General features: G+C 44.1%; 2 protein-coding genes across 2 annotated transcripts; both read right to left on the bottom strand.

Annotated features, from left to right (window-relative positions):
* Positions 1–41,434: 41,434 nt before the first annotated feature.
* On the bottom strand, positions 41,435–52,853 carry LOC311327319 (NACHT, LRR and PYD domains-containing protein 3-like; the record flags this gene model as incomplete). The annotated part of the gene is made up of 10 exons (XM_084460352.1): positions 41,435–41,497; positions 41,665–41,818; positions 42,052–42,173; positions 45,334–45,860; positions 46,113–46,162; positions 46,499–46,660; positions 46,936–47,106; positions 49,550–49,729; positions 50,537–50,758; positions 51,307–52,853. 10 exons carry the CDS (start codon positions 52,851–52,853, stop codon positions 41,435–41,437), a joined length of 3,198 nt encoding a protein of 1,065 aa, XP_084316478.1.
* Positions 52,854–59,574: 6,721 nt separating this feature from the next.
* Positions 59,575–69,788, bottom strand: LOC311327270 (NACHT, LRR and PYD domains-containing protein 3-like). The gene is made up of 10 exons (XM_084460303.1): positions 69,458–69,788; positions 68,743–68,798; positions 68,379–68,627; positions 67,705–67,747; positions 65,765–67,522; positions 64,272–64,472; positions 61,657–61,827; positions 61,220–61,381; positions 60,843–60,892; positions 59,575–60,493 (listed from the first exon to the last, which is right to left on the bottom strand). Exons 1-10 carry the CDS (start codon positions 69,715–69,717, stop codon positions 59,967–59,969), a joined length of 3,477 nt encoding a protein of 1,158 aa, XP_084316429.1. The 5' UTR covers positions 69,718–69,788; the 3' UTR covers positions 59,575–59,966.
* Positions 69,789–72,089: the final 2,301 nt, after the last annotated feature.

Here is a 72,089-nt window from a genome sequence, read left to right as displayed (position 1 = left end):
TGGTTGATTGGGGACAGTGTTGTGTGGACATCAGACAAGAAAACATGCATAAACCTTTTTCTTTTACATAGGCGAAAATTGGAAATTGGTATATTTGTCACATACCTTCCATCTGCATTTTTCATTACTTTCCACCACTGGGATTTTGGGGGACTAACTGATATGTTATAAAGAACATATGTATGACACTACAACAGTTGAAATAATTTCTGTTGCAATTTGTTCAAGGTTATGTCATAAAATGCCTGGACTACAGGGGCAGGGGAGCATCACTACTGATCCATAGCCAGGACTGGGATGTCCTCAGTGGAGGTCCCAAGTCAGTCTTCTAGTCATTCAGCCAGCCTGTCAGTAGATGTGCTCTACTTGTATTGATTTGTTCATACACTAGTATTCCAGCACGGGTTATGTTCTTGAATGCTTCTGGTGACTAGCAGTTCTCTTAGCAACCTAATTTAATCCCCATCACTGTTTTCAGATCCACATAGAGGAAACATATGGCTGAGAGATGTGTGGAGTAAAATCAACAGCACCCCACACACACACACTTACATAATCAACCAAGCAAGTTCTACCTTTCTATACCACAAATATAAGTTTGAGAACCTAGGATACATACAGCCCGCCTAAGGGGGTTCTAATGTACTGACCTCCCAGCACAGGCCTGACCCTGCTGGCAAGCTGCCTTGGGCCTAGCCAAGGAACAAGCGTTTCAGCTTCCGCTCACCTGTATGCAGCTTATACCATGCTGACTGGCCTGGACTAGTCACCACATCCACAGTCTAGCCAAGTCAGAGATACCCTTGTGCATTTGACAAAACAAGTGTCATACAATTAACGTTATCATTTGTGCAGCATGTGTGCTGTAAGTGTAAAGACAAGATACAGATAATTTTCTCCAGGTTTTATTGAATAGCTTGTAGACCACACTGAAACACTGGGCTGACAGTTCAGTTGTACAAGGCGGACCTGGGAGACCATTCAGGACACCTTGTTTGGGTCGAGGCTCTGCTTAGTCTGCTGGCCCAGGTGAAACATCAAACTGGATGTACTGACGTTGAGAATGGAGACACACACACACGACACAGCTGGCCGACACTTCCTGCACTCTAAGAGGTTAGGGTTAGGGCTAGACTGAATGTAGGTTGGCATAAAATAATACATATTTATTTTTTAAATGGATGGAAAGATGCTGCCCATGCCTAGATCTTTATGTCTATTCCGCATGTCTGTTCTCACCCACTGAGGTCCCATCACCAAACGTGAAGCCTCAGATACAATAATAAAACAGGGGCAGACAATGAAAGATAGAGATAGATAGACAGACATGTAGACAGATAGGTTAAAAAATTAGATTAGAACTCTTAGTGTTGTGATCAGACAGTACAACCAAAACATCACCACAGTGTAGTGATGCAGACAGAGTAATGAACACCTGCTCCTTGATTAGAAGGAGGTTATCATCTGCCCTCTGAAACATTCAGGACCAGGGCTGTACGCAGGATTTTTGTAATACCGAGGTCATTTAGTTGTGGTGCTTCAATCTGGTGCACTTTGAGAGCAAAATGAAGAGGATAGATCTATAAAGAACAACACGCATCATATTGGATTAATATCATCTTTAACTGAGAGCAGTGGCGGTCATCCAGAGAGGACACAACTTAAGTGAATGTTGATGAGAACACACCATCTATTAGAAACATGAGACTAGCTCCTCCTGTCACCTCTCTCCCAGCCTGGCCTCCTCCACTCTGATGTCCATGTTGGTCTCCTCCTGTCACCTCTCCTCCACTGTGGTGTCCATGTTGGTCTCCTCCTGTCACCTCTCTTCCACTGTGGTGTCCATGTTGGTCTCCTCCTGTCACCTCTCTTCCACTGTGGTGTCCATGTTGGTCTCCTCCTGTCACCTCTCCTCCACTGTGGTGTCCATTTTCATCTCCTGTCCACAAATTAACAAAACATAAACATAAGCTATAAACACACACACCCACATTATTTTTTAAACTTGCCAGGATCTAATTAATGTAGTGTCTCTTTGGCTAACATCAGGTATCTCACCTCTCATCTCTATGTCCTCTCCTCCTGTCCCCTCTCTTCCACTCTCTTGTATCTCTTGGTTTCCTGTCAACAAATTATATATTTTTAACAGAACATAATCATGCATACTGTGTATATATATACACACCTACCTGTCTATTTGTTTATCTATATAAGCGGCACACCTGATTAATAACTTCCATCCAATGGTATAGGACAGGAAATAAGGATGCCTGTAGAATTTCAGGAAGTAGTGGAGCTTGTGCAAAGAGCCTAATTGCTTGGCAACACCAAACGCCCAGTGTTTACATGAGAAAATAAATATGATAGATTTCTTTATAGAAGCACTGCTCTGTTTGTGCATGTGCGCAGGTACACCGCTTTGCTAATGTTAACTTGGGTCAAGAATAGCCTACACCTAGCTAGCCACGTTGTGACGGCTAGGATCATGGATGTATTCACTAACTAGCTATTTAGCTAACGTTAGGCATCTCAGCATCCTCGTCTACGTTCTTAAATGTGAGCATTTAGGCACTGTCAATGTTATAACTAATTGAAAATACATTAAAATAACTGTTTATTGTTATGTTACTTGTGTCAATCTCTCTTACCTCGAAAGATGTCCAATATGTTCGCTTGATCGTCCGCAGCTGACACTTATTAATGACAAATTAGCTTTGCGTCTCACACCCCTTCTCCTAAGAGAAAGGCGATTCGCCAAATAAAAAGTGATTGACAACCGCTTCAGGCGAAATGTGTTTTTGATTGACAAGACGAGTCAGCCTCTGATTGGCCAAAGTAAAAATTGATTGACAGTGGACCCGCCCCCTCGAAGTCTCCGGGCCTGCAGAGATACCCTTCTCGATTGTAATCCTTTGATTGGCCAAAGTAAAAATTGATTGACAGTTGACCCGCCCCCTCGAAGTCTCCGGCCTGCAGAGATCAGCTACTCGAGTTTCAACGCGTCATTGTTCCCGGCTTTCACCGATTGGCTAAGGGCTTTCAAAAGAAGTAGTCAAGTAGCCGTGACTGTAATCCGTCTCTCTCTACCTTGGGACCTTTTCCCCGTTTGTCACGCCTGTAACGATTTGGAATAATATATCCTTTAATCCATCTGAAGAAAACAAGAGACACGCTCTTAATTCTTTTAGAGAGTAAACACACGTTTCCATCACAACCTCTTCACCAACCTTTCACTGTAGGCTACAACAATCTTCAATTCGGTAAGTTGTATGTTCACTTTTATATTTAAGAATAGAGCTCAACGGTTTTGGGCTTCGGTTTAGAAAGTGAATTTCTCATACATTTAGGGTTCGTTCTTTAAAATCATTAAAGGGTTTTAAGCCTGGAGCCAAGTCAACACGCTAGCTGATGAATCGTGATCTTAGGGACCGTTCTTAATTCATGGGAGGGGGTTTTAGTAGCTATGCATTGATCACACGAGCCCGTGTACTTTTGCACCCGTGCCTTTGTCTTCGCGGTTCTGTTCGTCCACATCATGGATGTATTATATAAACTGGATACAGCCACTCCATTCACTGGCCGCTATCAACAATGAAGCCCTATTGAACCGCGCCATCTTGGCAAAATTTGTAGTCATTTGACTATTTCCGGTTACTTTTGACTTGCGCAGTTGAGCTTCTCTGGCCGACGCGCGTCCACGAAAAAGTTCACATTTCTCTGAAATGTAGACGCACGTTCCCGGCTCTCTCGGCTCTCCCCGCTTTGATTTAGCAATGAAAACCGGCTTGCATATTAACCTGTTTTTGTCAAATATATCAATTGGAGAAATTATTTTTTGATCCTGGCATCTTAGTTTTAACAGGTTAAATATAATTTAACATGTTTTGTTTGCTAGTAGATGGTATTCATTCCGTTCGCGATAACGTTATTGCAGCCAGGCTAAATTCCTCCAGGGAGTCAGTGACCGGCGAGTTGAAGAGCTTCACTCCCCGCCAGCAGGAGCATTGGCCGCGGCTACCGCATCTCGGAAAACCCGCTGAGTTCGTGGCTGCTATTTCACATTCGCCCTTGATCAATCCCAATACCGATCCATGGTAATAATGAATCAATCGTTCAGATCAGATCGGCAGTGCTGCATGCATGTTACAACATCATTGTTAGCTTTATTAACATAACCATAGCCTACATTTATCTCTCTAACGTTAGGCTATCCATCACACCAGTCGGCCATTCGATAGCTGGAAGCGGTGAACGCCAACGTTGACTGAAAACACCCAAACTCAGTGTATCGTTTCATCTTCATGCTACACATCAACTCCTTTACATTGTATGTGAATAAATTCCTGTTATTCTAAAAATATCCCATTTCTGTCCATTCTTGGAAAAGGCTAATAATTGCTGTCAAAAGATCACTCCAGTTTATCACCGTATCCCACTACCATTTCAACTATGCACAGGAGGTTGTCTTGTGGTCATTTTCATTAAAAAATGATTAGCCTGATCAGTTTGTTGTATGTATTAAGCCCTTTTTGAGCGTTTTGTGTGTGTGCATTGTTAAGTGTAAGCTTATGCAGCCTACTCCAAACTTTAATGGTTACAGCAGTCTGAAACTGTGAAAGTCTTCATGTAGGCCTAGTTGTTATTTCCAAGTCTCCAATAGTTTAAGAAAATTTGGTCTTATATTTAGATGTTGTGTATATTCCTCGATTATTTGTATGCTGTGTTGTCCCGTCTGAGTTTGTCCTGTTCGTGATTGGTCTCGTGTTCCCACTCGATAGGCTTGCACCTTGACGTTGGTGAGTGGGCTTTAAACCAAGACGGGCCTTTGTATGTGTATGTGTGTATGTATGTGGTTTGTGTTTTGTGTGTCATATTCTATTATTGAAATGTAATAACAGACACAGTGTGCCTCCTCTTATCCTCACAGCTCAAGCCATTTTTAGGAGACCAGTTCACACCTCAACCAGACCTGCTGCTGTTTAGGACCTGCTTTAAGCCCTTTTTTGTGGTGTCCGTTTTCTGTGTTCTGTGTCAAGTAAGCCAACCCACCTTCAATGCAGTGTAGCCTCCACATTTGAATGGTTACAGCAGTCTTGTCGTCTACAAGCAACAGTCTCTGGCTTTGCATGGCAATTTATGTAGTATCATCCGAGTTCTACAAATGCTGTACTTTTTTGTACTGTAAGTAACCCCTCAATTATTCAATTTTACTGGGGAGCAGTGACCATAGCCTACTTGCCAACCCTCCTGACTTCCGCGGGAGATTCATAAATTTGAACTAGGTTGTGTAGTAGATAGGCTACAATAAATTAGGACAGATGCACATTTACTGAACAGCACAGACAAAAGTCGGACATTAAAAACAATTGCTCCATACACACATATATATATATATATAATGTTTCACATTTCGTTTTAATGCTTTTAATGTCTAATTTGTAATGCTTTTAATGCCCCCCCCCCCCCCCCCCCCCCCCCCCGCAATTTGGTTTGGAAATGCTCCCTATTTCTGAGGTCCCAAGGTTGGTGAGTATGGCAAGCTATAAGCTATTAATACAAGCATACCGCTCAAAAAGGGCTTAATACATACAACAAACTGATCAGGCTAATCATTTTTTAATGAAAATGACCACAAGACAACCTCCTGTGCATAGTTGAAATGGTAGTGGGATACGGTGATAAACTGGAGTGATCATTTGACAGCAATTATTAGCCTTTTCCAGGAATGGACAGAAATGGGATATTTTTAGAATAACAGGAATTTATTCACATACAATGTAAAGGAGTTGATGTGTAGCATGAAGATGAAACGATACACTGAGTTTGGGTGTTTTCAGTCAACGTTGGCGTTCACCGCTTCCAGCTATCGAATGGCCGACTGGTGTGATGGATAGCCTAACGTTAGAGAGATAAATGTAGGCTATGGTTATGTTAATAAAGCTAACAATGATGTTGTAACATGCATGCAGCACTGCCGATCTGATCTGAACGATTGATTCATTATTACCATGGATCGGTATTGGGATTGATCAAGGGCGAATGTGAAATAGCAGCCACGAACTCAGCGGGTTTTCCGAGATGCGGTAGCCGCGGCCAGAGCTCCTGCTGGCGGGGAGTGAAGCTCTTCAACTCGCCTGTCACTGGCTCCCTGGAGGAATTTAGCCTGGCTGCAATAACGTTATCGCGAACGGAATGAATACCATCTACTAGCAAACAAAACATGTTCAATTATATTTAACTTGTTAAAACTAAGATGCCAGGATCAAAAAATAATTTCTCCAATTGATATATTTGACAAAAACAGGTTAATATGCAAGCCGGTTTTCATTGCTAAATCAAAGCGGGGAGAGCCGGGAACGCGCGTCTACATTTCAGAGAAATGTGAACTTTTTCGTGGACGCGCGTCGGCCAGAGAAGCTCAACTGCGCAAGTCAAAAGTAACCGGAAATAGCCAAGTGACTACAAATCTAGCCAAGATGGCGCGGTTCAATAGGCCTTCACTTTAGATTTCGATTCCTGGGGGCTTGGTCCACATGCAACCAAGCTTTCGGGCCCCTGAAACCGTGTTCGTTTGAAACCGGAGTCCAATTCCGGTTTCAGCGGTTGCGTATGTGCTAGTGGTTGAGGTAAAATGGTAAACGTAAGAGAAATGTTGTTGCTACTTATTAGCATGCTGTCGGCAGTCTTTGGGTGTCATATCCAGCTGCTTAACCTGGTCAACGAACAGAAGCACCTGAACGAGCAAATAATTATTTTTTTAATTGTGTTTACATTGTATTCATTGGTGACATTAAGGAGCAATTCTACCTCACAATGGTCCAGTCCCAATGTCCACCCTAAACCCTCAAGCCGTGAGCCCTCACAGACTTATTGACGTCACCTGGTAAAGTGGTTGAGTGCGAGAGGCTGCAAGGGCTCGACTTGGTATAAAAAGGAATGGGACAGCACTTTAGACATCACATTACATTGACGTGAAAACACATTTCTTACTATTGTGGGTGTGGGGCTTTTTATCAAATTTTCAATTTTACATGTTTTTCTTGTAGGCCTTCATGTAAATTAATTTTGGGCTGAGTCAAATCCCCTTTACATTATCCGAACTCTGTGTTACCCTCAACATGTCTGTTCAACTTGTTGAAATAATTTCATTTTGTGGTGATATGCTGTCTGTGATTCTTGTTTGTGATGAATCCAAAATATATTATGTATACACATTCCTGCACCTCACAACTCTTTCCATATTCATGTTGGAAACCTCATGCACTTGACGATTTGACATTGGGACACCCCTAAGCCCTCGCGGACTTCGTGGGAGCGCGCCCTTAAGTCTGAGTCTGCAAGGGTGGACATTGGGACGGGGCCTATCTGTCCAAACAAAAGATTCTGCCCTGTGAGTCGCCATTGTTGTTTGTGTTTCCGTATTTCCCGCCTTTCCGCGCTTCTGTTCCGGTATTGACTCTGGCTTCTGATTGGTTAAAAGGGCCTTTACTTTTGAAGTTATATCGCCACCTACTGCTTAGATTACATCACTTGGCGTCGGATTTTGCGGTTTCGCCACTCGTGGGGACGAAGCGCTTTACAAATAAAGCTTTGATTGATTGATTGAGCAGTGAGCAGCGAGAGCGAGCCCATAGGAGGGTGGAGCCCAAGCCCCCAGGATTCGAAATCTAAAGTGAAACCCTATTGAACCGCGCCATCTTGGCTAAATTTTAGTCATTTGGCTATTTCCGGGGACTTTTGTACTTGCGCAGTTGTGCTTTTCTGTCCTACGCGCGTCCATGAACAAGTTCACGTTTATGTCAATCAATCAAAGCTTTATTTGTATAGCGCATTTCAGACCAAGAGGCAACACAATTAGCTTTACAGAGAACAAGGGAGGTGGGCAGACGACCCACCCCTACATATTCCAGAGGGAAGAAAAAAAAAAAAACAGTATCACCCGGGGGCCAGATAAGTGAGCTGTAAAAAATTCTTCCCTGACCCCTCTCAACAAGGCGATCGAGCAAGCTCCTGGAGTATGTTTGTCTACCGGCTAAGAACATTTATAAAGCAATAAATAACATTAAATTACATTTTCAGAGTAAGAGAGGCTAATAACATCATAGGAGAGACATGGCAAACACTGGTGTATGTCTGTGTGCGTGAATGTGCCTGGGCCAAGATAGAGGCAGGGGTCAGGGGTAGGGTCGGGGTAGGAAAAGGATACGCACCCGGGTTAGGGTGAGGGGAAGGGGATCTGAGCCCAGGACTGGTGTATGTCTGTGTGTGTGTGAGTGTGCCTGGGTCCAGGTAGAGGCAGGGGTCAGGGGTAGGGTGGGGGTAGGAAGAGGATACGGACCCGGGTGAGGGGAAAGGGGGTACTGGGCCCAGGCCTAAAGCCGGAAGTGGACTGGTGTATGTCTGTGTGTACGTGTGTGTGTGTGTTTACTAATTGCTACGACATATGTGAAATGCAATGAAATGAAAACCGGCTTGCATATTAACCTGTTTTTGTCAAATATATCCATTGGAGACATTATTTTTTATCCAGACATCTTAGTTTTAACAGGTTAATTATAGCTGAACATATTTTGTTTGCCATTAGATGGTATTCATTCCGTTCGCGATAACGTTATTGCAGCCAGGCTGAATTCCTCCAGGGAGCCAGTGACAGGCGAGTTGAAAAGCTTCACTCCCCGCCAGCAGGAGCTTTGGCCGCATCTCAGATAACCCGCTGAGTTCGTGGCTGCTATTTCACATTCGCCCTTGATCAATCCCAATACCGATCCATGGTAATAATGAATCAAATGGTAGATGTTAGATCATCTGGGAGAAAGTCTGTATAATTGTGTATAAGTTGCATTTCCTATCACTGGAATTAGCTGGAATGCTTGTATATTTATATTGTAACAATTTTTTTTTTTTTATTTCAACATGCCACGCTATTTAGTGGCGCAGTGTAAAAAGGGATCAGAGAAGTGTACCATACTGTTGAAAGCTCAGAGACAAACTGAGACCCACCAGGAAATACCAGTACGCCTATAGGATAGGCGGAGCATGAGTCCCCTACCTAATCTAAAATAGTGGTGATTCTCCACAGAAAAGAGCAGAGCTTTTCAAATTGGGGAGGGCTATCTGCTCACTAGGGCAGACACAGACCTGGAGCAAAACTAAACTCTCAAACAAAAACTCTAGTTTAAAGTCCAGGTTAACCCATTTCAAATTTTTGTTATGAGCTTCACACACCACAGGAAAACATGTCATTAACCACCCAGCCAAATCTGAGTGATTAAAAATGTCGATAAGTATATAAAATAAGGCTTCAAAATCGGTTAAAAATCAGCAGCATTCTCTGGTCTGAGACTGTGGGGGCGTGTCTGCTGAAAGCACCGAAGCCACACCCAATTGCGTGGGGAGGGGGTGTGGAGGGAAGAACCTGTCAAATAGTACCGTTCTCTGGTCTGCATATTGTCACACTGGCACGCCGTCTCTTTTGTGGTAGGAAGGCACAGCTTTGTGAAAACAGAGAGGAGTTGAAATTACACTTGTCTAATGAGTCAAACGCACAGATGCTTCCTCCTAACCTACCTCCTGACAAACAACACAGGTAAAACTGTAGCTACTCTATACCAACGCGCCAGTGTTACTGCCCTTAGATGCAAAATACAAAAACAGGCTACGAGGAATGTATGAGTCTGTCCCTATTTTCTCCCTGCCACCTCCGGACCCATTCCTATCCCTCCCAGGCGATCCTGTCGTCCCTTGGGATCAATGGAAAAAGTTGTTTAAAATGTACCTTTTAGCCACTGGCTTGAACAGCGCTGATAGCGCGAAGAAGCGTACACTACCGGAGTTGATAATCGGGACAGACTCATCCACTCTCGTTGGCAATGTTATGTGTGAGAATAACGAGCACTCGGCTTCAACTTTCCCGCAACATATCCAACAGAACTGGAATGTTCAGCCAGTAGCCGCCGAGCACCGCTTCACTGGGAGAGGGTGCGTCTTTCTCCAGCTGGTCTACCTAACCATCCCCCTCGCTCCCGCCTCCCGGTCTCCCGCTGGAGAAATATACTGTCTGTTACCGGTGAACCCATACGCACATCAGGTGCCACAAATATGGCAGGCAGTTTCTGTATAGTTAACGCTTATAGTCATAATATATAATCCGTAACGTTATTTGGTGGGTGGTCGCCTGGTCGGTGCTGCTAGCTATGTTAGCTAGACTAAGGTTATATACACACTCCCATCTGCAACAAACTACATAGCTAATGTTAGCTATAATTCCTCCTAAGATTACATATAATTCATCATAGCTGACATTACCACATAAATGTCAAGACATATTTTGTAGATTAACGTAGCAGTGTATTTTCCTATTGCTTACATTACCTAGCTAAAGTTATAACGTTAATTAGCTATAAGCACACAAGGCAGCGGTGTCGGCACCAAAGGTTGATGCGACAGGAGGAGAATGGAGGCCGGGGAGGGAGATGGTTGGCTCCGCCGAATTCACCAGGACCAGTCGTGAGTCCGTGAAACCCAAAAGCCTCATATTATAATTGCGGAAGCTTTCGGGAGTGAAATGTTTGCTGCAGAGGCGGGCGCTAGCGGTGACAGACTCCTCTGTAACACCATGGCTCTTCAAAAATGCTAACCATTTGCTTCTCATTTCAGCTTTACTCGGGAGTTGAAAGAAGGAGACCTTATCATCCCATTCCTGCTGGCATCCAGGAAGGATGCATTTTCGTTTAGTTTTATGCATAGGCATTGCTTACTAAGAAAAACTAGCTAATTCTAGACTCAAGATTGAGCAGGAGAACCGAAGATTCAAATCCGTTCTAGCTTTATATAGTGTTAGGGCGGGGATATGCTAAGAACACCGCTCTACGTCAACAAGTACCGTTTTAAGCCCGCCCAGAAAATCCAGAAATCAAAACTGGTCAAAAACACAAAACTGGTGTAACTTCACAATTCAGTACTACACATGGTTCATCCCATTTTTACATGTTATCAGCAATGCATCACTAACACATAGAATGTGTTTTCAAGCAAATCTCTGATTTTGGTTAACTGGGACTTTAAGAAGTTTGAATCAGAAATACAAAGTAGGAACACAATGGATATACCATCACCACTGGCCATTGTGGGATGCAAACATCTAACACTATTAAAGGACATTGAGAAAACTTCTGGAAAATAAAACAAAACACACTAAAAAATTTAGCTCAGCATGGCCTGAGGGTTGTACTTGAGATGTGGGTGTGTGTGAGGTTATGGAATGCCTAATAAGAGACTACAGGCCAAGAGATGAATCTGATAAAGACTACAGGCCAAGAGATGCATCTGATAAAGACTACAGGCCAAGAGATACATCTGATGAACATCAAAAGAGAATTAGGATTAAAAGTCATAAACCTGTTCAAAGATGAGGGCCGACACTACAGGAAAACTCAGACCTTGCTGGACCAGAGTGGGCTCCCTTCATTAAATAAAAGTCAAATTTAAAAATACTAAAGACCAAGAATGGATGAAAGTAAACGGCAGGAATAAAAAGAGAACTTGGGTCACTTCACACTCAACCAAAGCAAAAACCAAAACGTTTGAACACCTTAACCAAACTGTAAAAGACATTTGCAAAACCTGTAAAAAGGAAATCATTTAGCAGCTCAATTAGTCCATTAATTGCCAGTCCAACTATGACATGGATTTAGTGAGAAAAGAGAAGAGACAGTAAAAGAGAAAGTAGCAGAGGGACAAAACAACCCCAGACAGGGACGCACAAGCAGACAGAACTAAACATGCTGCAGAGCAGCCAGCCAGCAGAGCTACACAGATAGATACAGACGCACAAGCAACCAGAGATAAAGAAGCTCTTAAGAAGCATACGTCTAGGCAGAGACAGATGGAGAGAGATGCACACGCAACCAGAGATCAGCATAATGCTGAACAGCATGCCACTAGAGAGACAGAAACAGCAGGATCCAGACATGATAAGGGACTGTGTGATAGAACTAATAGAAGGAAGTTCATAGAGAAGCAACTCTCAATGAATCCAGAGGCCTATATACAATCAGATGCAAATAAAAAGGCTACGTGAAGGCTAAGCCTAGTGCTTTAAGCCACTATGGCGCTGCTGCTCCGGATTGATCTAATTGACACATTTTACGTTACCGTGTTTGTTGATAAAGTAGTCGGACAATAAACTGCTGTGCGAACACTTGGTCCATTTATTGTCCTTCCATAATCAATAATCCAATAATCCAGCAAACAACCCGGTACGCATGTTTGTGAGTGCGTGTGTGGTCAAAAGCTGTTTTCCCTCCGTGCAGCAACACCTAGCCAACAACAGGAGAGTTCCTACCTAAATATCATCAGTTCCTATTAACATGGGAGGAGCAACGCATTGACCCAATTAACCTGAATTTGACTCTTACAGGCTATGTTAAATTAAACAGGACAAAAATAGGCAGAATAGGACTTTTTAGAGATCAGGGATGGACCCATCTTTGCATGTGTAAACTAGAATAATTAGGCATTACAATCAGGTGAAGAAATATGTACACATGTTAATTTCTCAGATTTCCAGAATCTATTCTACTGGTCCCACTCAAAATACACCACCTCTCCAGTCTTGAAAGTTTCCTTCCCTGCCTCCCTCCCTCCATACAGTCAGACCCTACATCTCACCCACTTGGTTTTCTCTTTTTTTTACAGGTGACCCATTGACTTCCATTGTAGCCCAGTGAGAGCTTGCAGAAAAACTGCAGCTAGCTCAATACTGAAACGACCAGCTTTTTCCTTAAAGCTGAAAGAACCAGAGGTCTGCTGGTCATAATAGTAACCGCTGTCCAAGTAGCTCTCCTCTACCATCCTTCCCTCTGTCCTCTCCTCTGTCTTTTTCCCATGGTGCCAGCCAGCAGCCAAGACGTCTTCATACAACTTGAAATTCAGGACACTAATGGATGCAATGATACAGAGGGCACTATGTCATGAATTGCAATGGTGCCTGTGCAAATCGCTGTTGTGAGGCAAGCAAATTGCCAATATTAGGCAGGCACACTTGCTCCGAACAAAATGGAATGCTGTTGGTTGCCATGGAACATGGAAGCTTGACTTAACTTTAGGAGTGCTAGCTTACTCTAGCTATCTAAGGTAGCTATTGCCGTGGGCTTCAATGTATTCATGCTTGTTTTCTCTCCTTCTCCTCTTTTCTTTTTCTCACAACTCTCTCTCCTCTGTCACTCTCCTTCACTCGAGCTCAGCCAGAGGAACCTCTTACATATCTTTCTCTCTCCTGTCCTCAATCTGAAGTTGTGGTGTCGTCGTGTTTCGCCCCCCACTAGTTACATACGTATAAACACTCTATACAGTATTTGCACTTGTAATACAGGTGTGAGAATCCTTTTTAATGTTTGTCTCTTTCTCTTTCACTATCCCAGGAGTGATGTCAGACTTGTCCCAGACTCAGGTGTTCTCCTGCTCTGACTGCCCATTCACCCACACCTCCCAGATCTACCTCAACAAGCACCTCAAGAGGAGCCATGACAACCTCTATGTCTCTCTGCTGACGAACAGACAGATCAGACCAGAGATTCTAACCTCCTCCTCCTCCTCTCAATCACTCCCTGTCACCACCTCCAACACCGCCCTCACCCCAGCTCCCACCCAGAGATGGAGAAACACAGACAAGCCAAGACTGTACCACTGTGACCAGTGTGGGAAGAACTTCACTACGTCAGGAGAGTTAAAGACACACCAGCGTGTTCATATAGGAGAGAAGCCATACCACTGTGACCAGTGTGGGAAGAACTTCACTACGTCAACAAATTTAAAGACACACCAGCGTGTTCATACAGGAGAGAAGCCACACCACTGTGACCAGTGTGGGAAGAACTTCACTAAATCAGGAAACTTAATTACACACCAGCGTGTTCATACAGGAGAGAAGCCATACCACTGTGACCAGTGTGGAAAGAACTTCACCACATCAGGAGAGTTAAAGACACACCAGCATGTTCATACAGGAGAGAAGCCATACCACTGTGACCAGTGTGGAAAGAACTTCACCATGTCAGGACACTTAAACAGACACCAGCGTGTTCATACAGGAGAGAAGCCATACCACTGTGACCAGTGTGGGAAGAACTTCACTACGTCAGCAGAGTTAAAGACACACCAGCGTGTTCATACAGGAGAGAAGCCATACCACTGTGACCAGTGTGGGAAGACCTTCACTCAGTCAGGACACTTAAAGATGCACCAGCATGCTCATACAGGAGAGAAGCCATACCACTGTGACCAGTGTGGGAAGAACTTCACTAAATCAGGAAACTTAAAGACACACCAGCGTGTTCATACAGGAGAGAAGCCATACCACTGTGACCAGTGTGGGAAGAACTCCACTACGTCAGGAGAGTTAAAGACACACCAGCGTGTTCATACAGGAGAGAAGCCATACCACTGTGACCAGTGTGGAAAGAACTTCACTACGTCAGGAGAGTTAAAGATACACCAGCGTGTTCATACAGGAGAAAAGCCATACCACTGTGACCAGTGTGAAAAGAACTTCACTACGTCAGGAAATTTGAAGAAACACCAGCGTGTTCATACAGGAGAGAAGCCATAGCCTTAGGCCTGGATTACACGACTGTTTAAATTAATTCCAATAAACCTGGTTGAGTTCATGGTTTACAACTGTATCTCTTACAACATACAACAATAAATAATAAGATGAACAGTAGTAATGATGGGCTATAATATTGTTATCACAGAAGCGCAGATTGAGATTACAATTAGAGATTGGAATAAGTAGGCTATTTTTGGGGGATTTGAGATTATTTTAAAAGCAGTGGATGCGCACCTGACATGGAACACAAAGTCGGATGGAAATGTATTTGTTGGTGACTGTTGGCGTTGGTTGGATGGCTGGACAGCTGCATTTTAAACTTTTCAGAATTTTTTTTTTTTCATTAACCTTTTTAATAAACATTGTGTAACCTGAGAGAGGTACTGTAGAGAGTGTGTTCATTTGTGTGCCTGCCTCAGTATCCAATCCTGGACTGACCCCCCCCTCAGTATCCAATCCTGGACTGACCCCCCCCTCAGTATCCAATCCTGGACTGCCCCCCCCTCAGTATCCAACCCTGGACTGCCCCCCCATCAGTATACAATCCTGGACTGACCCCCCCCTCAGTAACCAATCCTGGACTGCCCCCCCCTCAGTATCCAATCCTGGACTGCCCCCCCCCCCCTCAGTATCCAACCCTGGACTGTTCCAGTAAGGGGGTAACGGTGTATACACCTGTGAAGTTATGTATGGTGGTTGGTGAACCAGTCCCAGGCCAGAGCAGCCCGGTGGAAACTAACATTATCCCACATGACAACAAACCTGGGCTGCTCTGCTCCATCCTGGACAACTGCACCAGATATCTCATGGTGAATGGACTGCACATATATAGCGCTTTTATTCAAAGAGCTTTACAATGGCTTCTCTCATTCACCCATTCACACACCGGCTGGTATTAGCCTCCTGTTGACTTTCGTTGTCTTTTATGATGTCCTTGTCTAGCTCTGCGTTTTGTTTTGTTTCAATAAAAGACAGCACCCAATGTCTCTCAAATACCACACAGTCCAGTGTCCCTTTTCTGATGTATTCCAAATGAATCTCCAACACGGGATTTGAGCGACAATCAAAAGCTGTTTATTACAGAAGGTTTAGCGTACAAAAGACGTTGGCATATAGTCTAGTGTTCAGCTGGCCTGTCTGTATGGCTGTCCAACCCAAATCAAAGAAGGTGAGACTGAGTGGACGTATTAAGGACTGGGGGGTGTTCCACTTCTCCCTGTCTCCTCAGATAGAGCTGTCTCTCCGGACCGTTCCGCGGCCTTGTAACACAGATGGGGCTGAGGCGCCTCTGCGCCCATGAAGCCACAACAGTTGGTGTTTTTGTACAACCTAGAGAATGTCACCCTTGACCCACGTAACATGTAAATCTATCGATTGGGAGACATGTCCTCTGCTTCAACATTCCCTTCTAGGAACCCTGACAGCTACACAGAAAGACAGCACATAATTAGAAGCAGCTGAACAGGATTAGGTTAACAGACATTTCAACCATTTTCATCACTCCTCATTGGGCTAAATTAGCGTCTTGCTCAAGAACACTTCAACGAAGCAGAGCAGATAGCTGGAATCGAACTGGAGGCTCCCAGACGGCTAGTCTACCTCCTGAGCTGCTACCGCCCCCTCAAAACGTGATCATGTGTGCAGTACTGGATGGACCTATGGTGGCATGGTGATGGAGAACTCCTTGCAGACTTATTAACCTCTTGAAAAAGTTTTCAGCCCTCAAAGGCCATATCTAGGTTTTTGCAGGGTGATAATCAATCTATTAATTATATTCCGTAAACTAAGGCATGTTTAAATGATTTTATTGTGAGCTCACAAGGTATGTCTGATCTCCAGAGCAGGGATATCAGAGTACAAATGTGTGGTCAGAAAACAATGAGTCTCATACTTCAGCCAAAATGACCTCATCTTAAGACCTCCTCCTTATCTCTCTGGGTTAGTGGAAAAGGATCCCCCCTCCCCCAACTTAACATTCTTGAATCTCACAGACCTGCTCCCACACACCAAAAAACACTGATTCTTCATCCAGGAACACAAGGTGATATTTCCCCCATCTGGGCCCTGACGCCTGGTTTTAGATAGATTGAATCCAGCTTCATCAATGAAAATGAACTCATGACGCAGTGCAGCTGCGCCAAATACCACCAATAGGCCGTTCACACCTCTCATACTGAAATGAATGGAATGCACAAGAACAAGAGCCCTGGATCAGGTCCAAATCCAGCCAGCTTGCTAATAACACCACCAGCTAACATTAGCTAGCCAACATCAGATAGAAATCTCACCAGGTAGATATGAATAGGCTACAGCAGGATCTTGACTAGTCTAACGTTAGAAGACCATAAAGACAAATGAAAACGGATCATGGATCCTTTTACCCGCCCCAAGTGCTCATTTTACCATACTTTGGAAAACAAGTACCCTAACACACCCTATAGAACATGTAATCTATGGGCTGCAGGTATTGAGTCTGAGAGAAATAATAATAGGCACTAATCCTTATTAAATCAATTTTAATTCATTGCTTTTATCTCTAGCAAGATTGATTATGCTCTCCTAAAGCTATAATCAAAGTTTTGATGACTGAGGCCCAATTTAGGGACCCAAATAAGATTGAGTCCACCCAAGAAAAAACAAAACGAATAATTCCCTTTATTTGACTAACCAATCATAGTCTACATACCAGTGATTATACCAATATGAGGTCATTTTAAGATCAATCAACCATTCAGTTCCGAGTCCGGGTCCAGAACCAGGGCTACGGCCAACAGCAGGGGGAGGCGGACTGGACTGGGAAGGTGTTTGCATAGTCTTTGAACTCTGCTCCCTTCTTTTCTCCTCCAGATCCAGGTACCTAAGAAGACAGTTTCAATTGCTGGCGATTTAGACAGTTTGCACTTATAGTTAGAATGGGGAGGCCTTCAGCTTTTCAATAGCGCTGAAGTTGGAGAGCAGACACATTCACACTTGGGAACCATCTAGTCTACGTATTGTCTGGTTGAAGTGGTCGTCAGTAGTCTTGCGTTCACACCTCTCATATTAGAATGAATGGAACGAAGTAGCCCTGATCCAGGTCCAGGACTAAAGAACAAGAAGAGACTGCACCTTTTTATCTGTGGAAAACAAGGAGGAACATGGTCAGCACTGGACATTCAATATAAGACCTTACATAAATGAAGAGGTCACGCATAATGCATGTCAGAATAATAATGTCATAGTAATGTCAGAACTGGTCACTACCATTACTGTACTATATGCTATGGTTGGGTTATGTGTTCTTAACAATGTCCAGTAGGTGGCAACAGAGGTTCACCTAAGCACTACTACTTGTTAATCACCTAGGTAGATATAGCAGTGCAGTGTCAGTTAGTCAGTGATGGCCATGCCCTGTAATGCACTTCTCCAAAGTATATCAGTGAACGTCAGTAAATGGTTACGCCGCTGTCCGACCCTGATTATGTAATATTGTAATGTATATAGTACGTATGTAATATAGTGCAAGATATTACAATTACATATCCAGAAGAGGGGGTCAGGTATTTTCCGGTCTCAGGGGGCGGGCTCTAGACCAGATCTGAACAGTGAAACGCGTCATTGTTCCCGGCTTTCACCGATTGGTTAAGAGCATTGAAAAGACTAGCAGTCACGACTAAATGTGTGTATAAATTGTGTTCTTAATTTGTCTCTCTCTCTACCTTGAAAACTTTTCACTGTCGAACACTGTTTGTCACGCCTGCAAAGATTCCCCATTGCAAAGATTTGTTTTATCCATCTGAAGAAAACAAGAGACGATCTCTTTATTCTTTTTGAGTAAACAAACGTTTCCATCACAACCTACTCACTAGCCTTTCACTGTATGCTACGACAATCCTCAATTCGGTAAGTTGTATGTTATTTTTTATTTTTGAAAGATTATAGCGCCGCCGTTTGGGGCTTCGCTTTAGGAAGTGAACTTCGAATGAACAAGGGAGGGTTAGACGACTGTTTTTGAATTTGAGTCCAGGAGAGGGTTACTGTTCTTTTATTTGAGTCCAGGGGAGGGTCATATAGCTACACATTTGAATCGAAAACAGAATAGTTTATTCATCTTTTCGGATTTCAGCAAGCTGTTTAGTATGACCATGTTGACAGGGAAGCGCGTGGAGCGAACATGCCGACATGCGGTCAGTTTTCAGGTCATTTCTCTGTTGCTGGTCGTTGCTGCGTGCGTTCACTTCTTTAATTCGCTGGTGACATTAAGTGGAGATCATGGCCGTATAACGTAATTCATGAGCAAAACTAGAGGCCACAACCTGTGCTGACTCGAAAACGGAACGCGTTATTTTCTTAACACCTTATTAAAATGATTCTTATCGATTTGCTGGATATATTTCTGTCAGGGGGAGGTTCACGCATTTTTATTCCCGAGCACTTTAAAGTGCTCTAGTAAATTTGGATTTGGACACAATTGATCAGATAGCTGGTTGGTTTGGTTCCACGATTGAAACTCTTGAATCAGTATCCATTGCACACCACACTGATCACTATACATATACACACTGTACATACAAACTTTAAAGTTACCATTTAAATTAATTTAAATACATTTGTAAATATTACACTTATTAATTCGATTCAACCGTAACATTTCTGTGACCTTTTGGGATGTTTGCTTTGGCATTGTAAATGTATGTTTCCCATGCCAATAAAGCCCTTTGAATTGAAGTAAAATATAGAAGACATACAGATAGTTATCCATTCATACTTACTTGGATGGATGGATGGATGGATGGATAGATATATGGGGATTTGTGTTAGTGAAAATGGGCTTTACTGGGATGGGAAGCACAGGGTGTAATCTTACCAGTCTCAATATGCTCTCCTGTGAAATGTATCGTAATCCCAATATTTTTACTTGTTTGGCATGACTTGGACATAAGCATTCCCCTGGTGCTTGTTTTCATTGTTCCCACGGAGGACTATGTGCAAGTCATGCCAGACACCTACAAATATTCAGATTGCGATACATTTCACAAGAGAGCATAATGAGACTGGTAAGTATCAGAAAAGCACAATTATCATAGTTTTCCAACTTATTTACAGGTGGCCTATTGACTTCCATTGTAGCCAAGTGAGAGCTTGCAGAAAAACTGCAGCTAGCTCAATACTGAAACGACCAATGAAATGATTCAGGTTCATGGTAGACGGACCACAGATAGGGCTAAATGTCCTAAATAGCACACAACCAAACTGTAAAAGACATTAGCAAAACTTGTGAAAAGGAAATCAATTACAGCCTCGTAGCATCTCAATCCATTACTTGTCAGTCCAACTATGACATGGATTTACTGAGAAAAGAGAAGAGACAGTAAAAGAGAAAGTAGCAGAGGGACAAAACAACCCCAGAGAGGGACGCACAAGCAGACAGAACTAAACATGCTGCAGAGCAGCCAGCAAGCAGAGCTACACAGATACACTCTTAAAACAGATGTGTTAATATCGTTTATATATAATATAGTTGGCGGAAGAAGGCGCGTGAGCACCTGAAGTGCTTTGAAGAAAAGCATATCTACATGGAAAAATGTAATTGCAGAATATTAGATTGTACAATCAGAATCAAGTATTTCAGATAACTGTAATATTACTTGTTTAGGTTTCATTGTATAAAAGTTATAAATGCATCTTCCTAAATGCAAACCAACATACCATCAGTGTCGTTCCCAGTGGATGAAGGATCTGCCAGATCCTCAGACGTTTCCAACGAAGCAAGCTTCATTAGCCTGGGGATGATGTTTGTCTCCCATTTGCGAATGAAAAGTTCTCCCTTCCCCTTGAACGCTTTGCCGAAGTCGGAATCAAACTAAGATGTACAAAGAAATCAATATTTCTGTTGAGTCTATTTCAATCCAATTTGTTTGTTTGAATTTAACAGGCTATATTCAGTGAGGTATGGACGTGATTAATCAATGCTTTGAGATTGCTTCAAAAGGAGTGAAAATTGATGACTGTTAAAAAGTAAGATGAATTAAGATTATAGCATCAATAATTTGCTTACCAGGTGTGGCATGTCAATGAACCGTGGATACTGATCAAATATCTCAGCCAATGTTGGAGATTGTGTTGTAATCCATGTTCTTCGGTGAGTGTAGGTCTGATCCATAGCATGCTTGATTGTTGAGAGGTTTTCAGGTGAGGGCTTCATCCTCTTGGCCAGGGTCACCCACTCACTCACGTCCTCCTCTATGATGGTCAGAGTTAGAGGGCCTCCTGCAGGGTTGGTCAGAGTTACAGGGCCTCCTGCAGGGTTGGTCAGAGTTACAGGGCCTCCTGCAGGGTTCATACAGGCATTACAAAATGAAATTCAAGGACATTTCATTTCTTTCATTTTCAAGGACTTCAGATAAAGCAGTCGTGCTAAATGTAGCAAAACTGACAAGTCCAGCTAGCAAGAAGTGCAGATCAGAGCAAATCAACAAATAGGCATCTTCTAGGGGCCAACAAGCGGAGCTAACTGCCAACAGCCACCTCAACAACCAACAAATGCCATTCATCAGCTCTACCATCCACACACACACACACGTGACATGGCAGCTAATTTACTGCTTAATTTCAAAGCTAAAATATTAGACTGTGTTATGTGGCTCTTCTGAATTTCAAAGACTTTAAGAACAGGGGCTATTGTACCTTGTGCGGACCCTGCTCCTGACCCTGACTTTCTCTTCCGCCGATATCTTCTCTGGCTTTCCTCCAAATCCCTTCTGAGGTTTCGTAGTTTCATTTCAATGAAGCCACTGTGTGACACTGGATCATAGTAGTGTTCCTTGGCAAGGTAGAGTGGGAATGATACATCAGTCAACTTGATCGACAACAGTACAATGACACTAATTTCTGAAACCATTGTAGAAACATGTGGTACATTGCCCCTCTGCAAAGTGTGTGTGTGTGTGTGTATGTGGGATTGAGGGCAATTGATATGTACTTACATATCCTTCATTGTGTTCCTCGATTAAGACACTCAATGTCGGGAAGAGGGTGACAATATTCTTGGCAAGATGCATCTTGTCATCACTGGATGGGTAACTGAAAATAACAGACAACTGTTACCAAAGCTTTTCTGATGACAATTAACATGAATAAATCCTATCGCTAACTCCAACCTCGACATTGACTATAAAATACTCATTGCGCATGGTGCAGAGAACCAATTTCATTCCATCGTAAAGGGCCGTAGGCAGTGTTTTCTAGTGGTGACACTGAATATTACATTGAATTCAACATGGCAGCCTCCATGGAGGGACCCACTCCTATATATAAAGTGCTCATTCTAAGGTCAGGAAAATGCAATTTAGTTTCATGGGATTATACATGCATAAATTCAATTTCTGCCAAATCCGTAAATATTATTTTCACCACTAGATGACGCAAAATACACACTGAACCTTTAACTCTACAAAACACTTGATACAACAACTTACAATCCTCTTCTCTCCACAAGATCGCTGACCGCAACCTTAACCAGAAGCATCCTGGTTTTTGTGCATATGGTGGCAGATTCTTGATATTCTTTGAGGATGTCTGGAGCCTTTGTTTTGACCAGTGATTTGAGTGCCTCCAATCCACTGCCACCCAGGCTCTGGTCAAGGGCAGGTAGGAGAGGATGGTGGGGAGTTGGCGCATGGTGGGCAGGCACAGAATTTGTCCGTCCTGTCTGGAGGTTTGGCAGGAGAGCAGGCTGGATTTAACACAAACAAAATAAAACATATATAAAACATCAGTGCAGTTTAAAATCCCCAAACTGATAAAACTTTGTTAGATGCAAGACTGCACAATTATTTGAAAAATTAGGGAAACTGTTTACAATGATTCTCAACCTAATTGTCTGTCCCAAAACTGTATTAATTGAGAGCATTACCTGATATATCACTTCAGTCTGTGCATCCACTATCTCAGAACCAGACTTGAAAAATATATTGAATTTATCAAAGTCATTGACGTCATTGTTTTGATCTGTATCTATAAATTCGTTAAAGTCTGCATGATACTTGCGAAATATACCCATCTCTACAGCTGAAGGTATTTCTGATGTACATGCATCAATTAATTGTGCAGTATTGTGGAGTTGAAAGACTCTTTTGAAAATCTCTCGGCCATCCACCCAAACTGTCGCAAGGACTTTCTTTTCATCCAAATAATCAATTTGCTGAGAAAGAAAAAAAAAAGGTTTCAGTTAATATACACCATGTTATGCGGAGCTAGGGCGCATTTTAGCATGTCCCCAAACTAGGATCCATTTTGCATTGAACGGTGACATGCAGAAAGATGATGAACTAACATTACCACTGGCCCCACGGGCCACCAAGCGCGTACATTTGCCTACCTGGCTCACTTAGTAATAATCTTATCCACCATTGGAAAATCATTCTTGTTATGTTACATTCTGAAAATAGTTAGTCTAGTACCTTTCTCTCAACTCAACAGCCTTCCCGCCCTCGCGCTGCAACAACAATGACAAACCGTTGTACATTTTCACACAAAAAAGTGACCGAATGCAAATGCTTCTGTCACGCCAAATAGTCCAGCTGCCAAAATATGTCCGGGCTAAGAAGTCCGATTGTCTTAGCTAACATGAGCTATAACAAAATCTCTCCCACGGACGTTAACTACTTGGGAGCTGGTAGCTAGTGCTAGCTAACTTACGTTAGGACCTTGCTAGCTGGATAATGTTCGTGGACGAGACTAGCTACACATACCCATGAAATGACGTTGCATTAGCTATGGTTCTCTATCGGCACAACTTGGCCAGACAGCTAACACTACTAACGTACCATGTTAGCCAAAAAATCAACTGACACGGCAAAGTTAGTAGCTAGCTATCTAACGTTAGCAAGCCGGCCAGCTACCCGATGATATAGTCTGCATGAAAACGACAGACTGAAACAGGGTGACGTTAGCTAGCTAGCACTAACTAGCCTAACACGTTTCACAAGTCACTCTTAACCATCAAATCTTGAGGGTAACTAGCGAATTACTCCGGACAAGTCGACATTTTTGGTTGATGCTGCATTTCCTAACATCTCACGACTGTGAATGAACCATATAAAATATACAATAATTATTTTTTACCTCAGCTCCGATTCTCCTCTCATCACCATCGATTCGTCCTGCTGTCTCGTCGTTGTCGTCTAGATTGTGTGAGACGGGAGCGGGAGGCTACCTGCTACGTGATTGGCCAGTAATTTACACATGCGGGTGTGTTAAAGAAGAAACAGAAAAAATAGGCCTAACCTCATGGATGTATTAATACCTAACCTACACATTGTTTTGCAGAAATTGACACAAAATGTGTTATTTCACTATCTTCATATTAATTGTATAAGGAAACAACACACCACATGATTGACAATAATCTACACATGCGAGTGTGTTGAAGAGGATACAGAAAATAACACATCATTTGCAGTAATTGACACAATGTGCTATTTTGCTATCTACACATTAATTGTGTCAGAAAACAACACATCATTTCTAAGAGTGTAGATACAGACGCACAAGCAACCAGAGATAAAGAAGCTCTTAGGAAGCATACGTCTAGGCAGAGACAGATGGAGAGAGATGCACACGCAACCAGAGATGAGCATAATGCTGAACAGCATGCCACTAGAGAGACAGAAACAGCAGGATCCAGACATGATAAGGGACTGTGTGATAGAACTAATAGAAGGAAGTTCATAGAGAAGCAACTCTCAATGAATCCAGAGGCCTATATACAATCAGATGCAAATAAAAGGGCTACGTGAAGGCTAAGCCTAGTGCTTTAAGCCACTATGGCGCTGCTGCTCCGGATTGATCTAATTGACACATTTTACGTTACCGTGTTTGTTGATAAAGTAGTCGGACAATAAACTGCTGTGCGAACACTTTGTCCATTTATTGTCCTTCCATAATCAATAATCCAGCAAACAACCCGGTACGCATGTTTGTGAGTGCGTGTGTGGTCAAAAGCTGTTTGCCCTCCGTGCAGCAACACCTAGCCAACAACAGGAGAGTTCCTACCTAAATATCATCAGTTCCTATTAACATGGGAGGAGCAACGCATTGACCCAATTAACCTGAATTTGACTCTTACAGGCTATGTTAAAGGAAAGATTTCATGTACAATTAAACAGGACAAAAATAGGCAGAATAGGACTTTTTAGAGATCAGGGATGGACCCATCTTTGCATGTGTAAACTGTAGAATAATTAGGCATTACAATCAGGTGAAGAAATATGAACACGTTAATTTCTCAGATTTCCAGAATCTATTCTGCTGCTCCCACTCAAAATAAACCACCTCTCCAGTCTTGAGTTTCCCTCCCTCCCTCCCTCCCTCCATACAGTCAGACCCTACATCTCACCCACTTGGTTTTCTCCCTCCCTCTCTTCCTTCCTTCCATCTCTCCCTCCCTCACCAGTTTGTTTTTAAGAAACCATCCCCCCTTTCTCCTAGGTATGTGAACTGTGCCTGTACTGAGGAAGAGCAGAACCTGGTAGCGTTTCAGTACCGTGGAGGGATCCTGTATCGCTGCTGTCGGCTGCTGGTCTGGTACGGACAGGAGTACAGATACAAGAGCATCTCCTTCGACTACTTCTGGGACAAAAAGAGCACCACTAGAGGTAGCTGTCCTAGACTCTCCTTCCCTCTGTCTTCTCCTCCATCTCTCTCTCATCCACTTCTTTTCCTTAAAGCTGAAACGACCAGAGGTCTGCTAGTCATAAAAGTAACCGCTGTCCAAGTAGCTCTCCTCGTCCGGCCTTCCCTCTCTCCTCTGTCTTTTTCCCATGGTGCCAGACAGCAGGCAAGACGTGGGCATACAGCGTGAAATTCAGGACACTCATGGATGCAACGATACAGGGGACAATATGTGATGCACTGCAATGGCGCCTGTGCAAATTGCTGTTGTGGGGCACGCAAATTGCCAATATTAGGCAGCCACGCTATCTATGAACAGAATGGAATGCTCTTAGTTGCCATGGAACATGGTAGCTTGACATAAGTTAAGGAGTGCTGGCTAGCTTATTCTAGCTATCTAAGTTAACACCGTGGGCTTCAACGTATTACATGTTTTCTCTCCTATTTAGATTTTGTCACTTCTTTTTCTCTCTCCTCTGTCGCTTTCCCTCCGAGCTCAGCCAGAGGAACCTGTTGCATATCTTTCTCTCTCCTGTCCACAATCTGAAGTCATGTGGTTGTGTCCTCCCCCCTTCTCTAGCTACATATAATCACCCTATACAGTATTTGAACTTGTACTAAATGTGTGATAATCATTTTAATGTTTGTGTCTCTTTCACTCTCAATCCCAGAAGTGATGTCAGACTTGCCCCAGATGTGCTCCTGGTCCGAGTGCCAATTCTCCTAAAACTCCCAGATCTCCCTCCACAATCACATCAAGAGCAGCCGTGACAACCTCTACATCTCTCTGCTAAGGAACGGAGAGATCAGACCAGAGACTCTCCCAACCTGCTCCTCTTGATCACTCCCTTTCACCACCTCCAACACCCCGCTCACTGCAGCTCCTGGCCAGAGGCAGAGAGACATTGACAAGCCAAGAACGTACCACTGTGACCAGTGTGGGAAGAACTTCAGTCTAAAGGCTAATCTCAGGACGCACCAGTGTGTTCATACAGGAGAGAAGCCATACCACTGTGACCAGTGTGGGAAGAACTTCACTATGTCAGGAAACTTTTAAATAAACACCAGCGTGTTCATACAGGAGAGAAGCCATACCACTGTGACCGGTGTGGGAAGAACTTCACTCTTTCAGGAAACCTAAAGACCCACCAGCGTGTTCATACAGGAGAGAAGCCATACCACTGTGAACAGTGTGGAAAGAACTTCAATATGTCAGGAAGCTTAAAGACCCACCAGCGTGGTCATACAGGAGAGAAGCCATACCACTGTGACCAGTGTGGAAAGAACTTCACTACCTCAGCAGAGTTAAGGACACACCAGCGTGTTCATACAGGAGAGAAGCCATACCACTGTGACCAGTGTAGGAAGAACTTCACTACGTCAGCAGAGTTAAGGACACACCAGCGTGTTCATACAGGAGAGAAGCCATACCACTGTGACCAGTGTGGGAAGAACTTCACTACGTCAGCAGAGTTAAGGACACACCAGCGTGTTCATACAGGAGAGAAGCCATACCACTGTGACCAGTGTGGGAAGACCTTCACTCAGTCGGGACACTTAAAGATGCACCAGCGTGTTCATACAGGAGAGAAGCCATACCACTGTGACCAGTGTGGGAAGAACTTTACTAAATCAGGAAACTTAATTACACACCAGCGTGTTCATACAGGAGAGAAGCCATACCACTGTGACCAGTGTGGGAAGAACTTTACTAAATCAGGAAACTTAATTACACACCAGCGTGGTCATACAGGAGAGAAGCCATACCACTGTGACCAGTGTGGAAAGAACTTCAATATGTCAGGAAGCTTAAAGAGACACCAGCGTGTTCATACAGGAGAGAAGCCATACCACTGTGACCAGTGTGGAAAGAACTTCACTATGGCAGGAAACCTAAAGACACACCAGCGTGTTCATACAGGAGAGAAGCCATACCACTGTGACCAGTGTGGAAAGAACTTCACTATGGTAGGACACTTAAAGATGCACCAGCGTGTTCATACAGGAGAGAAGCCATACCACTGTGACCAGTGTGGGAAGAACTTCTCTACGTCAGCAGAGTTAAAGAAACACCAGCGTGTTCATACAGGAGAGAAGCCATACCACTGTGACCAGTGTGGGAAGACCTTCACTCAGTCAGGACACTTAAAGATGCACCAGCGTGTTCATACAGGAGAGAAGCCATACCACTGTGACCAGTGTGGGAAGAACTTCTCTACGTCAGCAGAGTTAAAGACACACCAGCGTGTTCATACAGGAGAGAAGCCATACCACTGTGACCAGTGTGGGAAGACCTTCACTCAGTCAGGACACTTAAAGATGCACCAGCGTGTTCATACAGGAGAGAAGCAATACCACTGTGACCAGTGTGGAAAGAACTTCACTTCTTTAGGACACTTAAAAAGACACCAGTGTGTTCATACAGTTCATCCAAGAGCTGCACAGAGTTCACTGAAGCCTGCCTCAAAAAGGACCCCATCTTTGTAAGCAATAGTGTGCATGTTTGTGTGTTTGATATCAATTTGATATCAAATTGACTTTCATGATCTGAAAATCAGTCTATACTCTGAACATCTTTATTGTTTATATTCAGAACATCTTTATTGTCCCTGGAAGGCAACTAGACATACTGTACAACGACACATACAGAATAGTACAAGGAGAGTTTACACACAAATCCGCCCCCCCCTCCCTCCCTACTTTCTCTCTCTTTCTCATTCCCCCTTTCTCTCTCCTCTCAGCTTCACCACCAGCTATTGAAGAAGCGATAGATGAAGGAGAAGGGAGTTGGAGAAAGAGAAAGACCTGTCGTGGAATTTGGAATGGACCTGGTTTCTTAGGCCTTGATTACACTACTGCGTTTTCGCCTACATTTGTGCCTAGCAATTACTCTACCGCAGCCAAAATGAAGCTCAAACCCAGAGGCCTCAGGATACGGCTGGGGCTACGTTTCGGCACTCAAAATCTGGAGCTGTGTTCTAGTGTAATAGGCAGATCCAGAGGCTTTTGAAAAAACTAGGAAAAGGCCTACATTGTAATGCTGTGTTCAGTTCACATTATAACAATCAGACAGGTGATTTACGAGTTTGAGATATATAGCATCTTAGTGGATACGATAGTTAATCAGCCAAGCGGACTGATCTTCTTTGTTCCCGACCAAATAGTACCTTCCTCACACCAGTCTGAACTTTCGAGCAATCCTGCCCTTTTCTTTTTGAATAATATTCTCAATTCTCCAATATATAGTGCTTAAAATCAGTTTGTTTAAGTCCTTCATCCATTCCCTCACGATATAGCTCGCATATTACGACGAGACTTGAAATGTGCCCCAGATATGGAACAAACACTGGGATGGAAATGTATTTGTTGGTGACTGTTGGTTGGATGTCTGTACAGCTGCATTTTAAACTTGATCATGATGTATATTTTTTCATAAACATTTTTTAATAAACAATGTATAAGCTGAGAGAGGTACTGTAGGGAGTTCATTTGTGTGTATGGGGGTTTGTGGCTGAATTTGGGTCATTTTCTCAAAACTCATCTCAAAAACCCAAAATGACACTGCTGATGAATCTTAGCTTCTCCTTAATAATCAGAAAGATCAGACACAAGAAGACAAAGAACCTTCAGCTTCCAGAATCAGGTCAGGATTGAAAAAGGTCACATCAGTCTCAGGACCACTGTGTCATCTGTTCTCTCAAGGTGTGGAGGCACCATTCATCTCTCGTGAGCCCAGGGATCTACTGGAGTGTAGGGGTGTGCCCGAATAAGAATACGGTATTCGGATGAGTACAAATAGTAGCTTTTTCCAGAATAGTAAATTCGTACGAATATTGTAAAAAAAATATTCGGGAGGGGGGAGAACAGTCAAATATGTATGAGCGAGCGATACGCACACGTTCACGCTGATATAGGCACTAGGCAGGCAACGAACGTAAGCAGCACCGAGGGCTTTTGTCCCCAGTTAACTGATTTATTGAGACAGTTATTGGATTTTGTTTTCTTGTCGTAGCCTATCTGCTGCAATAGCCTGTAGAGGAGGACCGGTAGCTAGCTTGTTAGATCAGTGTAGTATATCTAGCTAACGCTAGCTATTTCAGCTACGCATGCTCAGCCTCTCACTAACCCCCTTTTCTTGAATACTGTAGGTCCAGCAGATGCAAAAATGAAAAGGAAGGAGAAAAGTGGTGGCATAGCCAGCTTTTTACAACCCCAAAAAACAAAGACAGGAGGGGAGTCAGACAAAGGCGAAGAGCAGAGCAAGGGACAGGAGAACAGTCAAGGAAGAGAAGAGAAAAGCATGAGTAAGGGAGGAATGAGCAATGAAGAGGAACTGAGTGATGACTGTGAAGAACAAAACATCAGAGACCGAGACAGAGCCACTGAGAGAGAAGAAAGTGACTCAGAAAGAGGGGGAGAGCAGAACAGTGATGAAGAGAGGGACAATGATGGACAGACCGACAGGAGCAGTGGCACTCAGATCCATACTACAAGTCCAGCTGGACCTCATGGTACAGTATATTAGTTCACTGTTAACAGTTTCCTATATAACAACATGGCTTTCATGTTCTCGGATATTGGCTAGTGTAGCCTGTGGTGTTGGTTCTTACTGTAGCCTACATGTTCAGAATTGTGCATGGTTTAGGCTGGTGTTGAAGCTAATGCGAGGTGCTTCACACTAGGCTGTGAGTGGGTGAATGGGATTTGAGTAAGACAGTTGAATTGTTTAGTAAGTACTGATACAGTAGTAAATGAATTGCCCTAATTGCTTCTTTACTCTCATTTCAGAAGTATCGAAATATAAAACTGATGGACCGATGCAGCCACATCTGAACGCCTTTCCACAAACCTTATGGGGAGGGGCAAGAAGATCTTTCCACAGTGAGTGGTACACGTTAGTGCACGTTAGTGGTGTAGTAGCCAGATATGATTTGATTCAGTCTATGAGTTGCAGTAAAAGAGGCCAGCCGTATGGAAAACGGTCTCCGCCTCGTTTGTTCATTTACAGTATATACGCATCCAAATATATCAGTGTGAAGAGGCAATTGCTGGATTCTAATAACCCTGCTTCACATAATGATACGACACCTCCCGTCCTCGCAAATCAACTCACAATGAACGATACGACCATGGATGTATTGAATACGACTGACAATATACCACGACATGAAAACAATACTTTTGGAGTTGAGGACAATCTGGCTATAATACATAGTTTGTTTGCAACTAGGTTTGACAGCTGGACGATTTATATGTTTCACAGCAAATATGCAGTAGCCTACACTTCTCTCATTGCTATCTAGCAATATCAGGTACTACAGTCATAGATATATGGGTACAGTAGGCTATGGAATAGCTAGTTTGGGTTGCTAGGCTCATTGGTTGCTAGGTCGTATCCAGGGTTGAGAGACATTGCTGAAAGAAAAGGTAACGGACACTTTCCATTTCACTTACGGTTCCAAACCCATGTTAACTATTGGATGTCATCGCTGTTCCTCCAAGAAATATTATACAGTATTAAATTTGTAATTCCATAGCTACGTGATTTAGCAGTTAGGGACTATAATGACACTCAGCAGTGAGCAACACATAAATAACATTTCTTTATATTTTAATGTAGAAAATGCGAGTAAATGGCATTTATTTATTTGTCTTTGGCATGTGGGGCCATGGTATAAGCGGGATAATCAACTCATAGGTGTGCGTTAAACGGTTTTAAGGCACTTTGCGGAGGCACTGAGCGTCGGGTGGTTCTTCGCCTCCACGTCGTGCCTTAAAACCGTTTAACGCACCTACTCGTTGATTATCCCTTACTGGATAAACGAGGCGGAGACCGTTTTCCATACGTCTGGCTTCTTTTACTGCAAAGTGAAAAAACGGTTTTTGATTTAGGGACAGTGAGGTGTCTGGCTATCATAAAGAGTTTGTTGGCAAATAGATTTGGATGCGTTGCACAGCAAATATGCAGTATCCAACACTAGCTAGCAATGGTACAGCAGGCTATGGGATGAGGGTCAGGGTGCAATGTGGCAATTTGTTTTTTCTTTAGAATGAAAAAACGAAAAAAGGTTTTTTTGGCCCATAATTCTGTTGTTTCATTCCAAATGGAGAAATGAAAACCCACATCCCAGCAAGCATAGGCGATTTTACCCTCAGAGTAGGGGGGGCAACATTTTGACGTGAGAAAAAAAAAAAAACTGTTCTGCCGTCTCGTCCCATCTATTTACAAAGAATACCAGTTGTGAACAGTATGCTAATAAGAAATCCGTATGACAATTCAATATGTACAACGCATCAAACTTCATCTAGACACCACGAGCATGTCAATATGACTTTATGACCGAGCACTAGGCCATACCCAACATCACAACATCAAACTGCAACTGCCTGCTGGTGCTAGCTTCCTCGCCGATGGTGATGTTGCTAGTGCTAGTGCTGGTGCTAGTGCTAGTGCTAGTGCTAGTGCTAGTGCTAGTGCTGGTGCTAGTGTTAGTGCTGGTGCTAGTGCTAGTGTTAGTGTTAGTGTTAGTGCTGGTGCTAGTGCTAGTGCTAGTGCTGGTGTTAGTGCTAGTGCTAGTGCTAGCTCCGATAGCCTCTGGAGCACTTCTGCATTCGATTGCACCTGCTGCGCTGTCATTTCGAGTGGTAGCTTCTTCATTAGCATTGCCAGATTTTATTTTATTTTATGAAGAAGTGGTAAATTGTTTTTATAGCTCTTTTGCCATTATGAGCAGGTTGGCTAGTTGTAGCTTGCTGAGCACTGAGCAGTACAGTCAGATCTCATTTTTTTCGACGGACGAGTTGTGCCATTAGTGGATTATGAATATATATATATTTTTAAAGGTAGCCTAGTTTAAGTAATAAATACACTTTTAAAATTAATGATGATCTAACACAAACTGGTACAAACCACAATTATGTATTTAATAATTGTGTTAATTAGTAAAAAAAAAAAAAAAAAGTGTTTTTTTTGTTTTGTTTTTTTAAAGAATCTGAGCAGAGTTGGGCTGTCCAATCAGGGGGGGCACTTGCCCCCCCTGCCCCCCCTATAAAATCGCCAATGGATGTATGTAAACAGGACCTGGTCATGTTGGCAAAGAAACCATCTTGTAAAGATTCAAGATCAAAGACAGTGCAGTTATATTTGTTACAAACAGTAAATAAAAACCAATCAGGGGTATAAAGCCAGAGTCAATCAGGAGCCGGTTGCACCAGTCGTTACTAAGTGGTACTAGGCCTAGTCATAGCCTAAGTGTTGACTAACTTGAGATTTGGTCACTACTCAATTTAAATGGGTTGCACCACTCACGACTAGTTCCTAGTAACAACTAAATATTGACCCACCCTGGGAGGTGGTGAAAGTGATGACTAGTGCGAGGAAGTAGCATCTTCAACTCTGCTATTAGGACGGAGGTGGGCTGAAACATTGTAGCTAAATCTGTCGGTGGAAAAAATTATTTTTTTTAGCAGATGTCTTAGTTATATCAAGATTAAGCTAACTATTGGCACCGGTGTGCTTATTGGTGTCATATTTAATAAGTTTGAGTCATTTCCCGATCGAGCTAGCTAAGCACCTTTAGCTCAATGGTCTCAGTTGCTGGTTAGCGAGGGGAGTCCCAGCCCAGCTGATAACCCTCCGTTGCGGGTTGGGGGGAAGCAACGGTCGGCTGGGATCCTGCCTCTCATAGTTAACCAGCAACTGGTCAGTGGACGGTACCGGCAGCCTACGGTATGTCTGAATCAAAGAAGGTTATCAAACTAGCTGGCTAGGATCATTAAAGCATAACAATCCAACGGCTCCAACTCCCCCAAAAGAACCCCTCCACTGCACAAGCACCAACCCCAATAATAATAATAATAATAAGCACAAGCACCAACCCCAATAATAATAATAATAATAATAAGCACAAGCACCAACCCCAATAATAATAATAATAATAAGCACAAGCTACCGAGTGCAACGTTAGCCTTGCTAACGGAGATAATGAATTTGGAGGAGAGTGTTGCAGCTGGTGCTAAACGAGGCAAAGGAAGAATATTTTGTGGACTATTATCACATCCATTTCACAGTTGGGATTATACAGAAAGGTGAGGATCGAGCCTGTGTTGGATGACCAACTCAAATGCCTGGCTAGCTCAATATTGTTGCAAGTTTAACATGAATCGCATATGCGAGCCGGAGCCCGTCGCTTTCACTGGATGACTCGTGAAGCATGCTACATTTATCTCGCATACTAAACATGTTTTCGTGGAGTAGTACAGGTAGGTACTCAATCGCATGTAGTAGGCGAGTTGCAGTATGTACTATATAGTATGTAATATGGACATTGGGACACGGCCCAAGCTCCTTGGTAAGGGCTGGGTAAGGGCGATCAACCTCCTTGTTTACATTTTTACTTGCTTACCGATTGGCTATTTGGATCCTGCCGTCACAGTCATACAACGTCATCTTGACTGCAGGTGCAGATCGAGGGTTCGCGGTACATCACAGCCAGATTGCAATTATGATGTCATAAATAAAACATGTTCTATGTTCTTCTGGCCTGTAAATATTTTACTATCTTACTATTACTACTGTCATGCAGCATGTATCAGGCTAGGAGATCCAGGAAGTGTTTCCTCTAGTGGACTACATCAGGTCACATCACAAGTCCATTACCACCTTGGACAAAATCCAATTGCATCTTCTGTCAAAAGTGATTTTTAACTTTATTTATTCATTTTTGTTTTACAGTCAATTGAGATTCATCCAGAAGCTTGGGTGGTACTGTTCTCTGTTCTCAACCTGCCAGTCTCTCTTCCACTGTGGTGTCTCTTCTACTCTCTCCCCTCTCTCTCTTTTTCTCTTTCTCTCCCTCTCTCTCTTTTTCTCTTTCTCTCTCCCTCTCTCTTATCCCCTCTCTCTCTTTCTCTCTCCCCTCTCTCTTTCTCTCTTTCCCGCTACTGCTTCTATTTCCCCATCAGAACCACCCTAGAGATGTTGATCTGTTCTCTCTCTCCCTCTCTCTTCCTCTCCCTCTCTGTCTCTTTCTGTCTCTCTCTGTCTCTATCTCTCTCTCTATCTCTCTCTACTTCTCCCTCTCTCTCTCTCTCTCTCTCTCTCTCACACTCACTCTCTCTCTCTCTCTCTCTCTCTCTCTCTCTCTCTTTCACTCTCTCACTCTCTCTCTCATTCTCTCTCTTTCACTCTCTCACTCTCTCTCTCTCACTCTCTCTCTCTTTCACTCTCTCTCACTCTCTCACTCTCTCTCTCTCCCCAGAGTGTAGCTGAGTTGCACAAGTGCTCAGCAGAGGGGATCATGGAGTGGGTTGTCATGATGACCATGGCCCTCTACCAGATCCTCCGTCTCCACCCGGACCAAGATGGCCGCCGGCCGGCCGCCGACGTCGCACCGCGCCCGCCACCGTCTCGGGACGGGCGCACGGGTCCGAGCGAGGAGGCGCGTTTCAGTCCAGCAGGCTCTCCCCAGGACCGCGCCTCTCTCCCGGGCTCGGACCCCCCACCCCGCTCCCCCAGCGCGGCTCTGAGGGTCATCTCCCAGAACTCGGAGGAGGCGGAGCTCACGGCCACGGCGTCCGTAGCCGTGAGAGAGATCCTGCGAAGGGTGAAGAGGAGGATGGAGAGAGAAGAGGAAGAGGAGGCGCCTGAGGAGGAGGAGGTGGCGCTCTTCCGCCCCGGTGCCTTCCTGCACGACCCCCGTCTGCTCCGGAACGCCTGGCGGGACGCCCGGGAGAAGGCGCGGCGTATTGGTGGCGCCGTCACCTCCTCCTCCTCCTCCTCCTCCTCAGACGGCTCGGGGGCCAGTGGCGGCGTGCCGGAGGACGCCTGGATGATGGGCCACATCGGGTCGGCGGTCCGCGCCATGGAGGACGCGTCGGCCGCCCCGGAGACCCTGGCGGTGGGTCCGACCGGCCGGAACACCTCCTCCTCCGGCCCCAGCAGCAGCGCAACCCTGGAGGAGGAGGAGGAGAGCCTCTCGGACGCCCTGGCCCGCCACGCCCTGTTCCAGAGCCCCGGCCTGGTCTCCGCGGAGGAGATGCGGGAGCTGGTCAGGCTGGTGGGGGGCCTCCTCCGGGAGACGACGGAGCCCGCCGAGGGAGCCCCTCCCCCGGCCCGACCCCGGAGCCCCTGCGCCAGGAGTCAAACCGGCAGCCCTGCTGGAGAGGAGGAGCAGGAGAACCACGCCACACCCCTCCCCGCCTACGGACCCGACCTCGCCCTGCACAAAATGTTCGATGCCATCGTGAGGGAGCGCCCCGATCGCGACGACGACGATGGCGAAGAGTCCCCCGGCCTCCACTTCTTCTCCAAGGAGCTGATCCGCCGGGTCCACCGGCAGCTCCTGGACCCCCCGCGCTTGGGGCACCGGCCGCCTGACGCCCACCACTGCCGCTCCCAGCCCACCCTGCGGAGCCCCGAGACCGAGCGGCGTCTGGAAGAACAGAACTTCACGCCGCTGCTCTACCGCTTCATCCGACGGGCCGTGGGGAAGCTGGTGGCGGACTTCCTGGGCGTGGCGGCCGCCACCGACACCCGTCCGCACGACGGCGGCCGGAGGGGCCGGGACTCCTCCGGCGAGGCGTCGTGGGGCAGCAGCGACAGCAGCGGTGACCGGAGGGGCGAACTGGACGCCACATGCGAGGTGCTGACCGCCCGGGCGCTGGCCAAACTCCAGGACACCTGCGATGACCCCAATAAAGCCAGAGTCATCGTCAACAAAGGTACAGACGTCTCTCTTATTGCATGATATTACACACGGTCTGATGTTATCATGTTATTACACACGGTCTGATGCTATCATGTTATTACACACAGTCTGTTATCATGTTATTACACATGGTCTAATGTTATCATGTTATTACACACAGTCTAATGTTATCATGATATTACACACACTCTAATGTTATTATACACGGTCTAGTGTTATCATGATATTACAGGCAGTCTAGTGTTTTAATGTTACTTTAGACCAGAGTCATTCTCACCTTAATTATAGTTTTACTTGAGCATGTTTTAAAACGTTATGATAGTTATGAGTGTTATTACTGTGTAACAGTAGCATATTTTTCAACACAGCTATGAGTGTTACTACTGGCAACATGGAGAAGAACAGGAGGAGCAGGAGGAGGAGCAGGAGGAGGAGGAGCTGTGAGCAGTCTGGAGAGATAGACTCCTCCTCCTTCTCCTCCTCCTACCAGACCCCCACCTCCCTCACCTCTTCCTGGAGCCTCCCAAACACCCCCTCGTTGGTAAGGAGACAACACACACACACACACGTACACACACACACGTGTACATACACACACACACACACATGCTGTGTTTAGAATTGACCTGAGTAGTAGTAGGATTAATACATTAGATAGTAGATAGATAGCTCCAGATATAATATAAATGTATTGACATCCACATAATGAATACATACAGTAATAATGAGTTTTTATTAGACGTCTAACTCTACAGTATTTATTTGCTTGTCTTCTTTTCTCTGATTCCCAGATCAGTGGTCAGGAAGCTGAAGCTGTCCCCCAGGATGGACAGAAGACATCTAGAGAGGACAAGAAGAAAAAGACCGGCAAGAAACACAAAAAGAGCAGCGTTACTCCCCTGTCCTGCGATGGTAAGACCCCTTCATGTTTCAGTCCAGCAGGCTCTCCCCAGGACCGCGCCTCTCTCCCGGGCTCGGACCCCCCACCCCGCTCCCCCAGCGCGGCTCTGGAGGAGGAGGAGGAGCAGGAGAACCAGGCCACACCCCTCCCCGCCTACGGACCAGACCTCGCCCTGCGGAGCCCCGAGACCGAGCGGCGTCTGGAAGGACAGATCTTCACTGCGCTGCTCTACCGCTTCATCCAACGGGCCGTGGGGAAGCTGGTGGCGGACTTCCTGGGCGTGGCCGCCGCCGCCAATACCCGTCCGCACGACGGCGGCCGGGACTCCTCCGGCGAGGCGTCGTGGGGCAGCAGGGACAGCAGCGTTGACCGGAGGGGCGAGCTGGACGCCACATGCGAGGTGCTGACCGCCCGGGCGCTGGCCAAACTCCAGGACACCTGCGATGACCCCAATGAAGCCAGAGTCAACATCGACAAAGGTACAGATGTCTCTCTTATTGCATGATATAACACACAGTCGAATGTTATCATGTTATTACACACAGTCTGATGTTATCATGTAATTACACACGGTCTGATGTTATCATGTTATTACACACAGTCTGATGTTATCATGTTATTACACATGGTCTGATGTTATCATGTTATTACACACGGTCTGATGTTATCGTGTTATTACACACGGCCTGATGTTATCATGTTATTACACATGGCCTGATGTTATCATGTTATTACACACAGCCTGATGTTATCATGTTATTACACACAGCCTGATGTTATCATGTTATTACACAGTCTGATGTTATCATGTTATTACACATGGTCTGATGTTATCATGTTATTACACACGGCCTGATGTCATCATGTTATTACACATGGTCTGATGTTATCATGTTATTACACATGGTCTGATGTTATCATGTTATTACACACGGCCTGATTTTTTCATGTTATTACACATGGTCTGATGTTATCATGTTATTACACATGGCCTGATGTTATCATGTTATTACACATGGTCTGATGTTATCATGTTATTACACATGGTCTAATGTTATCATGTTATTACACACGGTCTGATGTTGTCATGTTATTACACATGGTCTGATGTTATCATGTTATTACACATGGTCTGATGTTATCATGTTATTACACATGGTCTGATGTTATCATGTTATTACACACGGCCTGATGTTATCATGTTATTACACATGGTCTAATGCAGGGTCCAACAGTACGTTTTTTCTTCACTTTCCTGGTCGGACAAGTGGATCAGAACGTTGCCCAAAGTCAAATTTTACTTGCCCCTATAAAAACGAACCAGTTTTATCCAGCCTGCTCTCAAACTTTCAGCAAACTGTGCATAGTTGGAGTTTAGCCCACATCCTCTAATGCAGCCAAGTGACCCAACTAAACTCCTCTGTCCAAGACAATTGAAACGCTCGCACTTGAGCTCATACATCTTGTCTTCACCCAGCACCATTTGAAAGACGTCTGACTGACAGCCATGTGTCACAGTACTAGCCTTGTGTCACCCTACTAGCCTTGTGTCACCCTACTAGCCATGTGTCACAGTACAAGCCTTGTGTCACCCTACTAGCCTTGTGCCACCCTACTAGCCTTGTGCCACCCTACTAGCCATGTGTCACAGTACTAGCCTTGTGTCACCCTACTAGCCTTGTGTCACAGTACTAGCCTTGTGTCACCCTACTAGCCATGTGTCACCCTACTAGCCATGTGTCACCCTACTAACCTTGTGTCACCCTATTAGCCTTGTGTCACCCTACTAGCCTTGTGTCACCCTACTAGCCTTGTGTCACACTACTAGCCATGTGTCACAATTCTAGCCATGTGTCACCCTACTAGCCTTGTGTCACCCTACTAGCCTTGTGTCACCCTACTAGCCATGTGTCACCCTACTAGCCATGTGTCACCCTACTAGCCATGTGTCACCCTACTAGCCATGTGTCACCCTACTAGCCTTGTGTCACCCTACTAGCCATGTGTCACCCTACTAACCTTGTGTCACCCTACTAGCCTTGTGTCACCCTACTAGCCTTGTGTCACACTACTAGCCTTGTGTCACCCTACTAGCCATGTGTCACAATTCTAGCCATGTGTCACCCTACTAGCCTTGTGTCACCCTACTAGCCATGTGTCACGCTACTAGCCTTGTGTCACCCTACTAGCCTTGTGTCACCCTACTAGCCATTTGTCACACTATTATCCATGTGTCACCCTATTAGCCATGTGTCACCCTACTAGCCATGTGTCACCCTACTAGCCATGTGTCACCCTACTAGCCATGTGTCACCCTACTAGCCATGTGTCACTCTACTAGCCTACTGAGTTCTTCATTGGCCAACGGCGAGTGCCAGGGGAGGGGGCTATGCTATGTGCCAGAGAGAACATTCGCTATGATACGACAATGATCGATGACGATAATAAAAATTGGGTGGGGGGGGGGGGGGGTGGGTAAAATTTGTTTAAAAAAAAGTACATTTATTGTTACTACTCTCCCGAGGCAAGTGATTTGCTTGATTTACTAGCCTGACGTGGCGTTTTACTTGACCTGGGCAGTCGGGCAATCCTTATTGTTGGACCCTGTCTAATATGATCATGTAATTACACACAGTCTAATGTCATCATGATATTACACACAGTCTAATGTTATCATGATATTACACACAGTCTAATGTTATCATGATATTACACACAGTCTAATATGATCATGTTATTACACACGGTCTAATGTTATCATGATATTACACACAGTCTAATATGATCATGTTATTACACACAGTCTAATGTCATCATGATATTACACACAGTTTAATGTTATCATGATATAACACACGGTCTAATGTTATCATGATATTACACACAGTCTAATATGATCATGTTATTTCACAGTCTAATGTTATGTTATTACACAGTCTAATGTTATCATGTTATTACACACAGTCTAGTGTTAGGTTATTACACACAGTCTAATGTTATCATGTTATTACACACGGTCTAATGTTATCATGATATTACAGTCTAATGTTATGTTATTATACACGGTCTAATGTTATCATGATATTACAGGCAGTCTAGTGTTTTCATGTTACTGTAGACCAGAGTCATTCTCACCTTAATAATAGTTTTACCTGAGCATGTTTTAAAACGTTATGATAGTTATGAGTGTTATTACTGTGTAACAGTAGCATATTTTTCAACACAGCTATGAGTGTTACTACTGGCAACATGGAGAAGAACAGGAGTAGCAGGAGGAGGAGCAGGAGGAGGAGGAGCTGTGAGCAGTCTGGAGAGATAGACTCCTCCTCCTTCTCCTCCTCCTACCAGACCCCCACCTCCCTCACCTCTTCCTGGAGCCTCCCAAACACCCCCTCGTTGGTAAGGAGACAACACACACACACACACGTGCACATACACACACACACACACACACACACACACACACACGTGCACATACACGCACACACACACACACACATGCACATACACACACACACAGACACACACACACACACACACACACACACACATGCCGTGTTTAGAATTGACCTGAGTAGTAGTAGGATAAATACATTAGATAGTAGATAGATAGCTCCAGATATAATATGAATGTATTGACATCCACATAATGAATACATACAGTAATAATGAGTTTTTATTAGACGTTAACTCTACAGTATTTATATGCTTGTCTTCTTTTCTCTGATTCCCAGATCAGTGGTCAGGAAGCTGAAGCTGTCCCCCAGGATGGACAGAAGACATCTAGAGAGGACAAGAAGAAAAAGACCAGCAAGAAACCCAAAAAGAGCAGCGTTACTCCCCTGTCCTGCGATGGTAAGACCCCTACATGTCTGTTCTTAAACTCCTCTTCCACTATAACTCTCACACACTCACACACACACACACACACACACACGCACACACATGCGCACACACACACACACACACACACACGCACACACACACACACACACACACACACACACAAAGCTCTGTTTTCATGAGACTTGCTGTGATGTCATATCCTGTTGTGCGTGATGGTGTGTTTCCTGTCCTGGTCCAGAGCCTGCTGAGTCCTCCAGCAGCAGAGAGGAGGAGGAGAAGGAGGAGGAGAAGAAGAAGAGGAGGTCCAGCAGAGGCTGGTTCCAAAGGGCCTCCTCCGCGCTCTCCAGGGCTTTCTGCTTCAGCTGTTGCAGGAAGAAGACTGGCCAGCAGAGGGCGACTCCTGCCCACTGACTGAACTACAACAACAACACAGCAGCTTCTCTGAGGGCTGGACCGCTGCATAACATCACCCTCAATATCACTACACATAAAACATCACCCTCAATATCACTACACATAAAACATCACCCTCAATATCACTACACATAAAACATCACCCTCAATATCACTACACATAAAACATTACCCTCAATATCACTACACATAAAACATCATCCCTACGTTCTATTACGGTCCGTTCATCAGTTCACAGATTCAATTAAAACTTCAATAAAATCTTTAGCATTTAAACAATATGCTGCAACTCTCTTCTATTCTTCAGATGTCAGAATGTGCAGGTGTGGTGTAGCGTGTGCTCATCTGGTCCTTCTGTTCAAGCCTCTACTGACCAGCGTTTAGTCAGACTCATATTTATTCACGTTGCGTCTTGCTGGTTTCTACTGCTACATTCAGAACACGGCGGTTTTTTAACGGCGTAAATGAACCAACGCACACCCCACATCGGCCCACCCACGCACACACACGCGCACACACACACACACACACACTTGTGTGAGGATCCTGCGGACGTCGGCGTCGGTGTGGCTGGAGTTGAGCTGTCCCAGCAGCAGCTCTGCCGTCAGACACTGGGACACGTAGTTGGCCACCCTGCTGCCATCGTACCCGTTAAACACCCCATACAGGAAGCAGCCATCCTCGCCTCTGGTCGGACACGGACACACACACACACACACACACACACACACACACACACACAGGATGTGTTAATACTTTCAACATCCGCCCAGTCCTAATTGCAGTGAACTGTCATCACTGTCACACTATACTGACATTGCAACCATGTTCTCTAATCTGCTGCACACTGTATTATATATCCACAGTACGTGTAGCCCCCACCGGGTGTGGCCGAGGGTCGTTTCTGGGTGAGCTAGCACCTGAATCGGAGGTGCCCGTCTTCGTTCTGGGTGTCCTTGCCGTCCGGGCCGTAAACACAGTTGGGCGCAGATCCGACAACGCACATCTGACACAGCGGCAGGTCGTCCGTCCAGCTCTGATGCTGGTCGACCCCGGAAGAGAGAGGTCAGCGGAGATAGCAACACGACTTTAATACTGACATAAGACAGATGTAAAAACAAACCGTATATAGCTATACGTGATTGCCATTACACACAAAGGCGCATCTGATGTCCAGCCACTGCATTATAATTGACATCCAATTCCATCCTATTCGGGGTATTTAGGTAGCATTGCTACCGTAGCTAGCCATGAGAGTCTCAAATCAAATGTAACACATCACCTCAAGGCAGCAGAGCTTGACCACAGCCTGGAGGTCGGAGGGAGCTGTTCATTTGCCCTGTAGGCTTGCACCACAGTCCTAAACTGGATGGGACAGCGCAGGGAGCCAGTTCTGAGAACGGAGTAGGGAAGTTGTGTGGAAGAACATGGGGCTGTTGAACACCAGGTCAGCAGCAGCTTTCTCCAGGAGTCTGATGGCCAACGCTGCAGGATGGCAGCAAGTAGGGAGTTGCAGGAGTCCAGGCGGGAGAAGACAACAGCCTGGATGAGCACTAGTGACGAATCACAGCCAGATTTATTTCCTACCATAAAGTTTGATAAAAGAGATGAGTATTAGCAAAAGCAAGGAGAATGATTATATCAGTGTACAATGAGCTATGATGGGGAAGAATCACAATATTAATTAGATTTTCAGGCATGGCATATACATGGCATGCTTACTTGCAATGGTAATAATGCCTTCAGGTAATAACAATAACCATGCTTGATTAATTTGATGTATAATGTGGCAAATGCTATAGTAGCATCAGCCCACTATAGCTAAAAACGCCATACAAGATTACAGACTGTAATCAATGTATGAACAATGTCACATTGAGCATGCTCAACATTATGTTAAAATTGAAATACATCCGAGACCTCCGAACGTAACGTTAGCATTAACTAACGTTAACTAAAGTTAACCCTAAGCCGTTAGCATTAGCTACCGTTAGCATAGCAACCTAGCCTATCAATATAGTTGATGTTAATATTAAGAAATGTAACATTAGATAATGTTAGCTAAGTTATTCAACATTGACCCACTTACCCTCTAGATCTTTTCCAACAATGTCCTAAAGTAACCACATGTCATGATCATTTGCATCATAGACATACGTTCATATCTATGATTAGCATGATCATAGCAGCTTCATTGCTAAAAGCATAGCAAATGTTAGCCGACGTCATTGCATGACTTCCTTAAAACTATCCAATCAGAGGCAGAGTAGGGCGGGTCTTCCTATGGTGACGGGTTTTCCGCCGAGCTCGCAGGACTCATGAACGCGCGACCAGCGTCCCAGAGGCTCGTGCACAGCACATGTTTCAAATGGCTCGATACAGGTATTGGTGGCTTCAAAAACAAAAAAAACCCATTGAATTAAAAGTTTATATTGATTAGATTGGTCTCTGATGCTGAATGATACCGAGAAAAATTTTGTTTTCCTTTTCTAGCCCTATCTATCATAATCCACAAACCATGGGAAATAAGGGTCTTGGACCGCATGCCGTCACGTGACTTGCAATACCGGGCTTTGGCCACTACGTCAAATGGCTTCATGCGCCGGTGAGCAACTTTCATTGAAATGAATAGGCAGCCATTTTCAATGCCGTCTCCAGTTATATTATACCTCCATGGTGCAGACTCGCTACCGAGGGTGTTATAAGCCACTTCCACTCGGCGCAAATTGGTTTCGGATGGCACTTAATATGGCGCGGCCTCCGCGTGAACGCGCAAACCGAGGGGGAGTGCATAGGGCGAGGGAAGAGGAGCTGGATTCGAAAAGGGCCCATGGGATTGAGAAATCGGCGCAGCAGCGTGTACGCCATCTTTGATAGATCCGAAAAGCGTGTAAATATTCTCGTCGTACGCGGCAGTCCGCCCTTTTCTCGTTTCCGTCGTACGCCCTCTTTTACACCTGAATTTACACGCTCTTTGATAAATGAGGCCCCTGATGTCCATAAATCTAGTCAACCTAACATGTGACTTCTAGTTCCACTGAGTGAGTCCAGGATAGAGAGGCAGAGAGACTCTGTTCTAAAGCTATGCTGGCTGTAGAGTAGCACTAAAGAGTAAACACAGAGCACAAATACACACACACACAGTCACACACTCTTCTCTCTTTTGGAGATAGTGCCTTAATCAGGGTGTGATCATAACAAGCAGAGACATTTACATACTTCCTGGTCACGTCACATGACCACTGACCCACAAGCCTAGCAAACCAAGAAGAGTAACCATGACGGCAGCAGTCAACCACACACACACCAACTAGTGAAGCATAGGATTCCTTCTCTAGTGTTTGTGTGTGGCAGGGTGTGCAAGCAGACACACACACACACACACACACAAACACACACACACACACACGTGGGCACACGTTTTCCTTGGGTGCTAGAGTATCAACCTGCAGCTTGTCTTTCCATATGGCCAGCCAGAAACACTTAGTTCCAACCAAACACACACACACACACACACACACACACACACACACACACACACACACACGCAGGCAGTAAGTACCTAAAATAGATCTCATATCACTAGTAAAAACATACTCTTTGGGAGTTATGATATGAATTCATGTTAATACGAAGATTTAGCATTTTATTATCACAGAGTGTGCAAAACAACAATTATACTGTACATAGACGAGCAATTTATGCACGACTTAAAACATATATTCTGCAGGATCATTGTTTCCATAAACAGTATCTCAATTATTCATCTTGAACAAGTCATGAAATCAAAAGGTTCTCATTATAAAACAGGAGTGTTGTGTTGAATTCATGCTGCAACACAAACATTGAACAAATTGACATATTCTCAGATATCATACATTATATCATATTTACAGACGTCACACATTATATCAACCTCAATCATAGATTTAACAAGTCAAGTCTCTGCTATTCACAGTGAAAGTCCTTTTACAGCGCAGCACTCTAACAGAACAAGGACGTCCAGTCAAAGGGACAGAACCCTTCATCTCCTCATGACCACAGTGGGGTCATCAATGTCAACATTGACCTGGGACAACCTCTGTATCTGTAGTCATGGTTACAATCAACCACACCCCATCAGGTCACACAGGTGTGTGGGGACAGAACTGTGTTTCCATGGAGACCAAGGTGTTCCTCCAGGACACGGGAGGCTACTCTACCTGGCACAGGGTCACTGAGGTGTTCATCTCATTCACCCCAAACCCTGGGTAGAGGGGCTCAGTGAATGTGGTGTGGAATGTGTGCAGGTGGGTCATTGTGTCAGAGGAGATCCTGTAGAAGGAGAGTACGCCAGCTGGCCAGTCCAGGAAAACTCCTACTCTGCTGGATACAGGTAACCACTCAGGTAAAATAGTCAGTTCTTGATTGTGCCAGAAATGGACTTTGTTCTGCCACTTCCACAGATTCCAGGATTTGTCATTGAGTCCAAGTTGACAGGCACGGTTTCCTCCCTTCCTGCTGATGCTCTTATATGTCACTCCTATCCGACCATCCCCCTTCATATCCACCTCCCAGTAATGGCGTCCAGTCAGACCCTCTCTACACAGCACCTGTTCATGTTCATCAAACCTCTCTGGGTGATCAGGATACAGCTGATCCTCTTCAACCCTCTCCACCCTCCTGTTGTCCTCAGACAGAGAGAGCTCTCTGTGTGCTGTGTTTGGGTCCAGACTGAGATCACAGGCATCTACAGATGAGAGGACAAAGGCTGGATTACAACCTGTGTTAGAGTGTGTGTGTGTGTGTGTGTGTGTTCCTGGCTATGTTAACATTTTGGAAAATTAAATATGAATTGATCCAGGAACAACAAGGTTAATGTTTGAGTCAACAAAAGATTGAGGTCAAGCATTTCCACATATCAAGTCAATGGATGGATGTGATTCCCTCAGGTTATTGTTTTGTACATTGACCAAAACAGCTCTTCAAAACAACAACTTACACTTCTTAAGCAGCTGTGATTTCACCCAGATCTCTTCATTGTGGTCCACACTGTGAGAGAGGCAGAGGAAGAGAGTGAAAGAGTGATACACACACACACACACACACACACACACACACACACACACACACAACATATGTACTGTATGAAGTGCAGTCTAGAAAGGAGACAACTGACAAACAGTGATAACTCAATGTAAGGATCTGTCTGTGTGTGAAGTACTGCTTAAAAGAGTGATGAGGCAGGAGCCAATATCAGGACCCACTGTTCTCAGACTAACATGAGAAATACAGACAATCTGAAAATGGTTACAGCAACAGTAACTGGACTTAAAAACACAGCTCTGCAAAAAATGGCAAAAACATCCATTACTAATCAATACTAACTTGAGTTTCTCCAGCCTTAAGAGTGGATCAGAGAGCAGCTCCACTCCTGAGTCTCCTGGGTGATTGTAGCTCAGGTCCAGTTCTCTCAGGTGGGAGGGGTTTGACCTGAGTGCTGAAGCCAGAGCAGCACAGCCTTCCTCTGTGACTCGACAGAAAGACAGCCTATAGAGAGAGAGGTCATCAGGATATTACAACAACTCTGCTGCACTCTGCTGGTGAGAGATGGAACTGCATACAATGTGTTTACCAGTATGATGCATGATGTAAAATGAGAGCAAGTGACATAAGAGAAATTGAATAATCTATTATTTGCCAAATAAAGAATAATATATTCTCAGCTACATATCAATGTTTACCTTTTCATCATAAATACATTGATTTGTGGAATTATCAACATATTTATCTCTCATTGGTGAGTTATGTTTCTAATAACTGACTTCAGTATCTTCAGTCTACAGTTGGGACTCTTCAGTCCATCAGAGAGCAGCTTCACTCCTGAGTCCTGCAGGTCATTGTGACTGAGGTCCAGCTCTGTCAGGTGGGAGTTTGAGCTGAGGGTTGAAGCCAACTCCTCACAACTGTTCTCTGTCAGGAAACAGTTGTCCAGCCTAAATAGGAGATGCAAATACACGACAACATGCTGAGTAACAAGTAGACTAGAGTGAGAATTTAGTCTACACAGAGAAACGTAAATGACAACATAGTGACTCACAGGCTAGAAGTCATGGAGAGAGTTGGTTGAGCCACACGTTAGTCAGTGTGTAGTAACAGAGAACATGTCGTTCATGTGTTCAGATGAAGCAGTGTTTTAGTCCTGAGCCCTATGTTACGTCCTTCCTAACTACTGACCAGAGATCAGCCAGAGATCAGTGGTGCTCAGCTGAGAACTGGTATCCTTCCCCTTTCTATTGAAGTAGGTCGGTTCACAGCGAAGCCAGAAGAGAACAGGATATGCTCTTTCCAGCATTATGTGGGCTGTGATCTAAAAGATGTTGAAAATGAATTTCATTTCATATTTTATCATACATTATATTATGATTTGAGGATTCCCTTGTTTGATGAAATGCAAAAGCAAGACCCTGAGCTGTTCTGGGCAGATAATGGCCAGAAGCTGAAGTGGATTAAGGCTGAAGTATTTAAGATTGCCCGTTTTATTTATAAGGCCTGGATTAGAGAACAATCTGTTTTTAAGTAAGATATGTCAGGCTCTCCTGACATGATGTGTGAGTTCCAGTGCTGGGTAAGCTACTTTCAAAACCTAACTATTACACATTACGAGTTACGTTCATTTGAGAGTAATTCATTTATTTATAAGATTACATTTTAAACAATCCTGGACATATGTGAGTATGAAAATAAAACTATACATACAGCAAACCAATATTTTACGAGCTAGGCCTAGGCTAGCTTACTTTAATCTTTTACACTTTTTTTTCAAATCTACTGTAGATAATAAACAAACTGAATAATCATGTAATAATTGGCATCCATGGTTGAACCTAATTGCTGACCTATATCAATATGTAGCCCTACAAAAAGCTGGCTAGATAGGAAACCTGTTACAAAGGCTGATGAATGGTAAATGGACTGCACTTATACAGCGCTTTTATCCACAGCACTTCACAATGGCCTCTCATTCACCCATTCACACACCAATGGTGGCAGCTGTCATGCAAGATGCTAACCTGCTCACTGGGAGCAATTTGGGGTTCAGTGTCTTGCTCAAGGACACTTCGACATGTGGACAGGAAGAGAAGCCGGGATTTGAACCGCCGACCCTGCGGTCATTGGACGACCCACTCTACCACTTGAGTCACAAGTGAAGCTACCTAGCCTAACCTATACCTAGGGCTCTGGAGGGATAGTATTACATACTACTAAAATACCTAAAGCATGTGTTTTTAATTCTGAAAGTGCATTTTGCGTGTTCTTTTTCTGGTTCTCAAAGTTGAACAGTGGAGTAAAAGGGCACTTGGAACTTGGCCAGTAAGTCTCATGATAAGCTTTCTAAAAGCGCTCAATTCTACTGTTGACAGAGGCAGCATGTCTTCGGCAACATACTCTTACACAAATCTCCTCAAGTCTCGGGGATCAAGGGCAGATCGAAATCCAAAGAAATCGAATCTATGTTGCTTGGTTTTCTCTCATAATGGGAGTGTATCCATTGTGAAAACATAGCACCTGTAGCCATTGTTGTCTTCTCTTCGCTGGTCATGTAGCGTTGCGCTGTAGCTATGCAGATTCCAGGTGAGTGGACTTTACCAATCATTCATTCATCCTCATTCTCCCCCGTTCCCGTTCACACCCCCCCAATCAAATGCCAGCAAACAAACACACAAACAATAAACTTCCCTCTCCCTGTGCGTGTGTTTCAATACCGTAAGTAACAAATTATTTGACATTGTAACTGTAACAATAATACCGAAATCCTTCAGTATCTGTAACATGTTATATTGCTTAGTTACTGCCAACAGCAATATGGTACTGTAATGCATTACTTTTGTAGCGCGTTACACCCAACTCTGGTGAGTTCACAGGCCTATATGTGTTTTGGTGTGTTTTGTGTTTTATTATAAATATCTTGTGTGTATTTTGGATGTTTCTTTAATTATATGTTTGATCTTTGTTTATGAAAAACTGAGCGGAAAGTGATTTATAATAAGTCCACATGGGCTGGGCTGCATTTGAAGCATGACACTTAAATAAAGGAATAACTCATCATATACGATCCCTACAGATGTGATGGAGTGTTTGTAGACATGCGGTATCAGTCAGTTTAATAAAATATTACCGGATTAAAGTTTAGTAACAAGCTAACAGTGATAATGAATGTTAAACATGAAGACATTCAAATATTCTCTCCATGTCTCCCACCTGGTGTGTCCCATACAGTATATCTGAGGGTCAGTGAGTCACCAGAAAATCAACTGAACTGAAAAAAGACTGCATATGAACATGCTCTAAGGGTGACAATGTGAGACCAACAGACTGTCCAGCCATGTGTCCATTTTAGGGTTGTCATCATGTAAAAACCCCTGTAAAGGTACTGACCTCAGTGTCTCCAGGTTACAGTGTGGACCTCTCAGGGCAGAGAAGAGGACCTTCAGGCCACCATCATCATCATACCATGTTATGTTCTTCAGGTGCAGCTCTCTCAGGGGACAGTCTGGTGACTGGAGGGAGGAGGCCAGGGATTCACAGGCCTCATCGGCGAGATACACTTCAGTTAGTCTGTAGAAACAGACATGTCCTTCATGAGATGGAGTGCAGTGTAGAAGTTAGGACCTCTGACTGCTTCTGTAGGTCTGTTGGCAACCAGGGTTCAAATCCCATCTCTATCTCTTTCACAGACCTACTGTATGTCTCCTGTCACCCCACCTACTCCCTTCCTACTGTCTAGAGGAAACACATGTCCACTGTCCTTGTAATGGAACGTCTATTGTGGTGTGGTGCTTGTCAGGTTTGTTGAACAGCTTGTAATGTGGTGGATGGAGTGTATAAAAACACTGCATCTATTTACGGAGTTGTAAGTTTTATTTTTAAATGTCATGTTATTTGCTGTTAGTGACAGATAAATATGAATTCTACATATTTGCACTTTCACACTCAACTTCCCTGAACTATAGTCTGCTCTAACCCTGATTAGTAGAGTACAGTATGTTCACTATTTTGACAACATGTCCCTCAAAACGATTACACTAGTCTTCCTGACTGAAATATACAATCCCTACAGATGTGATGGGAGTGTGTTTAGTGATACTGCATCAGTCAGCTGAGTTGAATATTCACATAAATGGTTAGTAACAAGTCAATAGTAACAATGTATGTTAAACATTAAAACATTCAAATATTCTCCCCATCTCTCCCACCTGGTGTGTCCCATATATCTGAGGGTCAGTGAGTCACCAGAAAATCAACTGAACTGAAAAAAGACTGCATATGAACATGCTCTAAGAGTGACAATGTGAGACTAACAGACTGTCCAACCATGTGTCCATTTTAGGGTTGTCACCTATAAAAACTCCTGTAGATACTGACCTCAGTGTCTCCAGTTTACAGTGTGGACCTCTCATGGCAGCGAAAGTAACACTCAGGTCTTCATCATCATCATCATCATCATCATCATCATCATCATCCAGTATCCTCTTTACAAAGATGCTAATGTTCTTCAGGTGCAGCTCTCTCAGAGGACAGTCTGGTGTCTGGAGGGTGGAGGCCAGTGATTCACAGTCCTCAAGGCTGAGCGTCATGTCAGTCAGTCTGTAGAAACAGAGAACATGTCCTTCATGAGCTGGAGTTTGGTGTAGTGGTTAGGATTGTTGACTGTAGGTCTCTTGGCAGCCATGGTTCAAATCCCATCTCTATCTCTTTCACAGACCTACTGTATGTTTCATGTTACTTCAGCTACTCCCTTCCTACTGTCTAGAGGAAACACATTTCCAGACCAGAAAAGCAACAGAGCTGAAAAACACTATCCTTTAAAATGATCACACCATGTCTGTAGATCCATAAAAAACAATATAAAAACCATCGAAACCATGGACAATTAAATTATCATCATGCAATAACATCAACATTAGGCCTGAGTTATTCATACTAGTGTGATGTGTGTGAGTTTGACATCAATACTTACATTGCCCTTCTGCATTTCCTCACAGCTGGGATCAGTCTGTTATGCCCCGTCTTGGCTATGTTGTATTTCCTCTGGTCCATCTCATCCAGCACACCCTGTGACATCAGAAGTGCGTTGGCCAGTGCTGAGCAGTGATCTCCTGAGAGAGCGCGTTTATCTCGATCTGGTGACGAACTTGTGAATGTCTTCATGTACTGAACTGTCTTTCATCTCAGTCAAGCAGAGGATGAGATTGACTTGCCTCTCAGGTGAGAGGTTCTCCACATCTGGCTTCCTAAGGTATTTCTTCATCTCCTCAACAGTCTCTGAGCTGCTCTCTGTCTGTGGCAGAAGGCCTTGTAAGCGAGTCTGGTTGGACTCCAGTGAGATGCCAAGCAGGAAGCGGAGGAACAGGTCCAGATGTCCATTCTTACTCTGTAGAGATTCATCCACAACTCTCTTCAGCACCTCATGCAGGGGCAGCTCTGTCGACACATTCTCCAGGAGAGACTCCAGTGAACTGATGTCGTTTCTCACACAGCAGTAGAACACATAGATAGCAGCAAGGAACTCCTGAAAGCTCAGATGCACAAAGCTGTACACTTTCTTATCATACAGCCCATCCTCTTTCTTTAGGATTTCTGTGCACAATCCACTTTCCACTGCTGCTTTATTGAAATCAATTTCACAGTTGTTCAGGTCTTCCTCTGAGAATATGAGATTTCCCTTCAGCAGCTGTTGGAATGCCAGCTGGGCCAGTTTCAGAATGTCGCTGTCTCTTGATTTCAGGATCTTCTGTCTAGATTGATCTTTCTCGTTTCTCTCTTCATACTTTCCAAGCGCCACCCCTGTTTGAGTGATCAGGAAGTGAACGTACATCTCAGTCAGAGATGTAGGGATCTCTCCTTTCTTGTTTTTACTCAGCATAGGTGCTAGAACCTTGGCAGTGATGTAACACATGATAGGTATGTAACACATGATGTAGAGGCTTCTGTTTTTCTTGATGTGATCGATGATTTTGTTGGCTAGTTCCTCATCTTCACTGAATTGCTTCCTGAAGTACTTCTCCTTCTGTTGGTCTGTGAAGCCTCGTACTTCTGTCATCTGGTCAATGCACTGGCGTTCAATCTTATTGGCTGCTGCTGGTCGAGTGGTTATCCAGAGGAGAGCAGAGGGAAACAGATTTCCATCAATGAGGTTTGTCAGCAGCATGTCCACTGATGATGTCTTCATGGTATCCCTCAACCTCTTGTTCTGACTGAAATTGAATGGAAGTTTGCTCTCATCCAGACCATCAAAGATTAACAGAACTTTAGAAGATGCAAACATGCTTGCGTCTGCTATCTCTGAAAGTTCAGGGTGAAAGTAACACAGAAGGTCATGCAGACTGTACTGCTCATCCTGGATCAAATTCAGCTCTCTGAATGGAAGCACAAAGATGAAATCTATATCCTGATTGGCTTTCCCTTCTGCCCAGTCAAGGATGAACTTCTGCACTGAGACTGTCTTTCCTATACCAGCCATGCCTTTCGTCATCAGAGTTCTGATGGGTTCTTCTTGTCTGGGTCGGGGTTTGAAGATGTCATTACAGTTGATAGAAGTAACTGATGATTTTTGGAGTGATTCAATCCGCCTGATCTCATGTTCTGTATTAACCTCTTCACTCTCCCCATCAGTGATGTAGAGCTCTGTGTAGATGCTGTTGAGGAGAGTTTTTCTGTCTTCTGTAGTCCCCTCAAACATGAATCTGAAACTTTTCTTCAAACTGTCTTGAAGTGTGTCTTTAACTCTTTTTTGGTTCAGCACAGGGGAGAATGGGAGAAAGTGAAAATGTAGAGTGAGACATGAAGAATAAAAAGCATAAAACAACATCCAGTACAAGCAGAATCCTCATACAGTAGCAGTGTATAGATCTGTGAAACACAATGGACCCTTCTAACAAAAACATTCTCCTGATTTTACATATCTCACCTTTGTTTGGTGGCACTGCATGGTGTGGCCTTGGCTACGCCTTCTGAAATGATAAGGAAAAACAAGACCCATGATGTCCAAGACCAGGACGATACTGTCCTACAGAACCTCAGGGATGATAAAGGATGATACTGTCCTACAGAACCTCAGGGATGATAAAGGACGATACTGTCCTACAGAACCTCGGGGATGATAAAGGACGATACTGTCCTACAGAGCCTCAGGGATGATAAAGGATGATACTGTCCTACAGAACCTCAGGGATGATAAAGGATGATACTGTCCTACACAACCCCAGGGATGATAAAGGATGATACTGTCCTACAGAACCTCAGGGATGATAAAGGATGATACTGTCCTACACAACCTCAGGAATGATAAAGGATGATTGTGTTCTTGTAGCAGTATGACCTTCTGGAGGGGACAACAATGCTACTGTAGCACACAGACAGAAGCGCGGGATGAACAAACACACATGCGCGTGTGCACACACACACACACACACAGTTTACTATAGATTATCAGGCTAACTTGGTAGAGCTCTGGTGCAGTATGTTCTCCATATGTTGTCTCTTAGATAGTTTGGAGTTCATTGTTGTTATGGTGCAGTTATAGATAAGAATAAGAAACACAACTTATTTGTTTGTGACAAGATTAAATAAACATAATCTAACAACAGAGTTTACCAAGGTCCTGGACCTGACCTGGAGCTGACCTTTACTCCCCCAGAGGTTAAAGCCTCGTACAGCTCCCTCATCTGTTCCTGTCTGGTCCGGGTGGTACGGATGGTAGAGTAGAGCTCATCAGGGATCATACCCTTCTGGAGCAGTTCATCTGCTATGGACATCACCGCAGTAACCCTCTGAATAAGCGCTGTTCTGTGAGTGTCCACAAACTCTGCATCTGAAGAAGAATACACACACACACACACACACAGTTTTAAGAAGTTACAAGACAGACATTTGATACTGTACATGACCCTTATCTGTAAAGTTCCATCTACTTCATCAAAATATATATAGTACATTCTAAGAAATGTGTCAACTGTGTTCAAATGTCTGACACACACACACACACACACACACACACACACACACACACACACACACACACACACACACACACACACAGTTTTAACAAGTTACAAGACAGACATTTGATACATGACCCTTATCTGTAAAGTTCCATCTACTTCATCAAAATATATATAGTACATTCTAAGAAATGTGTCAACTGTGTTCAAATGTCTGACACACACACACACACACACACACACACACACACACACACACACACACACACACACACACACACACACAGTTTTAACAAGTTACAAGACAGACATTTGATACATGACCCTTATCTGTAAAGTTCCATCTACTTCATCAAAATATATATAGTACATTCTAAGAAATGTGTCAACTGTGTTCAAATGTCTGACACACACACACACACACACACACACACAAACACACACACACACACACACACACACACACACACACACACACACACACACACACACACACACACAGTGTTCCATATGCAACCTTACCTTTGAGTTCATCTCTCCTCTTAGTCTCTCTCTGCTTGTCATGACAGGAGGATGATCTGAAAATGAGAAAACAGGCATTTGGTTTCATTTCAACAGCAAACAAGTAGGAATCTTTGTAGCTTTCTAGACACATTGACAGGATAGCATCTGACTGATATCAGTTGACCTCACCTTGAGTCTCTCTGGTCATCAGATGCAGCTCCACTGCTGTCCTCCTCTGTCTTCTCTTCTGTCTCCTCCTCGTCTCTCCTCCTTTCAGCCTCACCCTCATCTCTCCTCTCTTCTCTCTCCTCTTCTCTCTTCTTCTCCGCCTCCATCTCTTCTCTCTTCATCTCTGCTCCCTCTGCTTTTCTCTTCTCTTCTGTCTCCTCCTCTTCTCTCCTCCTTTCAGCCTCACCCTCATCCCTCTTCTCTTTTGAGTCCTCTCCTCTCCTCATCCCAGCCTCTCTCTCTCCTCTCCTCATCCCAGCCTCTCTCTCTCCTCTCCTCATCCCAGCCTCTCTCTCTCTCCTCTCCTCATCCCAGCCTCCCTCTCTCCTCTCCTCATCTCTGCCTCCCTCTCTCTCTCTCCTCATCCCAGCCTCCCTCTCTCCTCTCCTCATCCCAGCCTCTCTCTCTCTCCTCTCCTCATCTCTGCCTCCCTCTCTCTTTCTCCTCATCCCAGCCTCTCTCTCCTCATCCCTGCCTCCCTCTCTCTCTCTCTCCTTATCCCAGTCTCCCTCTCTCCTCTCCTCATCCCAGCCTCTCTCTCTCTCCTCTCCTCATCTCTGCCTCCCTCTCTCTCTCTCCTCATCCCTGCCTCCCTCTCTCTCTCTCCTCATCCCAGCCTCCCTCTCTCCTCTCCTCATCCCAGCCTCCCTCTCTCTCTCTCCTCATCCCAGCCTCCCTCTCTCCTCTCCTCATCCCAGCCTCTCTCTCATCTCTCTTCCTCTTAGCCTCTCTCTCATCTCTCTTCCTCTTAGCCTCTCTCTCATCTCTCTTCCTCTCTGGTCCCTCTGCTTTTCTCTTCTCTTTTGTCTTCCCATCTTCTATCTTCTCGTCCTCTCCCTCTTTTCTTTTCTCTACCTCCCTCTTTTCCAGCCTTCTTCTGATGCTTTCTCTCCTCTGTTCTGTCCTCCGTTGAGAGTCCCTCTCCTCACTCCGATATTTGGAAGTATTTCTCCTCATGGTCTGATCTCCTCAGTCCTTACACCATGCATGTAATTTAGTTACTCCATATGTGTATATATATACCCCCCTCTCTCTCTCTCTCTCTCTCTCTCTCTCCTGTCCTCCCTCTATCTCCCTCTCTTCTCTCACTTCCTCTCCAGAACCTGTTGAGAGAGAGAAGAAAAACGGGGAAACAACAGAATAGGGGGAGAAAGAGGGGAAGGGGAAGAAAAAAGAGGGGAGGAAAAAAGAAAGAGAGAGAAAGAAAGTAAGTCACCACAAAAACCCTCAGTGTGTGTGTGTGTGTCTGGGTCTGGAATCAAAATTCATAGTTCACTAGGTGTGATAGTCATGTGGTGATGCTGCCACTGGGGGGCGCTCTCCCTCCATCTCAGGACCTGCAGGATGAGGGGATGATTTAGGACCCTTGAGGGCCACTGTAGTTAGTCCCACCCCACGTCAGAGTCTTGAGAAACAATTTCACTCATTTTCTTTGAGTTTGTCTGTGAACTTGATTATGCATTACACATTTAATTGTGTAGCCATATTCATTTGATATGTTTTTCTGTTGGCAGCCAAATAAATGCTTAAGTGTGATTTACCGGGTGATTTAGATGAGTCTAAATTTCCCAGAGGGGAAAATGTTTCATGTGGTCTAACATTATGAAGAGATCATCTGTGTTATCGTTCCCTGTTTTTGGTCCTAAATCAATCATAGCCTACCACAGAATGTGTGGAATGTTTGCTTTCCTCACAGCCACATAATACAGCATGTCCGTGTAGCCTACGCCACATACAGGATGCACGAAACGTACAGTAGGCTACCTAAACTGTAGGAGCAATCAGACAAAGGTAGGCTCGTACAAATACCTTCCGAAGATGATTTGTTTCCTCGCGTGGACCTCACCAACAAGCACATGCACCTCCGTCTCCGAAAAGTTTCTCTTCTTTCCGCGTTAGGCTCTGTGCACCAGCTTCACTACTTCCTGAAAGTCACTTGGCTCCTTTGGCCCAATCTCAAACCACCCCCTAAGCCCTCGCCCTATCCACTCCCCCTCCGTTTGCGCGTTCACGCCGAGCTTCGCCATATTAAGGGCCGTCCCAAACCAATTAGCTTGGAGTGCGCTTGGAGTGCGAGTGGGCTGTCAACCCCTTAAATAGCAAGCCTGTGTAACAGGATTAATATTGTTCCACTAGATTTTCTTATTGTATAACTTTAATAATTATTATTTTCCTTGGGTTTCTGCTCGCCTTTGATTTTAATTGGTTGATTTATTATACACAGGGCTGGGGATTGGTTTTGGGGTATCTGGGGGCGTGACCTTGTGGGGTTAACTGTGCGCATCTATATTTCCTTCCCTTTTGGGGAGTATGGGTGCAACAAGGTCAGTGCTGTCGGTCTGTCTAAGCTAATCTTGTGACAGTACTTAGTCTGCTGTTATAGTGTATGTAACCCCCCCCCCCCTGGGAGATTTGAAGTATTTCATATTGAATGAGTTATGTTAGACTTGAGGTCACTTTTATTTCACATAAGAATATAAAAAGAATGTTTCCCCGTTTTCATGACTGCAGGGTTAGCCAACGAGCAACGAACTATTGCCAGAGGCTAATGTGTTCTCGTGCCCTGTCTACATGTCCATGCAGGAACAGTCTACAATAAAAAAGTTATTTGAATGCACGTCGTCCTCCAGTGTGCTCCGTAAACACAACGCAGATTGAGCCTGGCTACACCTGCATCGATAGCCCGATAGCCGAAGCAGGAAGTGCACGTGCCAAAGAGATGCCTCAGGAAACCGCATATAAATAAAGTTCCGTCTTCCTACACTGTCAATTATTGCAGATTATTTTACAGCACTCAAACATTTGTTTTTCTCACACTGATTTCATTGCCTCAAACAAAATCGAAGACAAAAATAGGAGAACATCACTTTATCCCTATATCACTTGACTTGTAGCAAACTCTTAAAAGCCTGTATTCATAGCCGACATAAAATAAATCTAAATAGGCCTAGGTCTACGTCAAATGTAGCCTACATCATATATTCCTTTCCATTAGGCTGCGATATGCAAATTGAGCTTCACAAAAGAAGGAATGCTGCCAAAGAGGCATAGGAGTAAGTTATTAATGGATTTATGTCTTTGTCTCGGGACAGTGTCATAGTATTCATTTAGTTAGAGTTCATTTGAAAAAACATTTCCGTTTGGACTTTTGACCATTTCTCATCATACATGGATTTAATTATAGTGATTTATATTTGTATTATAAATCCTAATTTTTTTTCCCATAAATCACCTAAACATGCCATGGTGACGGCCCTGTCCCGGTCGGTTCCGGTAGAGTGGGGAGTCCATCCCACATTTGGCTTTCCATTTATATACCCTCCCCCTCGATTGAGAGTGCCCTCCACAGCTGCGAGTGACACTTCATTTGGAGGGACACTCGGTGGCGGAGTGGGAGTGGGTAGGGGGTGGTTTGGGATTGGCCCTACATTTCCTGTCCAATATGATTGGATTTAGTGATTAATCAGGTGTGCGCTGGGTCTTCCGCACACCTGATTAATCACTTAAGCCAATCATATAGGACAGGAAATAAAGATGCCAAGTGACTTTCAGGAAGTAGTGGAGCTGGTGCACAGAGCCGTTGTTTACCGTCATAGTTTTGACCATATATGGTTGAATTTGGGCGTGGAGAGGGCGGAACACGAGGCGCGTGCACGTCCGCTGTGTTCTACGACACCGTGGGATTGAGAAATCGGCGCAGCAGCGTGTACGCCATGTTTGATGGATCCGAAAAGCGTGTAAATATTCTCGTCGTACGCGGCAGTCCGCCCTTTTCTCGTTTTCGTCGTACGCCCTCTTTTACACCTGAATTTACACGCTCTTTGATAAATGAGGCCCCTGATGTCCATAAATCTAGTCAACCTAACATGTGACTTATAGTTCCACTGAGTGAGTCCAGGATAGAGAGGCAGAGAGACTCTGTTCTAAAGCTATGCTGGCTGTAGAGTAGCACTAAAGAGTAAACACAGAGCACAAATACACACACACAGTCACACTCTTCTCTCTTTTGGAGATAGTGCCTTAATCAGGGTGTGATCATAACAAGCAGAGACATTTACATACTTCCTGGTCACGTCACATGACCACTGACCCACAAGCCCAGCAAACCAAGAAGAGTAACCATGACGGCAGCAGTCAACCACACACACACCAACTAGTGAAGCATAGGATTCCTCCTCTAGTGTTTGTGTGTGGCAGGGTGTGCAAGCAGACACACACGCACACACGCACGCACACACACACACACACACACACACACACACACACACACACACACACACACACACACACACACACACACACACACACACACACACACACACACACACACACACACACACACACACACACACGGGCACACGTTTTCCTTGGGTGCTAGAGTATGAACCTTCAGCTTGTCTTTCCATATGGCCAGCCAGAAACACTTAGTTCCAACCAAACACACACACACACACACACACACACACACACACACACACACAGGCAGTAAGTACCTAAAATAGATCTCATATCACTAGTAAAAACATACTCTTTGGGAGTTGAAATATGAATTCATGTTAATACGAAGATTTAGCATTTTATTATCACAATGTGCAAAACAACAATCATACTGTACATAGACGAGCAATTAATGCACGACTTAAAACATATTCTGCAGGATCATTGTTTCCATAAACAGTATCTCAATTATTCATCTTGAACAAGTCATGAAATCAAAAGGTTGTCATTATAAAACAGGAGTGTTGTGTTGAATTCATGCTGCAACACAAACATTGAACAAATTGACATATTCTCAGATATCATACATTATATCATATTTACAGACATCACACATTATATCAACCTCAATCATAGATTTAACAAGTCAAGTCTCTGCTATTCACAGTGAAAGTCCTTTTACAGCGCAGCACTCTAACAGAACAAGGACGTCCAGTCAAAGGGACAGAACCCTTCATCTCCTCATGACCACAGTGGGGTCATCAATGTCAACATTGACCTGGGACAACCTCTGTATCTGTAGTCATGGTTACAATCAACCACACCCCATCATGTCACACAGGTGTGTGGGGACAGAACTGTGTTTCCATGGAGACCAAGGTGTTCCTCCAGGACACGGGAGGCTACTCTACCTGGCACAGGGTCACTGAGCCCCTTACCACAAACCCTGGGTAGAGGGGCTCAGTGAATGTGGTGTGGAATGTGTACAGGTGGGTCATTGTGTCAGAGGAGATGCTGTAGAAGGAGAGTACGCCAGCTGACCAGTCCAGGAAAACTCCTACTCTGCTGGATGCAGGTAACCACTCAGGTAAAATAGTCGGTTCTTGATTGTGCACGACGCCGACTCTCTGATCCCACCTGATAAGACTCCAGGATTTGTCATTGGTTCCAAGTCCAGAAGCATGATTGTCTCCCTCTCTGCTGATGGTCTTATATGTCACTCCTATAAGAGCACCCCCCTTCCTATTCACCTCCCAGTAATGGCGTCCAGTCAGACCCTCTCTACACAGCACCTGTCTGGCTCTATCAAACCTCTCTGGGTGATCAGGATACAGCTGATCCTCTTCAACCCTCTCCACCCTCCTGTTGTCCTCAGACAGAGAGAGCTTTCTGTGTGCTGTGTTTGGGTCCAGACTGAGATCACAGGCATCTACAGATGAGAGGAGAAAGGCTGGATTACAACCTGTGTTAGAGTGTGTGTGTGTGTGTGTGTGTGTGTGTGTGTGTGTGTGTGTGTGTGTGTGTGTGTGTGTGTGTGTGTGTGTGTGTGTGAGAGAGAGAGAGTGTGTGTGTGTTCCTAGGTAGCTCCTGTAGCTAGCTCTATATTCAGAGAGATTAAATATGGATTGAACATGATCTAGGAAGAATAAGGTTAAAGTTTAATTGAACAAAAGATTGAGGTCAAGCATTTCCACATGTCAAGTCAATGGATGGATGTGATTCCCTCAGGTTATTGTTTTGTACATTGACCAAAACAGCTCTTCAAAACAACAACTTACACTTCTTAAGCAGCTGTGGTTTCACCCAGATCTCTTCATTGTGGTCCACACTATGAGAGAGGCAGAGGAAGAGACAGGGCAAGAGTGACACACACACACACACACACACACACACACACATGGCATGTGTATGAAGAGCAGTCTGGACAAGACACAACTAGGACTCAGTGATAACTCAATATAAGAACATGTCTGTGTGTGAAGTACTGCCTAGAAGAGTGATGAAGCAGGAGCTCTACTCTATCAGGACCTGACCCGACTCACACCAACATGAGAAATACAGAGAATCTGAAAACTGTTATAACAACAGTAACTGGACTGATCAACATTTCATAAAGCATAATTGGTAAAGACGTGCATTAGTAATTGATACTAACTTGAGTTTCTCCAGCCTTAAGAGTGGATCAGAGAGCAGCTCCACTCCTGAGTCTCCTGGGTGATTGTAGCTCAGGTCCAGTTCTCTCAGGTGGGAGGGGTTTGACCTGAGTGCTGAAGCCAGAGCAGCACAGCCTTCCTCTGTGACTCGACAGAAAGACAGCCTATAGAGAGAGAGGTCATCAGGATATTACAACAGCTCTGCTGCACTCTGCTGGTGAGAGATGGAACTGCATACAATGTGTTTACCAGTATGATGCATGATGTAAAATGAGAGCAAGTGACATAAGAGAAATTGAATAATCTATTATTTGCCAAATAAAGAATAATATATTCTCAGCTACATATCAATGTTTACCTTTTCATCATAAATACATTGATTTGTGGAATTATCAACATATTTATCTCTCATTGGTGGAGTGTGTTTCTAATAACTGACCTCAGTATCTTCAGCCTACAGTTGGGACTCTTCAGACCATCAGAGAGCAGCTTCACTCCTGAGTCCTGCAGGTCACTGTGACTGAGGTCCAGCTCTGTCAGGTGGGAGTTTAAGCTGAGGGTTGAAGCCAACTCCTCACAACTGTTCTCTGTCAGGAAACAGTTGTCCAGCCTAAATAGGAGATGCAAATACACGACAACATGCTGAGTAACAAGTAGACTAGAGTGAGAATTTAGTCTACACACAGAAAAGTCAATGACAACATAGTGACTCACAGGCTAGAAGTCATGGAGAGAGTTGGTTAAGCCACACGTTAGTCAGTGTGTAGTAACAGAGAACATGTCGTTCATGTGTTCAGATGAAGCAGTGTTTTAGTCCTGAGCCCTATGTTACGTCCTTCCTAACTACTGTAGGAGCCAGAGATCAGCCAGAGATCAGTGGTGCTCAGCTGAGAACTGGTATCCTTCCCCTTTCTATTGAAGTAGGTCGGTTCACAGCGAAGCCAGAAGAGAACAGGATATGCTCATGCATTATGTGGGCTGTGATCAAAAAGATGTTGAAAATGAATTTCATTTCATATTTTATCATACATTATATTATGATTTGAGGATTCCCTTGTTTGATGAAATGCAAAATCAAGACCCTGAGCTGTTCTGGGCAGATAATGGCCAGAAGCTGAAGTGGTTATTTAAGGCTGAAGTATTTAAGATTGCCCGTTTTATTTATAAGGCCTGGATTAGAGAACAATCTGTTTTTAAGTAAGATATGTCAGGCTCTCCTGACATGATGTGTGAGTTCCAGTGCTGGGTAAGCTACTTTCAAAACCTAACTATTACACATTACGAGTTACGTTCATTTGAGAGTAATTCATTTATTTATAAGATTAATTTGAAACAATCCTGGACATATGTGAGTATGAAAATAAAACTATACATACAGCAAACCAATATTTTACGAGCTAGGCCTAGGCTAGCTTACTTTAATCTTTTACACTTTTTTTTCAAATCTACTGTAGATAATAAACAAACTGAATAATCATGTAATAATTGGCATCCATGGTTGAACCTAATTGCTGACCTATATCAATATGTTGCCCTACAAAAAGCTGGCTAGATAGGAAACCTGTTACAAAGGCTGATGAATGGTAAATGGACTGCACTTATACAGCGCTTTTATCCACAGCACTTCACAATGGCCTCTCATTCACCCATTCACACACCAATGGTGGCAGCTGTCATGTAAGATGCTAACCTGCTCACTGGGAGCAATTTGGGGTTCAGTGTCTTGCTCAAGGACACTTCGACATGTGGACAGGAAGAGCAGCCGGGATTTGAACCGCCGACCCTGCGGTCATTGGACGACCCACTCTACCACTTGAGTCACAAGTGAAGCTACCTAGCCTAACCTATACCTAGGGCTCTGGAGGGATAGTATTACATACTACTAAAATACCTAAAGCATGTGTTTTTAATTCTGAAAGTGCATTTTGCATGTTCTTTTTCTGGTTCTCAAAGTTGAACAGTGGAGTAAAAGGGCACTTGGAACTTGGCCAGTAAGTCTCATGATAAGCTTTCTAAAAGCGCTCAATTCTACTGTTGACAGAGGCAGCATGTCTTCGGCAACATACTCTTACACAAATCTCCTCAAGTCTCGGGGATCAAGGGCAGATCGAAATCCAAAGAAATCGAATCTATGTTGCTTGGTTTGCTCTCGTAATGGGAGTGTATCCATTGTGAAAACATAGCACCTGTAGCCATTGTTGTCTTCTCTTCGCTGGTCATGTAGCGTTGCGCTGTAGCTATGCAGATTCCAGGTGAGTGGACTTTACCAATCAATCATTCATCCTCATTCTCCCCCGTTCCCGTTCACACCCCCCCAATCAAATGCCAGCAAACAAACACACAGACAATAAACTTCCCTCTCCCTGTGCGTGTGTTTCAATACCGTAAGTAACAAATTATTTGACATTGTAACTAACAATATTACCGAAATCCTTCAGTATCTGTAACATGTTATATTGCTTAGTTACTGCCAACAGCAATATGTTACTGTAATGCATTACTTTTGTAGCGCGTTACACCCAACTCTGGTGAGTTCACAGGCCTATATGTGTTTTGGTGTGTTTTGTGTTTTATTATAAATATCTTGTGTGTATTTTGGATGTTTCTTTAATTATATGTTTGATCTTTGTTTATGAAAAACTGAGCGGAAAGTGATTTATAATAAGTCCACATGGGCTGGGCTGCATTTGAAGCATGACACTCAAATAAAGGAATAACTCATCATATACGATCCCTACAGATGTGATGGAGTGTGTGTAGACATGCGGTATCAGTCAGTTTAATAAAATATTACCGCATTAAAGTTTAGTAACAAGCTAACAGGGATAATGAATGTTAAACATGAAGACATTCAAATATTCTCTCCATCTCTCCCACCTGGTGTGTCCCATACAGTATATCTGAGGGTCAGTGAGTCACCAGAAAATCAACTGAACTGAAAAAAGACTGCATATGAACATGCTCTAAGAGTGACAATGTGAGACCAACAGACTGTCCAGCCATGTGTCCATTTTAGGGTTGTCATCATGTAAAAACCCCTGTAAAGGTACTGACCTCAGTGTCTCCAGTTTACAGTGTGGACCTCTCATGGCAGCGAAGACAACATGCAGGTTATCATAATATAACATCTTATTTATCATCTTCATATAACTGGTAATGTTCTTCAGGTGCAGCTCTCTCAGAGGACAGTCTGGTGTCTGGAGGGTGGAGGCCAGTGATTCACAGTCCTCAAGGCTGAGCGTCATGTCAGTCAGTCTGTAGAAACAGAGAACATGTCCTTCATGAGCTGGAGTTGCCAGGGTTCAAATCCCATCTCTATCTCTTTCACAGACCTATTGTATGTCTCCTGTCACCCCACCTACTCCCTTCCTACTGTCTAGAGGAAACACATGTCCTCTGTCCTTGTAATGGCACCAATGTCGTGGAGCTTGTCAGGTTTGTAAAGTAGCTTGTAACATGGTGGTAGGAGTGTAGACACTGAATCTGCTGAGTTGTATGTTTTCTTTTTACTTTTAAAAATGATTGCACTATGTCAGTAGATCCAAACAAACCAATATACACGAGAAACCATAAACAATGAAATGAACATTATGTATGTATAAAGTATTAATGTGATAAGTGTGGCTGATATGTGCTAGCTATAGTTTTATTGTTGCCTCCACCATCCCAGCCTCCATCTTTGGTTCTATTTGACTCTGTCAGGGGATTGATGGATAACATGCTGCTCTGTGCCTTTGCTGTTGATCATGTAGCACATGCATTTCCAGACTGAGAGCTTTCTGAAGCAGAACCATACTGGTTGCTATGGTAAATGGTAAATGGACTGCACTTATACAGTACTTTCATCCAAAGCGCTTTACAATGAAGGCCTCTCATTCACCCATTCAAACACACATTCACACACCAATGGTGTCAGCTGCCATGCAAGGTGCTAGCCTGCTCATTAGGAGCAATTGGGGGTTCAGTGTCTTGCCCAAGGGCACTTCGACATTTTGTCAGGAGGAGCAGGGATTTGAACCGCCATTGGACGACCCGCTCAACCTCCTGAGCTACAGCCGCCCGTCTCCGGGCTCTCCCCCCACACTCCCCAGTCCAAACCCTGTGTCTATATCGCCCTCACACGGACAGCTGGCTTCGCTCAAATGTTTGTTTTGATTTGTGGATCTGCCCCCTAATTCGTATTCACTCCAATATTTAATAGGTTGTACTGTAAGTTGGCCTATGCTACACCCCTCCACCAAGTTTCTTGAAAATCGGTCTGGTAGTGTTTGCATAATCCTGCTAAGAAAACAACCAATCAATGAGTGAACACACATCACTGACAACATTACCTCTCGCCCTGCGCTGTTGCTGGAGCGGAGGTAGAGTACACTGTAAACACGAATACATTCAGATAATATATACACCCTCTTTCCCACCTGGTGTGTCCCATATATGTCTGAGGGTCTGTGACTGCACAGAAAAGCAACTGAATTAACACAGTCCTTTAAAACAATCAGCGTCATTTATACTAGTGTGATATGTGTCAGTTTGACATTAATATTTACATTGCCTTTCTGCATTTCCTCACAGCTGGGATCAGTCTGTTATGCACTTTCTTGGCTATGTTGTATTTCCTCTGGTCCATCTCATCCAGCACACCCTGTGACATCAGAAGTGCGTTGGCCAGTGCTGAGCAGTGATCTCCTGAGAGAGCTTGTTCATCTCGATCTGGTGACATGAGGAACTTGTGAATGTCTTCATGTACTGCACTGTCTTTCATCTCAGTCAAGCAGAGGATGAGATTGATGTAACTATCAGGTGAGAGGTTCTCCACATCTGGCTTCCTAAGGTATTTCTTCATCTCCTCAACAGTCTCTGAGCTGCTCTCTGTCTGTGACAGAAGGCCTTGTAAGAGAGTCTGGTTGGACTCCAGTGAGATGCCAAGCAGGAAGCGGAGGAACAGGTCCAGATGTCCATTCTCACTCTGTAGAGATTCATCCACAACTCTCTTCAGCACCTCATGCAGGGGCAGCTCTGTCGACACATTCTCCAGGAGAGACTCCAGTGAACTGATGTCGTTTCTCACACAGCAGTAGAACACATAGACAGCAGCAAGGAACTCCTGAAAGCTCAGGTGCACAAAGCAGTACACCTTGTTCTTATACAGGCCATGCTCTTCTTTCAGGATTTCTGTGCACAATCCACTTTCCACTGCTGCTTCATTGACATCAATTCCACACCTTTTCAGCTCCTCCTCTGAGAATATGAGATTTCCCTTCAGCAGCTGTTGGAATGCCAGCTGGGCCAGTTTCAGAATGTCGTTGTCTCTTGATTTCAGGATCTTCTGTCTAGACTGATCTTTCTCGTTTCTCTCTTCATACTTTCCAAGTGCCATCCCTGTTTGAGTGATCAGGAAGTGAATGTACATCTCAGTCAGAGATGTAGGGATCTCTCCTTTCTTGTTTTTACTCAGAATAGGTGCTAGAACCTTGGCAGTGATATAACACATGATAGGTATGTAACACATGATGTAGAGGCTTCTGTTTTTCTTGATGTGATCGATGATTTTGTTGGCTAGTTCCTCATCTTCACTGAATTGCTTCCTGAAGTACTTCTCCTTCTGGTGGTCTGTGAAGCCTCGTACTTCTGTCATCTGGTCAATGCACTGGCGTTCAATCTTATATGCTGCTGCTGGTCGAGTGGTTATCCAGAGGAGAGCAGAGGGAAACAGATGTCCCTTGATGAGGTTTGTCAGCAGCATGTCCACTGATGATGTCTCTGTTAAATCATTCAACCTCTTGTTTCTGAAACTGAATGGAAGTTTACTTTCATCCAGTCCATCAAAGATGAACAGAACTTTAGAGGATGCAAACATGCTTGCGTCTGCTTTCTCTTTCAGTTCAGGGTGAAAGTAACACAGAAGGTCATGCAGACTGTACTGCTCATCCTGGATCAAATTCAGCTCTCTGAATGGAAGCACAAAGATGAAATCTATATCCTGATTGGCTTTCCCTTCTGCCCAGTCAAGGATGAACTTCTGCACTGAGACTGTCTTTCCTATACCCGCCATGCCTTTCGTCATCAGAGTTCTGATGGATTCTTCTTGTTCAGGACGGGGTTTGAAGATGTCATTACAGTTGATAGAAGTAACTGATGATTTTTGGAGTGATTCAATCCGCCTGATCTCATGTTCTGTATTAACTTCTTTACTCTCTCCATCAGTGATGTAGAGCTCTGTGTAGATGCTGTTGAGGAGAGTTTTTCTGTCTTCTGTAGTCCCCTCAAACATTTTCTTCAAACTGTCTTGAAGTTTGTCTTTAACTCTTTTTTGGTTCAGCAAAGGGGAGAATGGGAGAAAGTGAAAATGTAGAGTGAGACATGAAGAATAAAAAGCATAAAACAACATCCAGTACAATCACAATCCTTATACAGTAACAGTGTATAGATCTGTGAAACGCAATGGACCCTTCTAACAAAAACATTCTCCTGATTTTACATATCTCACCTTTGTTTGGTGGCACTGCATGGTGTGGCTGTGGCTACGCCTTCTGAAATGATAAGGAAAAACAAGAACCATGATGTCCAAGACCAGGACGATACTGTCCTACAGAACCTCGGGGATGATAAAGGACGATACTGTCCTACAGAACCTCAGGGATGATAAAGGATGATACTGTCCTACAGAACCTCAGGGATGATAAAGGATGATACTGTCCTACAGAACCTCAGGGATGATAAAGGATGATACTGTCCTACAGAACCTCAGGGATGATAAAGGATGATACTGTCCTACAGAACCTCAGGGATGATAAAGGATGATTGTGTTCTTGTAGCAGTATGACCTTCTGGAGGGGACAACAGTGCAACTGTAGCACACAGACAGAAGCGTGGGATGAAGGTTTCACCTTTTCTCTGAGCCTCCACAACGGGTAGAGTTGTAAAGTTGTGGAACAAACACACACACATGCGCGCGCGTACACACACACACACACACACACAGTTTACTATAGATTATCAGGCTAACTTGGTAGAGCTCCGGTGCAGTAGGTTCTCCATATGTTGTCTCTTAGATAGTTTGGAGTTCATTTTTGTTATGGTGCAGTTATAGATAAGAATAAGAAACACAACTTATTTGATTGTGACAAGATTAAATAAACATAATCTAACAACAGAGCTTACCAAGGTCCTGGAGTAAATGAGGCTCTTTCTCCTGGAGGATCCTGTAGAAGGCTGATTTGACCTTGACTCCCCCGGATTTTAAGGCGTTGTCCAGCTCCCTCATCTTCTTCTGTCTGGTCGGGGCTGCTTGGATGTCAGAGTAGAGCTCATCAGGGATCATACCCTTCTGGTGCAGTTCATCTGCTATGGGCATCACCTCAGCAACCCTCTGAATGAGCTTAGACCGATGTGTGTCCACAAACTTTGCCTCTAGAGAAGAGAAATACACACACAAACACACAGAGAGAGAAGAGAATGGTAAACTGGTAGCTTGCACTTCTAAACATGTCCAGTGTTCCACCTCAGTACAGAAATACAGCCTCACCTCTGTCTTCTCTTGTCCTCTCTGTCTCACTCTGTCCATCATGAGAGGTGGAGGGCCTGAGGAAGGAGAACAAATGAAAGAAAGAAATTACCGTATTGTCCCGAATATAAGACAATATTTTTTTCCTAGAAAAACATCTGAAAAAAAGGTGTCGTCTTATATTCGGGGTCTAGACTTTTAAATGTAATTATACATTCACAACAGCAGATGGCGCTGTTCCCCCAAGCAAGCCACCGCTTTTCTCCCTCAAGGCACAACACACAGCGACGGGTGGCTGGCTGTAAAGACGGAAAGACGTGGTATATAATTGCATAGGCGATTTTACCCTCTGAGAGGGGGTGGGGGCAACATTTTGACGTGAGAAAAAAACAAAACAGTTCTGCCGTCCCGTCCCGTCTATTTACAAAGAATGCTTGTTGTGAACAGCATGCTAATAAGAAATCCGTATGACAATTCAATATGCACAACGCATCAAACTTCATTAAACACCTAAAAATATTCGGATTATGATACATTTCACAGGAGAGCATACTGAGACTGGTAAGATTATCCACACCCTGGAACTACAACCCAGGAGCAATGTTGACACTGCCCCCTATATCCACATCCTGGTACTACAACCCAGGAGCAATGTTGACACTGCCCCCTATATTCACACTCTGGTACAGGGGCAACATCAACAAGATATAATCTGACTGATAACAACTGAACTCACCTTGAGTTTCTCTGGTCATTAGATGCTGCTCCACTGTTGTCCTCCTCTGTCTCCCCCCCTGCTTTTCTCTTCTCTTTTGCCTTCCCATCTTGTTTCTTCTTCTTTGTCTCTCCCTCTTTTCTTTTCTCTACCTCCCTCTTTTCTATCTCTTCCAGACTTCTTCTGCGGGCTGTGGAAATGATGATGTTTTCTCTTCTCTGTTCAGTCCGCCGTTGAGAGTCCATCTCCTCACTCCGATATTTGGAAGTATTTCTCCCCATGGTCTGATCTCCTCAGTCCTTACACCATGCATTTAATTTAGTTGACTTGTTTGTCACTCATGCCTAATTCCTTCACCTGACAAGAGTTAACTGGATTCTGAACAGACTGGATTCTGTAAGAGACATTCACAGGTGTTTTAAAAAGCCCTGAAGCCCTGATGTCCATAAATGTAGTCAACATAACATGTGACTTCTAGTTCCACTGCGTGAGTCCAGGATAGAGAGGCAGAGAGACTCTGTTCTAAATCTATGCTGGCTGTAGAGTAGCACTAAAGAGTAAACACAGAGCACAAATACACACACACACAGTCACACTCTTCTCTCTTTTGGAGATAGTGCCTTAATCAGGGTGTGATCATAACAAGCAGAGACATTTACATGCAGCCATTTAGCAGATGTGAACACATTAGTCTCTGACATCTTAGAGTGTATAGGAAGGAATTTCTATGATGTAAATGATATTGTCATGTGAATATTTAGTGTATATAAATGCAGGATTCTCACCTGACTGCTGCAGATTCAAGGTTGTCTCTTCAAATGTCTGAATCTTTCTGAGAACAAGGAAATAATTTACATAAAAATAGACTCACCTGTCTAAGAAGGGACTTCAGACCTACATATTTGTGGTTATCTATGTGGGTGTGTGCATGTGTCTTTAACAACACACAAGGAGCGAGAGAGAGAGAGAGAGAGACGGACATACTTCCTGTTTACTGTCACTCAACAACACATTCTAATTCCAATAGAACTTTCTAATGCAAATGTAACTATCCACAATGTCACACCAGCTTCCTTTCTCTGCATATTCATGACGTTTACAAAGCATTATACACAAACATTTACTGACCAACACATGTACCATTCATTTAGAACATGTTCAAACCTAAATAATTGTATCCAGTGGGATGAAATGGTTGTATTCTTCCACACATAGTCTCATAGGATCTACCTCCATATGAATCATTATTCTAAATACTAAAACTGACTTCTGGTAATGAAACGCTCAGCAGACTTCCTGCTACACCATTCTAGCCTCTGATCTGATCTGAGTTCTGTTCAACCAAGAACACACACAGGGGTGTACTGAACTAAGAACGTTCCAGAAACAATGTTCAACAAAATAGATATACCAGTATATGTGTATATATGCAAATATTTAAGATTCTCACGTCTGCTGCAGAAACAAGGTTGTTTCTTCAACTCTCTGGCAAGGAGGGTCATTACACTCGTATAAACACGCTTTGGAGGCAAAAACACGTTACGTAATGCTACATTTGTGTGTGTGTGTGTGTGTGTGTGTGTGTGTGTAGGATCAGACTTCCACTAGTCTGTGTGAATATGTCACTTAGACCATCATTATAGCAAGAGGCAGCCCACTGATGATGCAGGGTCTTTTTCTCATTTGAAACCCATTTGTGTGTGATCTGATCTTTTTAGTGTAGTGTAGTACACTTGTAGTGTAGTGTACAAATTTAGTGTAGAAATGTAGGATTCTCACCTGACTGCTGTAGATTCAAGGTTGTCTCGTCAACTGTCTGAATCTCTCTGAGAACAAGGAAATGATTTTCACAACTGACTAAGCACGCACGCGCACGCACGCTGTAACGGTCTGTTCCTCAAACGTGATTAGTTGGGCGCCAGCCAGGGCAGGGGAACCCTGGCAATATTTATAGTTTGTCTGAGTCCCAGGCTATTACACAGGATGCATGTATGTACTTCACATGAACCCTCAGCGAGCTTATAAAGAATAACACAAACACCATGGCACACGTTTCATACATATATTCTGACCCACACCCGGCAACAACTGAGACACAATCCAACTCCCACCAGCAGGGGCAATGTCCCAGAAGTCCAACAGTGCAAACAATGTCCCAAGATTCCACCAGCAGGTGGCACCACCCCCAAGTCCTTGAATATCGCACCACACGGAAGTCCTTTATCCAGTCCACTCTGGCGTGGTAAACAACAGTAGAATAGTCACAGTTCAAAAATACAATCACAGCGCTATTCGTGGGTCCATCCGTTCACCCACGCACAAACACCCTGAGTATTCCACAAGTGCGGCAGAGATCAATCCCGGCCCAAAACGGTAAATCCTACAATCAGAGCCACCGCACAAAGAAATAAACGGATCAAACTCACTTAAAGTTAGGTTGCGGATGACGTCACCCCCCCCTTTTTCCCTCGAATGCGGAAGACCGGAGGAGCCGGCAACGGCCCGTGTCTCCCCCTCGAAATCCACCGAAGGAATAAACAATGATCCTCCAAAATAGTATTCCAATGAGGTATGTGGAACATAAACCTTCCGTAGGCTTCCTCCCGTTCACGAGGCTACAATCCACCGCGAAATCGACTGGGGTTCCGGGTTA

This window comes from Borostomias antarcticus, assembly GCF_949987555.1.
Source record: "Borostomias antarcticus genome assembly, chromosome: 31".
Classification (NCBI taxonomy): Eukaryota; Metazoa; Chordata; class Actinopteri; order Stomiiformes; family Stomiidae; genus Borostomias; species Borostomias antarcticus.
The sequence above is the reverse complement of the archived record's forward strand: the minus strand, read 5'-3'. Positions and strand labels throughout refer to the sequence as shown.

Coding starts and splice junctions, on each gene's coding strand:
- LOC311327270 (XM_084460303.1), bottom strand. CDS start 69,717: ATGGGGAGAAATACTTCCAAATATCGGAGTGAGGAGATGGACTCTCAA. Junction 68,628..68,742: donor GAGGACAAGAGAAGACAGAG/GTGAGGCTGTAT, acceptor TCTCTTCTCTAG/AGGCAAAGTTTGTGGACACA. Junction 67,748..68,378: donor TCATTTACTCCAGGACCTTG/GTAAGCTCTGTT, acceptor TTATCATTTCAG/AAGGCGTAGCCACAGCCACA.